This window comes from Dendrobates tinctorius, unplaced genomic scaffold (genome assembly GCF_039654945.1).
Source record: "Dendrobates tinctorius isolate UK_male_01 unplaced genomic scaffold, ASM3965494v1 ptg000026l, whole genome shotgun sequence".
NCBI classification, from domain to species: Eukaryota; Metazoa; Chordata; class Amphibia; order Anura; family Dendrobatidae; genus Dendrobates; species Dendrobates tinctorius.
Genome location: NW_027361694.1, coordinates 8,570,776 through 8,631,723, shown reverse-complemented (window position 1 = coordinate 8,631,723; position 60,948 = coordinate 8,570,776). Strand labels below are relative to the sequence as shown.

Here is a 60,948-nt window from a genome sequence, read left to right as displayed (position 1 = left end):
ATGTTGGGGGTCATCTTATACGCCAAGTCATCTTATATGCTGGAAAATACGGTACTTTATTAATGAATTTAAACAATCAACGCTCACTTTGTAATTGATTTTGCACCATGTTTTCCAGCTAAGATTGAATAGATTGATAAGAGGGGATGGTTTCAGAAGCGTCATTAAATGTCTAATCCTATGCATAAATACATGATACTTTTGTTGCAGTATAACAGTTGGAATATAACTATAGCTGCCATTACTATTACAGTAGTAAATTATATTGACATCTATTTTACTGTGGGTTACAGGGCTTACCTCGCTTCACTGATTTCTTACTGTGAGTCATTAAACTATCTTAACAACCTTGAAAGAGCAGTCACATTTCATGTAGGCGATCAATGTCTGTAAAGTCTATGTCTTGATCAGGACATTTTTCGATGGATGTAATCATAGACAAAACTACATTTTTAAAATCAATGAGAGACATAGAGCGATGTACAAAGCAACTTTAATTACATAGTTTCGTAATGCATTTTTTCCCCAATTTATAATAACAGTTTGACAGAAAACAAAATAATAATTTTACAAATGGATCTCATATAATAACATGAACTGTTCCAATAAATTAACATTATTTACATGACGAAAATACAGCATTTTAGTCCTTTGTGAAGAACTTTATTGACAATCCATACTGTTTTTAAACCATTTTTGTATGGCATGGAGTCGTGCCCATGTGTCCATATTTACTAAATTTCGATTTCGAGGTGCTAGATGCCATTGCTTGGCTTGTCTTCCAATTGAAACCCTGAATTTGTCTCTCCATTTGGTGGATCTGCTTTAGTTTCTTCATCATTATTAACTGTCTTTTTTTTATTAAAATACAATGACAGTTGGTATCCTAAGGGTAATGATAAAAGTCATATTACGTAAAATCTAAGACACGTGGAATGTAATGTGTAATGTGTTATATACATAAAAACAAGATGTTGAAATTTCACAGTAAAGTCCTGAATCATATCCCATTTCATAATGCTTTATACGTGCTATACATTCATGGGCAAGAAATGTTGCATTTTTTTTATGTGTTATAATTCACATGGTGCATCAGTGTATGGGAGTTGTGGGGGTTATGGAGTCTGCCTCTAAGAGATAGGACTTGATGTAAAAGTGGTCTTTGATAAGTTCCTCACATGAAACTTCCTGTCATTCAGTGAAAACAACACAGGATGGTAATAAAGTTGGCCATACACCATAGATTTTTGTTGACCAGAGATGAGCGGATCATTTCGCGAAACCCCAATTCATGGTCCAGGTCAGTGGTCTCTGGCCAACGTCCAGAGCTACGTGAATTTTGTGTGCTGTGCTGACACTCCATTACCTGTGTGCTGCATGCATGGTGCACAGACGGTGTCACACAAGGCCACCGAATCAAACGCTGCACCGAAGAACCCAGACGTTCACGAGATTCAGGCAGCTCATTTCCACTGCCAGAGACCACTGACCTGGACTGGGGTCCAAGGTTGCGTAATGCAATTCACTCACCTCTAATGTTGACTACTGTTCCTCTAGACCAGTGTTTCCCAAACTCAAGTCCTCACGACCCCAAGCATGTCATATTTTCAGGATTTCCTTAGTTTTGCACAAGTGGTGGAAGTATCATCAATGCATCAGGAATTCTCTCACTTGTGCAACACTATGGAAATCCTATGGAAACACTATGGAACTCTATGGGGCACTTTATTTGTAACTGTACTGTCTTGAATTTTGGAGTGCTATAACTAATACATTTATGCTCTGCCTGCTATTATGTTGGTGCCAGATTCCTAGAAATTTATACATGCAATACATGTACAGTATGTATCATCATTATTCTGGCTGGTATTATTTTTTTTAAAGATAGCACATAAAATTTACTGGCCCCTAATATATTAGTGGCCAGCTCAGACATACTGTCAGGATCCATGCTGGATCATGACCGATAAAATGCACTAGTAACCTTTTTTTCCCTTAAGCTGTGTGCTTAATGATAGTTTTGCCCCGGTGGCCATTAGGGTCATTGCACTGTGGTGTTTTCAGTTCTAGTTTTGCCCCCAGTGGCCGTTAGGGTCATTGCACACTGGTTACTTTAGTGCATGTGATTATAGCAGGTGTGATTGCTCTGGCTCTGCTATAAAAAAGTGTCAGGTGTTGCAATCAGTGTTGGTGATAGTGTTCATTTCCAACCATCCTTGGTGGAGAAAGGAGCTAGAGAGAGTTCCTTGCAGCACAGTCAGAGTCCTGGTGTGGAAGGAGTCAGAGGGGATTTCCTTGCAGCTCTGACAGAGCTTGGTGGCAGCTATTCAGGAGGAAAGCTGCATTCTGGTGGTGGACTCTGTTGCTGGGAGCAAGAGCAACAGAGCAAAGCTAAGTGGTGTTTCCCTGTTTGTATTTTTCCCTGGTGTATATTAGTACAGCGGTGGGGCCAGTGCCTGCACCACCCAGCTCCCTAGCAAGGAATAGGTATAGGGTGTGCTAGGGTGACAGGTATCCTGATCGGTGCCCGGTGCGGAACCGGCATAGGGAACGTTAGGAGTGTTAGGGACACTGACTCAGAGGAGTGCAGGACGTCTCCACGTCCCCGTTCCCTATCGCAGGGCCCACCATTGTAACTGTTTCCCCTTCCCCCGTGTCTTGTTGTTTTAGTTACTGGTCAGTGGGCCGTGTCACACAGGACAGTTTCACGTGCCGTGTCTTGTTGTTTCAGTTACCGGCCTGATGGTCGCGTCACATAGGACGGGTCCACGTGACACATACCATTAGTGCAACCTGTGCAGTCTCAAAGAGGCCCGAAGTTAGATGGCCACTTTAACTTTCAAAAAAGTAAGCAACTTAAAGGGATGCAGCTATTGTGATTAGTATTGGATTGCCAAGCACTCAAATACTGTGCTTACACAGGGGTCCTCTTCAGTCTGTATCCGCCCCTGGCACAACTATATGTTACTAATCAGAAGCGTCAGGAAAACAATGACTGCTTCATGACTACAATAGGCTGCTTTCATAGTGCTGTAGCTTCTTCTAAAAGTACAATGATGCCTTTCAATATGAAAATGTGAATATAAAGAAAAAATGTATGAAAATATAAAGTTTCTTAAAGGGGTTGTCCAGGGTTGTGCGCTGCGAGAATTCGCCGGTGTCTGAGCAGAGAATGGCAGTCAAATGTGCAATATGCATAGTCCTGGACAGAACCCAGCTAGTGAGCACGGTCTCACTCAGTACTTAATGTTGAGCAAGGCCATGTCCACTAGATGGGTTCTGGCCTGGAGTATGCATATTGCTTACCTGACCACTGTTCCTGGTGCAGACATTCGCATATCCTCACAGCGCACAGTGCGTGTGCTGGGAGGATTCAGTCTGCAGTCACACAGAGTAACTGCAAATTTGTCATTCTACACCTGACATCCCTTTTACATTTTCAGCTAGAAAATAAGTTATTAAAAGTGACTCACCTATTAGTAGTAAAACTGCAAACAGAATCTGGAAAATACTGTAGATAAGCGGGAAAGTGAACATCAAGCTAAGCTGCTCCGGAGTAAAGGAAAGCTGGATAATTGTGGTGCATAGTTGAGTATTTTGCATTCCTGTTTCCAATGAGATTGTTCGACATCTAAATATGTAACAATAGGAAAAGGAATATGAATATTGTGTAATGCATTCAGTATATTCTAATATGAAAATTCATCACTGACAGTAAACTATATTGAACTAAAAATGTATTACATTGTATGACATTAAATTGTGCATTGTCAAGTAAGTGCATTTTGCATTTGTGGTCACTGTCAGATGCATACAGTCAGGAATTATGGAAGAGACCACAGTCTGTACAGATGCATTTAGGCAGCCAACCTCCAAAAAATACTTAAATATTGAAATGCATGATTTTCCAACTGTACTATATAGTTTTGCTCACCATTATTGGCACCCTTTCATTTCATTTTTTTCATAGCCTGTACAATATATTCAGAAGTAAATGGAAATGTACTAAAGTTATAGCCTCAGGATTTTTTAAATTGGTGGTCCAAAGTAATATAACAATAAAACATTGTTTTTCAACTTACATGTTGCAATTTCAATGAAGAAACAGAGTAAACAGCAAGTGTAGCAATAAAGGCACCCCTAATTAACACTTGGTTGCACACCCTTTGGAATTGATGACAGCATCCAAATGTTTCTTGTAGCCTTCAACAAGCTTCTTGCACTTCTCAGCTGGCATTTTCTCCCACTCCGTCTTTGCAGTTTGTTCAAGCTCTTGAATATTTGCAGGGTCCTTTTTCCCAATGGCAGATTTCAGCTCACCCAAAGATTTTCAGTGAGATTGAGGTCAGGGCTCATTGCTGGCCATTTTATAACAGTCATTTTTTTCTTTTTCAACCATTCCTGTGTACGTTTGGATGTGTGCTTTGGGTCATTGTCTTGCTGGAGGACCCATGTTCTTCGAATCAAACCAAGTTTTCTTACACTGGGTAGGACATTTTGTTCTAGAATCTCTTGATAAATCTCTGATTTCATGATTCCTGTGATACTGTGAAGGCCTCCAGTACCAGACAAAGCAAATCAACCCCACAGCATTGTTTAACTGTTGGTAGGCTGTTCTTTTCCTTAGAAATTTCATGGCGCCGTCTGTAAACAAACTGTTGCTTTGCATTGTCAAAAGCTCTATTTTTGTTTAATCTGTCCACAGAACATTTTCCCAGATGGATAGTCGTTTGTCAAGGTACTCTTTGGCAAAGATCAGTCATTTTTTTATTGTCTTTTCTTCAGCAATGGTTTCTTCCATGGCCTTCGCTCATAAAGCTCTGCTTGGTTTAGTGTTCATCATTGTTGGAACCATGATCCAAGATTGTTTCAGATTGGCCTTCTGGTTTTTGGATGTTTGACGTGATGCTTACTACACCATTCGCACCAACCTTCGAAGACATCTCTTGTCAATTTTCCTCTTTCTGCCAAATCAAGGGAGGTTCTTGACAATTCCATACTTGGAAAACTTCTTAATAACATTGTGCACAGTTGAAACTGGGATGCCAAGGTCTTTGGAGATGATGTTATCCCCTTTGGAAGTCTTGTGTTTTCTAATAATAGCAGTTCTGATGTTCTAAGACAGCTCCTTTGTCTTCAACATTGTGACAAAGGAACAGGGCCTACCATGTGGCTTTTTTAAAACACAGATGTCATCATTCAATGGTTAATTCATGTCACATGGGCACTGATAATTAATTACAGGTGATTCTCATTTGTGATTTACCACAGGCGAGTCAAAATGCGTTTCCATACTAATTTAATGTAAAGGGTGCCAATTCCAGTGTCACAGAAAGCATTAGGTTTTCCTATTTTTCCCTCCCATTGTTTTTTGTTTTAAATTATTGTTTATTGTTTGCTCTTTTGCATTTAACACAAGTGATCTGTTTCACTTGATTCATTTTTTTCAGGAGATATTCCACATCATGGGTGCCAATTATGATGAGTAGGACTGTATGTAATTAGGATTTCAATCATGAAAGTGTAATATTAAGAAACTGAAATAAATTACTGCAGCTCCTAATATGCATGATAAATACCACAAATGATCTGCTAGTAATGTCATTGTCTTTAAGATTAAGTTTAAATTTCAAAAAGTGAATTCTTTTCAGGAACAGAAATTAGTCATGATTATTAGTCAGCAATCTGCACATCTGTTCAGAAATAATAAAGTTTTTGTTTAAATATTGTGGCATAGGTTATTATTAAAGAATTGCATAGAGATTTTCCATATACCTTGTTTAGATCTGTTTCAGATGTTGTGTTAAGTCTGGGTTGGCTAACTCTAATATTGTTCTCCTAATGCAAACTACATTTCCAATAATGCCAGAGTCTCGTCACATTGCTATTGCTCTTATCTGATAGTTTTCAGTCATAGATCAGTGACATAAAACTGATGCCCCCTAATGTATTCAGCCGAGTCTCAGTGTAAACATATGATGTATACTGTAGAGTCTTGGTGTATCCTATGTGATGTATTTCACAGAGTCTCAGTGTGTCCTATGTGATGCATATGGTAAACTCTTGGTGTATTCTCCTATGACTCATTGATTACAATGTAAAGTATGCAGTATACAGCAAGGACTCAGTGTATCCTATGTGATGTACACAATATTGTCTCAGTGTAATCTATGTGATGTATAGAGCAGACACTCAGTGTTTCCTGTGTGATGTATACAGCAAGCTTAGTATATTGTATGTGATATATTCAGCAGAGTCTCAGAGTATCCTGTGTGATGTATATAGCAATCTCAGTGTCTGCTATGCTATGTAAAAGTTAGAGTTTCAGTGCAAGATTTGTGATGTATATATGTATGTAAAGCAGTCTTAGAGTATCCTATGTGATGAATACAGTCTGTGTATTTCATGTTCCTATATAATATACTGTATATGGTAGAGTCTCAGTGTATCCTTTGTGACATATACAGGGTCTCAATAAATCCTATGTGAATTATATAGCAAAGTCTCAGTATATTTTATGTGATGTGTATACACCAGTCTCAGTGTATCATGTGATGTATATAGCAGAATCTCAGTGTGACCTATGTGATGTATATGTCAGAGTCTCAGAGTATCTTATGTGATGTATACATTAGTCTCAGTGTATCCTGTGAGATATATACAGCATAGTCTCAGTGTATGCAATGTGTTGTATTCAGCAGTCTCATAGTATAATATGTAATGTGTACAGCAAAGTCTCAGTATATCCTACATGATGTATACAGTAGTCTCAGTACATCTTATGTTACTATGTAATGTATACAGAAGAGTCTTAGTGGTCTGTGCGATCTATACAGTAGTCTCAGTGTGTCCTTTTATGTGATGTATATACAGCTTTGGAAAAAATTAAGAGACTACCACATCAAAACCCTGTCATGGGCAGCCCTTTCTCCAGACCTGAACCCCATTGAAAACCTCTGGAATGTAATCAAGAGGATGATGGATAGTCACAAGCCATCAAACAAAAAACTGCTTCAATTTTTCCGCCAGAAGCAGTGTGAAAGACTGGCGGAAAGCATGCCAAGATGCATGAAAGCCATTTTTAAAAATCATGGTTATTCAAAAAAATATTGATTTCGGAACTCTTCCTGAGTCAAACATTAGTATTGTTGTTTCTAAATAATTATGAATTAGTTTTCTTTGCATTATTTGAGGTCTGAAAGCACTGGTTTTTTTTTTTAATTTTGACGATTTTTCTTTGTCCGAAAAAAAATACAAAATTAATTTCTTGGAAATTTGGAGACATGTCAGAAGTTTATAGACTAAAAGAACAAATCACATTTTACTCAAAAATATACCTATAAAGAGAAAAATCAAACAAACTGAACATTTGAAAGTGGTCTCTTAATTTTTGCCACAGCTGTTGTAGTGCCTCAGTGTAGTTTATGGCATGTAAATACAGCATCATCAGTGTATGCTATGTGTTGCATACAGTTAAGTCTAAGTGTGATCTATTTGATGTATATAGCAGTTTCATTGTATCTTATGTGTTGTATTCAACAGTCTAGTGTATCCTGTATGCAGTATACAGTAGAGTCTCAAGGTAACTGATGTGATATATACAGCAGAGTCTCAGTGTATCCTATGTGATATATATAGCATAATCTCAGTGAATCCTATGTAATATTTACAGCAGTCTCAATGTATCCTATGTGATGTATACATCAGAGTTTTGGTGTATCCTATGTGATGTATAAAGCATGGTCTCAATGTATTGTATGTGATGTATACAGCAGAATATGAGTATATCTTATGTGATGTATACAGCAGAATGTCATTATCACCTATGTGATGTATGCAACAGACTCCAAACACATATTGCTAGGGAATTTAAATTGTGAGCCCCATTGGGGACATTGATGATAATATCTGCAAAGCGCTGTGGAATATAATAGCCCTATATAAGCAGCTCATAATAAATATATATAAACTCTGTGATATATACAGCAGTCTCATTGTAACCTTTATGATGTATATGATGTATATTGTGTTCATCTAAGCATCCAATCAATAGTTGCAGAGTATTGGTTGCGCAGTAGCAAGTCTGGTCTGGTATGTGAGTATACATTTTGTTCTTTTCTTACTCTACCCTGTACCCATTAAGATTAACCTTTATGGTAGATGAGAGAACTCATTTACATTACAAAAAAGCTACATACCTGCTCCATGTCTGATTAGATATATAAGCCAACAGGAAGCCAAAAAGGAAGCCAGCAGCTGGAAATATTGTTCCTATAATCCACAATTTTGGGTCAATGTCCCATGATCCTTTGTATAGAACTCCACCTATTACAGCTATAAGTAAAATAAGGATACCCCCTGTAATGGATCCTACCTGGAAGTACAATAGCATTTAGTTAGATGACATAATATTATGTGTAATTTTTGTGCAATACAACTGTACAAAAGAGACAAATTTAAGTGCAGACAATCAGGATGATCTGTCTAGTTTATTCAAACACTATGAAGTGGAGAGAACAGAGTGTTCATTAAAGGGATTCTCTGAGAAATATGCTAACATAAATAACTAATATAAATAATACACATTTAAATATTAAACATTTTTCTAATTACCTTCATTTAGCAAAAAAGTATGCTTTATCTATTGCACTCAGGATTCAAAGATGGCAGTTACCATCAATCACACCCTATCCTAGATTTCAGGTTTGATTGCGTCAAACAATAAGCATGTCACATAGGTCACGTCAGAGCATCATCTTGTCAGGCATTGTGAACGTGAATTCCTCTATTCTATCTGGCTCCATGTACTGTTACTTTCATTGAACAAAAGAATGTACATGCCAGACAGGATGCTGCTCTGACGAGACCTCATTGTCATACTTCATGCAGACTGTCCTGAAGTCTAAAGACCCCGTCACACACAGCGATCTCGCTAGCGAGATCACTGATTTTGTGACGCCACAGCGATCTCGCCAGCGAGATCGCTGTGTGTGACGAGGATCAGCGACCGGCTCCCCTGGCGGTTATCGCTGATCATGCCCGATCGGCCTGGGCCGTTTTTCGATCGCTGGACGCTGGTTTCATATGTAAACATCCGGTATCCAGGAGCCGCGGTTCCTGGATACCTGCTGTTTACCTTGGAAACCGGCATACACGCTGGTTTCCAAGGTAAACAGCGGGTATCCAGGAGTCGCACGGCTCTTAGATACCCGATGTTTACATTAGAAACCAGCATGTACGCCAGTTTCCAAGGTAAACAGCGGGTATCCAGGAGTGTCGCTGGTCCTGATCGCTGGAGGGGCTGTCTTGTGACAGCTCACCAGCGATCAGCCTATCGATGTCCCAGCGATCCCATCATGTTGGATCGTTGGTGGGATCGCTTGGACATCGCTATGTGTAACAGGGGCTTAAGGGTCCCGTTACATCTAGCGATACACCAGCGATCTCTAAACGATACGACCTGGTCAGGATCGCTGGTGCATCGCTAAATGGTCGCTAGTGAGTTGCCAAACAGGCAGATCTCACCAGCGATGCAGCAGCGATAAGCAATCTGTCGGCGGTCGCTCTTACCTGTCACCCCGCAGCACCTTGAGCTCATTCGTGAGGGACTGAAGCAGTGCGGCAAAGGCCTGCATTTGGGCCATGACTCACCAGGCAGAATGTGATGGTTGGTTATACTGTCATGTTATAATGTCACGGGGCAGTAAGGGGAAAACAGATGATGTCGAACCAAGGCCCCTGAACTGCTCCTCAGGCTAAGGGGGTGCCCTGTCTTTTCTTAACTTGGGGGTACACGTAATAGTAGTGAGGCCCAAGTTTCCGACCTGTCCCTGTCTTCTGTTTAGCCCTAAGCTAAAAGGCCCCAACCCCCTCCCTAGGAGACAGGGAAAAAGTGTACTGCACAAATCCAAAGGAAAGATACAACAGACAGGGTAAAACAAAACAAAACTTAGCTTGCTCTGCTGCAATACTCCTGGACAGCAGAGATAGCCACTTGACAACAGCAAGCAACTGAAGCACCACAGAACTCTGTCAGCTCCTGAACTCCAGCTTGGTTGGTCTCCCAAGAGCAAGTGTATAACCAACAGTGATCTACAGCACCTGATAACCTTTTATAGGAAGGAGGGGGAGTAATCACCACCTGCATAAATATTTAATCACCATGCAGTAACCATGCAGTAACACCAGCAGCCATGGGGGGGAAACCCATCAGCAGACCAACTATAGTTGTAGTAACAACAGCTGCCCCCAGGGGCAAAAACTCATATTAACCGCCCGATGGCCGAAAAGGAAAAAAGGTTTAACCCCTTAACTCCCAAGGGTGGTTTGCACGTTCATGACCGGGTCAATTTTTACAATTCTGACCACTGTCCCTTTATGAGGTAATAACTTTGGAACGCTTCCATGGATCCCACTGATTCTGACATTGTTTTCTCGTGACATATTGTACTTCATGTTAGTGGTAAAATTTCATTCAAATAACTTGCGTTTATTTGTGAAAAAATGGAAATTTGGCGAAAATTTTGAAAATTTTGCAATTTTACAACTTTGAATTTTTATGCCCTTAAATCTCAGAGATATGGCATACAGAAAACTTAATAAGTAACATTTCCCACATGTTAACTTTACATCAGCACAATTTTGGAACCCAAATTTTTTTTTTGTTAGGAAGTTATAAGGGTTAAAAGTTGACCAGCAATTTCTCATTTTTGCAACACCATTTTATTTTTACGGACCACATCACATTTGAAGTCACTTTGAGGGGTCTATATGATAGAAAATACCCCAAAGTGACACCATTCTAAAAACTGCACCCCTCAAGGTGCTCAAAACCATATTCAAGAAGTTTATTAACCCTTCAGGTGCTTCACAGGAATTTTTTGAATGTTTAAAAAAAAATGAACATTTAACTTTTTTCACAAAAAATTACTTTAGGTCCAATTTTTTTATTTTACCAAGGGTAACAGGAGAAATTGGACTGCAAAAGTTATTGTGCAATTTGTCCTGAGTATGCTGATACCTGAAATGTGGGGGGAACCACTGTTTCGGCGCATGGCAGAGCTCAGAAGGGAGGAGCGCCGTTTGACTTTTTCAATGCAAAACTGGCTGGAATTCAGATCGGACGCCATGTCACATTTGGAGAGCTCCTGATGTACCTAAACAGTGGAAACCCCCCCACAAGTAACCCCATTTTGGAAACTAGACCTCCCAAGAACTTATCTAGATATGTGGTGAGAACTTTGAACCCACAAGAGCTTCACAGAAATTTATAACGTACAGTCGTACAATTAAAAAATCATATTTTTTTCCACAAAAATGATCTTTTCACCCCCAATTTTTATTTTCCCAAGGGTAACAGGACCCTAAAAGTTATTGTGCAATTTGTCCTGAGTATGCTGATACCCCATATGTGAGTGTAAATGACTATTTGGGCGCATGGCAGTGCTCAGAAGGGAAGCAGCTCCATTTGACTTTTTTGGCTGGAATTGAGATCGGACACCATGTCACGTTTGGAAAGCCCCTGATGTACCAAAACAGTGGAAACCCCCCACAAATTACACCATTTTGGAAACTAGACCCCCTAAGGAACTTATATAGATGTGTGGTGAGCACTTTGAACCCCCCAGTGCTTCACAGAAGTTTATAATGCCCGGGCGTGAAAATAAAAAAATCATATTTTTTTCCACAAAAATGATATTCTGGCCCCCAATTTTTTATTTTCCTAAGGGTAACAGGAGAAATTGGACCCCAAAAGTTTCAAAGCAGAATTGACTGGAGTAGAGATCAGACGCCATGTTGTGTTTGGAGAGCACCTGATGTGCCCAAACAGTGGAAAACCCCCAATTCTAACTCAAACCCTAACCCCAACACACCCCTAACCGTAATCTCAGCCCTAACCCTAGCCCTAAACCTAGCCCTAGCCCTAACCCTAACCCTAGCTCTAACCCTAGCCCTAACCCTAGCCATAACCCTAGCCCTATCCCTAATGGGAAAATGGAAATAAATACATTTTTTTAATTTTATTATTTTTCCCTAACTAAGGGGATGATAAAGGGGGGTTTGATTTACTATTTATAGTGGGTTTTTATTTTTGGCAGCTGTCACGCTAAAAGATGCTTTTTATTGTAAAAATAGTTTTTGCATCATCACATTTTGAGAGCTATAATTTTTCCGTATTTTGACCCACCGAGTCATGTGAGATCTTATTTTTTGCGGGACAAGTTGACGTTTTTATGGGTACCATTTTCGGGCACGTGACATTTTTTGATCGCTTTTTATTCCGATATTTGAGACACAGAATGAACAAAAACCAGCATTTCAAGAATTTCTTTTGGGGGGTGCGTTTACACCATTCTGCGTGTCGTAAAATTGATAAGATGGTTTTATTCTTCGGGTCAGTACGATTACAGCGATACCTCATTTAGGTTTTTTTTATGTTTTGGCGCTTTTATGCAATGAAAACAATTTTATATGAAAAATAATTATTTTTGCATCGCTTTATTCTGTGAGTTATAACTTTTTTATTTTTTCACTGATGATGCTGTATAGTGGCTCGTTTTTTTGCGGGACAAGATGACATTTTCAGCGATAGCATGGGTATTTATATCTGTCTTTTTGATCATGCGTTATTGCACTTTTTGTTCGACGGTATGATAATAAAGCATTATTTTTTGCTTTGTTTTTTATTTTTATTTTTTAAGGGGTTCGCTAAGGGGGTCAAGTAATGGGACAGTTTTATAGGGCGGGTCGTTACGGACGCGGCGATACCAAATATGTGTACTTTTATTGTTTTTGTTTTTAATTTCCAAAAAATGAATTTATTAGGGAATATTTTTTTTTAAATTTATTTAGCGATTTTTTATAAATTATTTTTACACTTTTTTTTTAACTTTATTACATTGTCCCAGGGGGGACATAACTGTCATGTGACACATCGCTGATCTGTCACATCACAGATTGCTGTGACAGATCAGCGATCTTTCACAGGCAGTATAGAAGGCTTCCTCGTGCCTGTGCTTTGCCGACACTGAGGAAGTCAGCTCCCTGCAGGCCCCCAAAGGTCCCCGCCGCCATTTTGGATCCAGGGACCTGCAGGGAAGGAGGCCCCCGCAGCAGCGCTGCACATCGCGTTGCTGCAGGGGTCGCAGGGAAGAACGGAGGGTGCCCCCTCCCTGCCGATGCTTCCCTAAACCCCCGGTACACTGCGATCGTGTTTGATCGCAGTGTGCCAGGGGTTAATGTGTCGGGTGTCAGCTATGATAATCAGCTGACACCCAGCCGCGATCAGCGCTGCTGATAGCTATGACATACTATCCCGTCCCTGGGAATTAAGTCCCAGGGCACATGGACGGGATAGTACGTCATATGGCAGAAAGGGGTTAAATGTGAGGAAATCCAGATCTGACACAGATCCAAGAAATGGATCATGACAAGAAGGCTATAAGAAGATAACAAAGCGTATTCAACTTTTCTTAATTACATTTTGAACTGAGGAAAGGAAAAGTTAACAGTAACAGTGGAGGTCAAGAAAAGGCTTGGAAGACAAAACAAAATTTCAGTGAGAGTTGCTTATAGGACTGCTAGAGAGGCAAATTAGAATTCCTGCTTGACTACAAAAGACCTTAAGAAAGATTTAGCAGAAACTGGAGTTGTGGTAAATTGTTCTACTGTTCATGGACACCTGCACAAATATCGCCTTCATGGAAGACACATCATAAGAAAAGCTCTCCTGTGGCCTCACCATAAAATTCAGCAAGTATGCAAAAGAACATCTAAACAAGCGTGATGAATTTTGGAAACAAGTCCTGTGGACTGATGAGATTAAAATAAAACTCTTTGGCTACAATGATCAAAGTTATTATCACGGTTCCACCCAGGGCTGGACTGGGACTAAAATTCAGCCCTGGCATTTGAAGTTACATAAGCCCACTAGTCACATGGTGACTATATAATATCTTTGTACACTTGTAGGTTACAAGAAGTGAGAGGAGATTAACATGACTATATAACATGTAGTCACAGCTGTGCCCAGTATTTCAGCTCAGTCCTATTTATTGCTTTTAGTTGCAGTACTCCTTCCAAAGCTCTGTCCCCTTTTGTACGCACGGTGACAGAATTCCTGGCAGAACTGCTATCCATTGGGCAACCAGACCCCCTGGTCATTGCCGTCCCTATCATACCTCCCAACTTTTGAAAAAGGGAATGAGAGAGAAAGACTGCGTCGTGCGCAAATTTTAGGCCATGCCCGGCCACACCCATTTTGTAACTAGTCAGAGCCATGTCCATGCCCAACCACACCCATTTAGCACTGCTGATCACACTGACTGGTACTGAGGTCACAGTGGCTGGCATTATGGGCACATTTGCTGGTACTGTGGGCACACTGACTGGTACTAAGGAAGAGAGAAAACAGAGAGAGAGAAAAAAGAAAACAGAGAGAGAGAGAAAGAACGAAAGGAGAACGAGAGAGAAAGAAAGAACAGAGAGAGAAAGAAAGAGGGGAAAGAAAGAAAGAACAGAGAGAAAGAGAAAGAACTAAGAGAGAGAAAGAAAGAAGTAAAGAAAGTAAGAACAGAGAGAAAGAAAGAGAGGAAAGAAAAAGAAAGAAAGGGGAAAGAAAGAACAGAGAGAGAGAAGGAGAGAAAGAAAAAAGAAAGATTAGAGAGAGAAAGAAAGAACAGAGAGAGAGAAAGAAAATGAGGGAAAGACAGAACAGAGAATGAGAAAGAAAGAACAGAGAAAGAAAGAAACAGAGAGAAAGAAATAAAGAAAGATTCTATAAAGATACTATAGCAGCCCGACTCCCATTGTAGTGCCCACCTGAGCCTCCCGGTGCAGGACATATCATGATCCGCTCACATGGCCGGCATCCCCGATTCCCAGGCGATCCTGCTGTCTGCGCTGTTGAAGGAGGACCTGTGATGGATCTGAAGCATTCCTAGTTCCGTCACAATCTCCTCATGAATTTATCTCATTTCTGGTCAGCTTCCAGCACATTACTTCCGGAGGAACGTCATGTGCGAGTTTTAAAATACTCCTCGGAGCTCCGTCGTGTACTCCTGTGTCCGTGGGAAAAGCCCGCTTTGTATGCCTCATACACACTTAGTTCCGCTCTGTACATCCCATACACATATGGCTCCACTCCGTAAACACACAGCTCCGCTCCGCATACCCCATACACACACGGCTCCGCTCCATACACCAAGTACACACACGAGTCCGCTCCATACACCTCGTACACGTGCGGCTCCGCATGCCCCGTACACATGTGGCTCTGCCCCGTACACCTCGTACACGTGCGGCTCCGCATGCCCCGTACACATGTGGCTCCGCTCCGTACACCTCGTATACGCGCGGCTCCGCTCCGTACACCTCATACACACTCCGCTCTGTACACCTCGTACACGTGCGGCTATGCTCCGTACACCTCGCACACATGCCATTTCGCTCCGTACACCTCGTACATGCGCCGCTCCGCACACCTTGTACACGCTTGGCTCCGCTTTGTACACCTCGTAAACACGCTGCTTTCTGCTGCACTCTGATGAAAACTCTGCCTGCTGCAGTCTGACACAAACACTGCCTGCTGCACTTAGGTATGAACTCTGTCTTCTGTACTCTGATGCAAACTGTCTGCTGCTTCTAATACAAACCCTGCCAGCTGCTCCTTCCAGTCTGTCCTCTGGGTCCAGGTGCTGCGCGGCCGTTGGTCTGTCCTGGAGTGGCACCTGGCCTTCTTTGAGAGCCAAGTCTAACCTCACCATCAGTGGCTCTAGTGAACAGTCAGGTGTTTGTTTAGTCACTCTCCTCCAGGCTTTCCACGGTCTGTGGCACAGTGGTTCCACAAACCGTGTGATAGGCGCCAGGGTTTCCCCACTGCACATGGGGAAACTCAAGCCATGTCCTTTGCAGTCTCCCATTCTTCTGCGGCCACAGAAGATCCTGCTCAGGTTGCTACTGCCACTCCAGGTTCAGCTATAGCATCAGACATTAGTCAGCGGCGAGTAGTAGATGCTCCTGGGACTAAGTTCTGCTTTTCCCCATCTGAGCATGCCCATGAGACGACCACTCATTGGTGGTCGGAGGTCACATGCTCAGGTCCTCAAGCTGCCTGGATTGTGCCATCAGGAAGGTCTTGGAAGGCTGTGCCTATAAAAGGATCGCATGGCCGCGCAGCCGTGCGCTAGTATACACCATGTGGAGTGAGAGTTTTATGCACGTATGAATGTCTCTGGTGAATGACTCATTGTGAAACCCCTACCCTTTGTACACATGTGTTGTGTAGCCTTGCCTGTCAGCGCCCAGGCTGAGGCATAGGTAGGAGGCGGAGTCAGAGACCGGCATCAGCACCAAGTGGTGGCTTTGTCTGTACGCCACGGTGCACTTGGTTGGCACTCCACGGTAGCCAGCGTCAATTAGTGGCATCCGCAGGTGTGACACCGCATGCTTAGTAGGTCTAGAGGGACTCTGACCCCGTGTCCTTGGTGCAGAGTTCTGTGACCGCATGCTGAGCGCTCCTTTGCCGAGCTCTGTGAGCTTCAACAGGCTCAGGCATTTGTGTTTCGCGGTAGTGCGGCTCTGTGAGGAAACAGAGTTCACCTCTGTACACACCGGGTGACATTAACCCACATGTGTTCTTCTTTTATACCGCCATATAGCATCTGCCATTACCGAGCAGCAGGTTACCATCTCTGCACAGTGGACCTTGGGCTGCGAACCATCTTTTTATTATTTGGTGTGTTCCGCCAGCCCTAAAACCATGTCCATGACATGCAAATATAACACCAACTGTTAAAAAGCTGAAGTTGAAAAGAGGATGGCTTTTACAAATGGGTAATAATTAGTGTTGAGCATTCCGATACCGCAAGTATCGGGTATCGGCCGATACTTGCTGTATCGGAATTCCGATACCGACTTCCGATATTTTTTCAATATCGGAATTCGGCATCGGAATCGGAAGTTCAGTTGATTGACGGCCTGACGTCATCATGATGCGCGGTGTGTGCGCATCATGATGCGCCGTCATTTCGGGCCTTCCGGGGGTCTCTGCCGGCCTGCCGGGGGGCTGTGCCGGCCTGCTGGGGGGCTGTGTGGACTGCCCGGGGTCTCTGCCGGCCTGCCGGGGGGCTGTGCCGGCCTGCCGGGGGGCTGTGCACCCTGTGGGGGTCTGTACCGGCCTGCCGGGGGGCTGTGCCGGCCTGCCGGGGGGCTGTGCTGATGTCCGGGGGTCTGTGCAAGCATCGTCCGATGGGACTACAAGTCCCATCGGGCGATGCCTGCTACCATGACAGTGATTGACACATTAGCCAATGATGGGACAGTAGTAGTCCCATCATCCGGCTAATGTGTTAAATGTTAAAAAAAAAAAAAAAAAAAAAAAAATACTACATACATACTACATGCTACATACATACTACATATATACTACATACATACTACATACATACTACATACATACTACATGCATGCTACATACATACTACATATATACTACATACATACTACATACATACTGCATGCTACATACATACTACATACATACTACATACATACTACATGCATGCTACATATATACTACATGCTACATACATACCACATACATACTACATGCATGCTACATATATACTACATGCATGCTACATACATACTACATATATACTACATGCATGCTACATACATACTACATGCTACATGCATGCTACATACATACTACATACATGCTACATATATACTACATACATACTACATATATACTACATGCATGCTACATATATACTACATACATACTACATATATACTACATGCATGCTACATATATACTACATACATACTACATATATACTACATACATGCTACATATATACTACATACATACTACATATATACTACATACATGCTACATACATACTACATACATACTACATATATACTACATGCATGCTACATATATACTACATGCTACATACATACCACATACATACTACATACATGCTACATATATACTACATGCATGCTACATACATACTACATATATACTACATGCATGCTACATACATACTACATGCATGCTACATACTACATACATACTACATGCTACATACATACCACATATATACTACATACATACAATACATTCATACAATACATACATAGACATACAGTACATATAACATAGAGTAACATACTTACCAATACTTGTCACATTGTTCCCCGAAGCCATTGTCTTTCCGGAATAAATATTAACATAACAAACCACAAAAATACTCACCCACGATCCGAAGCAGTCCACGAGTGTGTCCCACGACGATCTTGGGTAGAGAACTGCAGCATCAGATGATGCTGCCGTTCTCTACGGGCTGCAGGAATCCAATGACGGAAGGTAGGTATCCTTCCGCACTGTATTCCTCCGCCACTTAAAAAAAAAAAAGTCCCTAGTCTCACTTTATGCCATTGCTGTGTGGGAAATTCCCACACAGCAATGGCATAAAGTGAGACTAGGGACTTTTTTTTTTTTTAAGTGGCGGAGGAATACAGTGCGGAAGGATACCTACCTTCCGTCATTGGATTCCTGCAGCCCGTAGAGAACGGCAGCATCAGCTGATGCTGCAGTTCTCTACCCAAGATCGTCGTGGGACACACTCGTGGACTGCTTCGGATCGTGGGTGAGTATTTTTGTGGTTTGTTATGTTAATATTTATTCCGTAGACGACAATGGCTTCGGGGAACAATGTGACAAGTATTGGTAAGTATGTTACTCTATGTTATATGTACTGTATGTCTATGTATGTATTGTATGAATGTATTGTATGTATGTAGTATATATGTGGTATGTATGTAGCATGTAGTATGTATGTAGCATGCATGTAGCATGTAGTATGTATGTAGCATGCATGTAGTATATATGTAGTATGTATGTAGCATGCATGTAGTATATATGTAGCATGTATGTAGTATGTATGTGGTATGTATGTAGTATATATGTAGTATGTATGTAGCATGCATGTAGTATATATGTAGCATGCATGTAGTATGTATGTGGTATGTATGTAGTATATATGTAGTATGTATGTAGTATATATGTAGCATGTATGTAGTATGTATGTAGCATGCATGTAGCATGTAGTATGTATGTAGCATGCATGTAGTATATATGTAGTATGTATGTAGCATGCATGTAGTATATATGTAGTATGTATGTAGTATATATGTAGCATGTATGTAGTATATATGTAGCATGCATGTAGCATGTAGTATGTATGTAGCATGCATGTAGTATATATGTAGTATGTATGTAGCATGCATGTAGTATATATGTAGCATGCATGTAGTATATATGTAGTATGTATGTAGTATATATGTAGCATGTATGTAGTATGTATGTAGCATGCATGTAGCATGTAGTATGTATGTAGCATGCATGTAGTATATATGTAGTATGTATGTAGCATGCATGTAGTATATATGTAGTATGTATCATGTAGTATGTATGTAGCATGCATGTAGTATATATGTAGCATGCATGTAGTATATATGTAGTATGTATGTTGCATGTAGTATGAATGTAGCATGTATGTAGTATGTAGTATGAATGTAGCATGTATGTAGTATGTAGTATGAATGTAGCATGTAATTTTTTTTTTTTTTTTTTTTTTTTTTTACATTTAACACATTAGCCGGATGATGGGACTACTACTGTCCCATCATTGGCTAATGTGTCAATCACTGTCATGGTAGCAGGCATCGCCAGATGGGACTTGTAGTCCTATCGGACGATGCCTGCACAGACCCCCGGAGCCTGCACAGACCACCGGCAGGCCGGCACAGCCCCCCGGCAGGCCGGCACAGCCCCCCGGCAGGCCGGCACAGCCCCCCGGAGCCTGCACAGACCACCGGCAGGCCGGCACAGACCACCGGAGCCTGCACAGACCCCCTGGCAGGCCGGCACAGCCCCCCGGCAGGCCGGCACAGCCCCCCGGCAGGCCGGCACAGCCCCCCGGAGCCTGCACAGACCACCGGCAGGCCGGCACAGACCACCGGAGCCTGCACAGACCCCCTGGCAGGCCGGCACAGCCCCCCGAAAGGCCCGTACAGACCCCAGAGAGGCTGTACAAGGGCAGGAAAGGGTTTTTCTTATTCCGATACCGGAAGTCCCATAGACTTGAATGGGACTTCCGGTATCGGAATCGGCGATACCGATACTTTTTTTAAAGATCGGCCGATACCATCCGATACGATACTTTGAAGTATCGGATGGTATCGCTCAACTCTAGTAATAATCCTATACATGTGTCAAAATCCCCAATGAACTACCTTAAAAGGCGCAAGCTGAAGGTTTTACAATGGCCCTCACCGTCCCCTGATCTGAACATCATTAAAATCTGTAGCTAGACCTCAAAATAGCAGTGCATGCAATACGACCCATGAATCTCACACAATTGGAAGAATTTTCCAAGGAAGAATGGATGAAAATCCCTCAAACAAGAATTGAAAGATTCTTGGCTCGATACAAAAAGTGTTTACAAGCTGTGATACTTGAAAAAGGGGGTGCTATTAGGTACTAACCATACAGGTTGCTAAACTTTTGCATCGGCCCATTTTAATTCTTGTAATTTTTAAAATGCAAAAGATGAAAATATATCTATATTTTGCCTAAAATGCAAAGGAAATGTGTAATCCTTAACTTTAGTTTTTTTTTAGAGATCATTTCATCTTCAACTTGCTTAACTGTTCACAATAACAGTAATTTTGAGCAGGGGTGCCCAAAATTTTACATACCACTGTAGTCCTCCATATAGTATAATGGGCTCTACATAGTCCTCCATATAGTATAATGGGTTCCACATAGTCCTCCATACAGTATATTGGCCCTATATTGCCTTTCATACAGTATAATGGGCCCTAAATCGCCTTCCATATAGTATATGGCCCCCACATAGTCCTCCATACAATAAAATGAGCACCATATAATCCTTCATAAAGTATAATGGGCCTCACATAATCAATCAAAAAAGCATAATATGCTCCACATAGTCTTGCATACAGTATAATGGCCCCCACATTGTGTTCCATACAGTATAATGGCCCTCACATTGCATTCCATACAGTATAGTGAGCCCCACATAGCCTCCTATATAATATAATGGGTCCACATTGCCTTCCATACACTATAATGAGCCCCTCAATATTTTCATTGATACAAGAAAAAAAATACCTCTCCTTGTTTCCCAGCTTTTCCAGTCTCCTCAGAGTGGTTCTGCAGCTGTGCACTGCTCTGCACAACAACGCAAGCTGTGCTTAGATGTTAGATCTCAGACACTGAGGGAGAGTGATGAAGCAGGGAGCTGCTGGCTCCCTCTTCCTTCATTGCTTGCAACTGTATCGGCATCCAGGATACCGAAACAGTTGAACATGCGTTGACTGGCAGGAGAGTGTGGGCCTCCAGACTCACGGGCGCTATGGCGACCTCATGGACTGCTGCTATTGGCTGTATGCCACTGCTCAAGATGCTTTTATAAAGCTACAGACAGCAGTATTGCTCTTGAAAAAGTATTCATACCCTGTGAACTTTTCCACATTTTTTTACTTTGCACCCAGAAACTTAAATGTACTTTATTTGGATTTTATCTGATATAACAACACAAAATAGCATAATATTACTACGGTATGTAAGACCACCTTTTGATGCAATTACTGCTGCAAGTCTTTGGGGGTATGTCTCTACCAGCTTTGCATATCTAGTGACTGAAATTTTTGCCCATTCTTCTTTGCAAACTACAGTTGTGCTCAAAAGTTTACATACCCTGGTGGAATTTTTGGTTTCTTGGCCTTTTTTTTCAGAGAATATGTACAGTATGAAACACCAAAACTTTTTCTCCACTCTTGGTTAGTGGTTGGGTGAAGCAATTTATTGTCAAACTACTTTGTTTTCTCTTTTTAAATCATAATGACAACCCAAAACATCCAAATGACCCTGATAAAAAGTTTACATACCCTGGTGATTTTGGCCTGACATGCACAGAAGTTGACACAAATGGGTTTGAATGGCTACTAAAGGTAACATCCTCACCTGTGACAAATGTCAGGAAAATTGATTGAAAATTGACCATGCAGCCCATTTTTCTTCAAGTTCCTCCTTATTGAGCATCTTGAAACAGGGACACTGCTAGTTTTCAGAGAGTCCAGTATTTCAGCTGATGTTATTTGTTGGTTTTCCTTTGCATCCCAAACAATTTTCCTGGCATTTGTCACAGGTGAGGATGTTACCTTTAGTAGCCATTCAAACCCATTTGTGTCAACTTCTGTGCATGTTATCAGGCCAAAATCACCAGGGTATGTAAACTTGATCAGGGTTATTTGTATGTTTTTGGCTGTCATTATGATTTAAAAAGAGAAAACTCAGTAGTTTGACAATATATGGCTTCACCCAACCACTAACCATGAGTGTAGAAACAGATTTGGTGTTATCATTCATATTCTCTGAAAAAAGGCCAAGAAAGCAAAAATTCTGACGGGGTATGTAAACTTTTGAGCACAACTGTAGCTCTAGCTCAATGAGATTGGATGGAGAGTATCTGTGACCAGCAATTTTCGAGTCTTGCCACAGATTCTCTATGAGACTTAGGTCTGGACTTTGACTGGGCGTTTCAAATAAATTAATATTCTTTGATCTAAATAATTCCATTATAGATCTCGCAGTATATTTAGGGTCATTGTCCTGCTGGAAGGTGAGCCTATGCCCCAGTCTCAAGTGTTTTGCAGCATATAACTGGTTATTCCACCAGAATTGCCCTGTTTTTACCCCATAAGTGATGAGCGAGTGTGCTTGTTACTCGAGTTTTCCGAGCATGCTCGGGTGTTCTCCGAATATCTTGGGTGTGCTCATAGATAATGTTTGTGTCTCTGCAGCTGAATAATTTGCAGCTGCTAGACAGCCTGAATACATGTGGCGATTCCCTAAGAAACAGGCAATCCCTGCATGTGTTCAGGTTGTCTAACAGCCACAAATCACGTGCTGCGGAGACACAAACATAATCGTTGAGCATGCCCAGGATACTTGGAGAACACCCGGGCATGCTCGGAAAACTCGTGTAACAAGCACACTCGCTCATCACTAACCTCCATCCATCTTCCCATCAACTCTGACCAGCTTCGCTGTACCTGAACAAGAAAAGCATCCACACAGCATGATGCCACTGTCATGATCCAGGTTGGATATGACAGATAAAAGCACATGTAACCTTTTTTTTCCTTAAGCTGTGTGCTTAAGTTTGGTTTTGCCCCCCGGTGGCCATTAGGGTCATTGCACTGTGGTGTCTTTTTTTCTAGTTTGCCCCCAGTGGTGGTTAGTGTCATTACACGGGAATCATTAACAGGTGTGATTCCTCTGGCCTAACTATAAAGGTGTGTCATGTGCTCTCACTGTTGTTGGTGATATTGCTCATTTCAAACCAAGTCTGGTGGAGGAAGGAACTACTGAGTGGAGATCCTTGCAGTTCAGGGGAGCTCTGGTGTAAAGTCTGGTGAAGGAAGGAACTACAGAGAGGAGTTCCTTGCAGCTCTAACAAAGCTTGGAGAAGTAGCAGCTATTCAGGAGGAAAGCTGCTTTCTGGTGTTGGACTCTGTTGCTGGGAGCAAGAGCAACAGAGCAAAGCTAAGTAGTGTTACCCCTGTTTTGTGACTTTCCTTTTGTGTGTTTCAGTGCAGTGGTGGGATTAGTTTCTGCACCGTCCACTTCACTAGTAAGGGATAGGTGCAGGGCGAGCTAGGATTTCAGGTATTCTGATCGGCGCCCGGTGCAGAACTGGCTTAGGGATCGCTAGGAGTGTAGAGACACTGACTCCACGTCCCCGTTCCCTATCGCAAGGCCTCCATTGTAATTGTTTCCCCCTATTATTTAAATTCGCCCTGCTGGAGGCGGTGTATCCAGTTTCATGTGTAATTCTTAAAGTCGCCTGCTGGAGGCGGTGTATCCGGCTGCACGTTTTATTATTTAAATTCGCCCTGCTGGAGGCAGTGTGTCCAGTCACACGTGACCATTACAGCCACCACCACCATGTTTGGCGGTAGTGTTTTTTAGGGTGATATGCAGTGTTAGGCCAGGATCACACATGTGAGAAACTCGGACAAGTCTTGCATCTTAATACCCGGCACTGCTGAAATACATGCTGCCGCACGCTTCGCTTCCGGGTGCCGGCGGCAGCACTGGGTATTAAGATGCGAGACTCGTCCGAGTTTCTCGCATGTGTAATCCCAGCCTTAGTGTTCTGCCACAAATAGCATTTTGTATTTAGCAAAAAAAAAGTTCTACTTTTTCCTCATCTGACCAGATCAACATCTTCCACATGCTAACTGTGCCCCTACATGTTTTTTTCGCAAACTGGAAATGGGACTTCTTATGGCTTGCTTTCAAAAATGCTTTTCGTCTTGCCACTATTCCAATAAGTGTAAGTTCTCTAATCCATTTAGATTGGATTCACACGTAGCATTAGGTACATTTTTAAAGAGGCCAGATATTCGTTTTTAAGCAGTAGAAAAATATACATCTTTATACACAAAGATCCACAATTTACTAACATTAATTATGACTAATATATAAAATTTGACTTTTCTCACAAAATAATCACAAAATATTAAGATATCAAAATGCAATTAAAGGGCATCTGTTACCACATTTCACCTATGTAAAATATTAATATGGTCACACAGGTTATAAACTGCTGAGGAAAGTGGTGCCCCATATCAGGTGTCTTGTGGCTGATAAGTTATGTTTTATCACATAAAAAAAATATCAAAACGACGCATGCGGCGGCATCCGCATACTGCGGCAGGACCTGCGTACCCAATATTAAAGATAGGGTATGCAGGCGCATGCATCCATATGCAGAAATAGGTGGAGCTGACCGGAGGAGGCGTGGCAGGGGGCGGGGCTTCAGAGGAATTCTGCAGCCCTCCGTCCGCAAATGTGAAACTAGCCTACGGCCCCCTTCACATGTATGTGTTTCCAGTACATGTGGCATCCGTTTTTTTCACATCCATGTGCCATTCGCATGCTGTATGTGTTTAACATTGCAAAGTATGGGAGAAGCTTTGTAGTTTCATTCTTTCTTTATCCATACCGGAAATACACGGATGGCACACTGATGGCACACTTATGACACATTGATCCAAAAGTATAGCGTGGCACTACTACAAGGTGCACAAGTAGGTTACCCAGACCCAAGTGAATAATAAAGTAACTTGGCACTCAACTGAATGATCCTTTTTGAAAATAAGTTTTTATTGTGGCAGTCACAAAGGACGTTTCGGCCTACAATTGGCCTTCGTCAGTCTGCCGACTGCTGCAGATGATGAAGTTAAAAGTGGAGAATTATATAAGATCCTATTACAAGGCAGTGATTTTGGAGGTTACTGCAATGACCAACTAACTGTCTATAACACGTGTAGTGCTCTGGTGAATCCGGAAGAAATTGGAACAGGCAATGGAGCTTAAGTCTCTAGGGGCTTTATGCCTGTAAGAGTTTATGCCTGGTGGGTATGGGTTAATATCTTTTGATACTTGAACCAATTAATGTTAGAGAAAAATAAATTTCTTATAATCCTAAGAGGTTAATGCCTGAGACGCTTTAACAGTTTTGTATCAGTAGATCAGGTTACATGAACACGTGCAGGTGTAGTGCCTAGGCGTATGGACCTGGACACAGTATCCGCTGCTAGTCCTAGCCCTTATTTTTCTCTACCCGGGAACGATACACAGGCGTCTTACCTGGGGAGACGCCGGCCAGAAATAGACGATGGGCGCCGCCATGTTGGGGGCGGAGCCACCGCGTCACATGGTGCAGTCAGAGCGCCGGCCACAGGAGCGTGGGTGCGACGCCGGGGAGGCCGGAGGTCAGGAGCGGGGACGCGCCGGGGAGCGGGTGCATGCCGGGAGGTGCGCACAGGGCCTTGCAGGTGAGTATCAGTGGCGGGCGTGACAGTGGGCGTGACAGTACCCCCCCTCTACTCCCTCCTAAGGTTGTCGAGAAATCGTTTCATGATCCGAGGTGCATTAATGTTCTCTCGAGGTTCCCAGGACCTCTCCTCAGGGCCGAAACCCTTCCAATCGACCAAAAACAAAGTTCGACCTCTAACATTTCTTGTGGCGAGTATATCCTTAACCTCAAAGGTATTATCAGAACTGCTGGGTTGGAAATTTTGAGAAGCAGTTGAGTGGTAGTGATTAAATACCGCAGGCTTGAGGAGGGATACATGAAAAACATTGTGAATTCTTAGTGAGGCAGGCAATTTTAATTTGTAGGCCACGTCATTGACGCGCTTTAGAATTTCAAAAGGACCGATGAAACGTGGACTGTTATGATGAGTCACCGAAGGAAGAAAAAACAAAATACCAGCTAAGTCCAGAAAAACCAGAGAGGTTGGCAGCTATCGGATTGCAGACCCCTGAACCTATCCACAACAACTAGCAGTAGCCGTGGGGGGTTCCTACAGTGCCCTAGACCCCTCGATCACAGCCGGAGAACTATATAGCCTAAAGACAGAAAGGGGAAAAACTAAACTGCCCCAGAGCAGACCCCAAAGCAATAGGCAGCCCCCAACATATAATAACGGTGAAGCAAGATGAAAACACTAACACAGATAGAAAGATAGGTTGAGCAAATGATGGGGCCCAAGCTAACTACATAGGACAGGATAGGAAAGCTGCTGTCTGCCATCCGCAAAAACCCTATCAAAATGAGCCAACCGACTGATAGGAAAAACAGGCCCTGAAGTCGCTAGGCTTCAAAAGACTATATCAGCACTCAGGTATATTCTGAAGACAGAGCAAAATATCAACAGATCAGAGACAAAAATGGAATTCAGCTCACCCCCGGCCCGGGATGGCAGAACTCCCAAAAAACAAAGCAAAACAAAAACAAAACTGAAGAGTACAAAGCAGAGCAGAAAAACTTAGCTTTGAGATGCAGGAATCAGACTGGTCTCCAAGAATCCAGCAGGAAAATCACCAGCCAGGAAGAAGGGCGTCGGCAGCCTTATATCCAGTCCTCAATTCCAGCCACCCAGTCATCATCTAGCTGCCCAGGTGTTTGGTAATCAGTCTCACTACCTTCCTTCACTAGAGGAGGGAGTTCATCAGACCTCAATGGAGAAGGGAAAAATGAACTCACAACAGTGGACCCAACTTATAGGAAGGGACCTTTAATCTGATATACCGTGAGGATAGCCAGACCCTCTCCCCGGGGAAGTACGGAGGAGCATCCAAATGTCTCTTTTCGGCGTAATCCTTCATTTTGCGACTGGTTCTCTCAAGGGCCTCTCTGGTGTCCCTCCAAATCTGGGAGAAATCTATCGACACAGCATCCGCTGCCGGTACACCCGAGGTGGGGAAAACGGGAAGGGGGATGCCGGGATGTTGTCCAAAAACCACAAAAAAGGGAGACTTGGTAGAGGCTTCACTGGGATGATTATTGTATGCGAATTCAGCCCACGGAAGAAGAGAAACCCAGTCATCTTGGTGCGCGTTGGAAAAATGCCGGAGGTAGGAAGTCAGGACTTGATTGACCCATTCCACTTGTCCGTTTGACTGGGGATGATAGACTGACGAAAAATCCAGAGTTATCTTCATCAATCCGCAGAGAGCTCGCCAGAATCGAGAGGTGAATTGGACTCCTCTATCCGAGACAACGTGCTGAGGAAAGCCATGGAGACGGAAGACGTGGATCAAGAAAATCTTCGCCAACTCGGGGGCAGAAGGTAGACCAGACAATGGGACAAAGTGAGCCATCTTAGAAAACCGATCCACGACCACTAAGATAACCGTACATCTCGAGGACATTGGCAGATCGGTGATGAAGTCCATAGCTATGTGGGTCCATGGAGTCGTGGGTATGGGTATGGGTAATGGGTGTAGGAGCCCATAAGGCCGAGATCGAGGGACCATGTTCCTGGCACACGAAGGACAGGAAGCGATGAAGTCCAAGACGTCTTGGCAAAGCGATGGCCACCAATAGTGACGGGAGACGAGATAGAGAGTCTTCCTTACTCCACCGTGTCCTGAAAATTTAGATGAGTGCCCCCAGCGTAAGACCCTAGCCTTGTCTACCTTGAACGAAGGTCTTACCGGGTGGTGGAGAAAGTATGCCTAGGGGAGCCACAGTGATAATCTTAGCTGGATTGATGATGTGCGCTGGATCATCCTCACTGTCCACAGGCGAAAAGGAACGAGACAGGGCGTCAGCCTTAACGTTCTTATTCCCTGGCCGGAAGTGGAGCTGAAAATCAAAGCGCCTGAAGAACAAAGACCATCTAGCTTGACGTGGGTTGAGTCTTTGGGCGGTCTGAACATAAGCTAAGTTCTTATGATCTGTGAATATGGTAAACGGATGGAGAGCTCCTTCAAGAAGATGGCACCACTCTTCGAGGGCGAGTTTAATGGCCAGTAGTTCTCTGTCTCCAATGGAGTAATTACGTTCTGGGGCGGAGAAGACCTTGGAGAAGAACCCACATGTGACCACGCGTCCAGAGGAGGTTTTTTGTAGAAGAAGAGCTCCTGCACCCACAGACGAGGCATCAGCTCCAGGAGGAATGGCCTATTGGCATCTGGACGGTGGAGTACCGGAGACTTAGCGAATTCCTGCTTTAAATCTTTAAAAGCGGCTTCAGCATCCATCGGCCAAGTGTGGGGATTAACCCCTTTGCGAGTGAGAGCCGAGATAGGCTTGACTAAGGAGGAAAAATGCGTGATGAATTGCCTGTAAAAATTGGCGAAGCCCAAAAAACGCTGGATTGCCTTCACTCCTTGGGGACGCGGCCACTTGAGAACGGCAGAGACCTTTTCAGGATCCATCTCCAAGCCAGTACTCGAAACGATGTAGCCAAGGAACGGTAGATAGGACTGCTCAAAGAGGCATTTCTCCAACTTAGCAAATAGGTAATTCTCCCTGAGACGATGTAGAACTTGACGGACATCTCGACGGTGGGTAGACAAGTCGGGAGAGAAAATCAAGATGTCGTCCAGATAGACCACTACACAGACATAGAGGAGATCTCGAAAGATGTCATTGACGAGTTCTTGGAATACTGCAGGAGCGTTGCAAAGTCCAAATGGCATTACTAAGTACTCGTAATGCCCGTCCCGTGTGTTGAATGCGGTCTTCCATTCATCCCCGGACCGTATATGAACTAGATTGTAGGCTCCTCGCAGGTCCAGCTGGGTGAAGACTCGTGCTCCTCTCAAGCGATCGAAGAGTTCAGGAATCAATGGAAGCGGGTACTTGTTTTTCACCGTGATGCGGTTAAGGCCCCGATAATCAATACACGGACGAAGAGTCCCGCCCTTCTTTTTCACAAAAAAGAAACCTGCTCCAGCAGGCGAGGATGATTTTCGAATGAAGCCTTTGGCTAGGTTCTCTTGGATGTACTCCGACATAGCCTGCGTCTCGGCTAAAGAGAGAGGAAAAATTCTGCCGCGGGGAGGAGTGGCACCAGGAATGAGCTCGATAGGGCAGTCATAAGGTGGTGAGGTGGAAGAACCTCAGCTTCTCTCTTGTCGAAGACATCCGCGTAGGCCCTATATGCGGGCGGCAAACTAGAGGGACCAGGGAGGAGACGGGGAACACCCACGGGATGCACCGTCTGCAGACACCGAGACCGACAAGAGTCCCCCCAGCACAAAACATTGCCGTTACGCCAATCTAAAGTGGGCTCATGAAGTCCCAACCAGGGAAGACCAAGGAGAATAGGATGAGAGATACCGGCTAAAACAAAAAACGAGATTTTCTCCTTGTGCAAGGCGCCAATCTGAAGCTCGATCTCATGCGTAACTGACTTAACGGTCTCTTGCAAGGGATTACCATCTACAGATGCAAGGATTTGGGGACTCTCAAGGGCCTTCACAGGGACCGAAAATTTGGAAACTACATCGAGTCTAATAAAATTCCCAGCGGCGCCCGAATCCACGTAGGCTGCCAAGGAGACCCGCTTGCCACCCACATGCAATAGGACAGATAGAGAAAGGGGTTGAGAGGAATCATGCACACCTAGGGAGGCCTCTCTTTCCTGACCTAGGTGGAGAAGTTTTCCGGACGATCCGGACAGGTACGGAGCAAATGAGACCCGCTACCGCAATAGAAACATAGGCTGTGAGAACTTCTCTACTTGCGTCGCTGTTCGGAGAGCTTCAAGCGATCTACTTGCATAGGCTCGGGTCCTGATGCAGAGGGAAAAGCCCTAGACCGAGGACTGGGTGGTCTGCGAGGAGATGGCAGCGGGCGCACGAGTCTTCTCTCACGAGCTCGTTCCTGGAACCGCAGATCGATTCAGGTTGCCAAAGAGATTAGATCCTCAAGAGCCGTGGGAGTGTCGCGGCCTGCCAACTCGTTCTTTATACGACCCAATAGCCCCCTCCAAAATGCTCCCACCAATGCCTCATTGTTCCAGCCCAAATCGGATGACAGAGTCCGGAATTGGATGGCATATTGCCCCACGGTTAGGGATCCCTGGCATAAACTGAACAGAGACTCAGTAGTGGAGGCGAGACGACCTGGCTCGTCGAATACGCGACGAAAAGTGTCCAAAAAATTTGACAAGTGGGCAACCAGGGGGTCATCATGCTCCCAAAGGGGGTTTACCCATGCCAAAGCGTCCCCCTCGAGGTGGGAGATTATGAAGGCCACTTTAGACCGATCCGTGGGGTATGCCAGAGGCTGCAACTCAAAGTGGAGGCGACATTGGTTCAGGAAACCTCGGCATAGTTTAGCGTCACCGTTATAGCGGGGTGGTTGGCCAACTGCGGTAGGGGGTGAGGGCCAGTAACTGGAGGAGGAGCAGCCGCGGCTGCCTGGAGCGAGAGTAAGCGGCCATCAACCGAAGCCATGTAGCTGAGGATGTGACTTTGTGCGTCCCGCTGCTGCGCTAACTCTTGCTGTAAGTCGGCCAGCTGGGCCGCATTACCAGGATCAGAGGTTTGAAGGGCGGAGAGGCGCGCGTCCATCGATTTCATAAAGGACACTATGCGCGTTTGATTCTCTCGTAAAAAAATTAACTCCTTCTGAGTAGCCGTGACTCCAGCGGGGTCCATGGCCTGTGTATCTGTTACGGAGTGTGTTTAGGATGGCAAAATAAAGAGAGCAACACGGAGTGGACTCTCTGGGTCACGGCTCCAGAGCCCCTGCGGACGAGCTGGACCAGGTGGAGCCACCCCCTATACAGGGAGTGTTAGGGGCAGACCCACAAGGGATGGAACCGTGACAGCCGGAGCCAAAGGGACGACTGGGTGAGCACCAGGGGGACTAGGGTGGAGAGTCAGCGGAGCAGCGGTACGGGAGACAGAGGTAGGAGCCAGAGAAACGCAGAGACTTGGAGGGTTCGGAGCTGGTAGTGGCTGGAGGCTGCAAGAGAGAAAAGGGGTAAGGGAGTACACGGACAAGGGGGTCACAGGAGAGCAAGCACACAGAGAGGACGGCAGCGACAACAAGGGGTGAAGGCACCAGAGGCGAGGGAGAACCAGGACCGCCGGGATGGCGAACCCAGAGAAAGACAGCAGAGAACCTAACTCAGCAAAGCAAAGTGATATGGAGTATGCAGGGCCTGAAAGCGTACTGAGCGCTGGCCAAAAGGACAGCGACCCAGGAGCGATACACAGGCGTCTTACCTGGGGAGACGCCGGCCAGAAATAGACGATGGGCACCGCCATGTTGGGGGCGGAGCCACCACATCACATGGTGCAGTCAGAGCGCCGGCCACAGGAGCGTGGGAGCGACGTAGGGGAGGCCGGAGGTCAGGAGCGGGGACGCGCCGGGGAGCGGGTGCGTGCCGGGAGGTGCGCACAGGGACTTGCAGGTGAGTATCGGTGGCGGGCGTGACAGTGGGCGTGACACTGACTGTAGGAACAGCTGGCAGGGACCAGTAGTAACCTCTACGATGTTACCGCTTGTCACTGAAGCTGCACCCCAATATCAGCTCAGTGTCTACTGGACTCATAGCTGAGGGGTCAAATCATGCCATCGCTCAGCCATGAAATCAGATGTAGAAAAGCTGGACTTCTTTGTGGGACAAGTGGATTATCGTCAGAGAGGTGAGGAATATGGGGTTTTACTATTTTAATTTTTACAGGAATAAATAGTAAAAAGAGGGAGGGGAGTGTTTATTTCAAATAAAGGAGTCTATGTCTTTCTTTCCATGAAAGGACTTTATTCTGGTTGTATATTTTTAACAGTATAACTATGGAGTTAGTAATGGGGCCATCTTATAGACACCTCTTTATTACTAACCCCTGGACTTGATGTCAGAGGCCATAAAGCTTCTGACATCAACCCCAACCCTATCACCCTACTTGCAACCGCACCAGGGCAAGTGGGAAGAGTGAGGCAAAGCTTCAGATTTGGTGCATCTTATGGATATGCCATTTCTGGGGTGGCTGACAGCTGATGTTCTTAACCTAGGAGAGGGACCAATATATCTGGCTCCTTCCCAGGCTAGTAATATCAGTCCACAGCTGTCTGTTTAGTTTTTGCTGGTTAAAAATTATAGGGGGACCCTGTCATTTTTTGGGTCCCCATAAACTAACCAGTAAAGGCTGGAGTTGAGCTGTTATTAAAAGCCTGGGAACCTTTCGGGACATTGGCCCCAAATTATTATCATCAGCCACCAGCAGTTGGCTTTCCCTCTGCTGGAATGAGGGAATGGTCAGAGGAAAAATTATTGCAGCATGCTCGAGTTGCATCCAATTATAAGATTGCATTAGCCCTTCATGTCTTTGGGTCCGTGGAAAAAATTGGACAGCATCTGGATGACATCTGAGTGCAGTCTAATTTTCACGTGCTGACAGAATGGAGAAGATGGAGAATTTTTTGGTTTATTCTCCATATCTGTGAAAATTGGATCATACACTGTTCAACGTTTCATCAGACTGTGATTAGTATAAAGGGCAAGATTTTCTCGGATGAGAGAAAAACGATGGTGTGACCCTAGCCTGATTGAAGTCTGTCTAGACTAAGTTTAAGTCACTGTTTAGTTGACCAAGGCTGGGTACACTCAGGAGGTATGGACACAGTCAGGATTGATGCATGGGCATCTGTCCTCTTCTGATCTATACTGCAGGCTAAATGCATAGAAGCAGAATGCACATAGCATTATTTTGTGTCAGAAAATGTTGGCACTTTTTTGGTGCAAAGTGTCGCCTGTTAGGTCACTCCTTTTTATGGTAAGACAAAAGCCTTTTCAATTAAGTCATACTGTATTTGATAAGGCATGAAAAGTATCTAAAACACATAATACATGTGGTGTATGTCGTGAAAAGACAATTATTTTTGGCACAAAGACCATTATTTTGCAATTAGCTTGATAAATACTGTACATCCTCTGTGTGTACATGGCACAGTACTATTCATAACAGAACAGATCATTTGAAAAATCTAAAATGGTTACTTGCTCATCAGTTATGAATCATAAGACTCTTATTCCTGTTTATGATTGTATGGCTGAACTTTTCTAAAAGACCTGAATCCACAACTGACTTCTGTGAGCAGGAATATTTTTTGTAATTTTTGTTATATGTTTTTGTAATATAAAACATTCTTTTACTTGCCTTGAGGATTATCTTGGCTACTCTTGGCCATTTGTAATTAACAAACATTCCAAATCCAACTGGAACAACAAGAGAGACTAAGGCAATACCTGCAAGAAATGATGTTATTAATGTCTTACTGTTAATAACTACCATAAATGAGATGTTTGTCTATAAAATGTTACATACCGGAAACTGTACATTATTAAAAAAAATGTTTAGTGGAAAAATAGCATAAAATCCAAATTTATAGGTTTGTTCCACTATTTTTATAATGATGACCTATTATTTCGATAGGTCATCAATATCAGATCAGTGGGTATATGACACCTAGCACCCCCAGCGATCATCAGTTCTTAGTGCCAGCGGAGGCCAGATATTAGCAGTTGTGGAACTGAACAGCACAGTCCTGACAACTGTTCCCTGGCCGCTGTCAGGTATTGCCAAACTGCTCCTATTAATTTATTAAAACTCTTAGGAATAAAAAATCTTTGGATTTAAGTGCGCTGCCAGACAAATTATCAGATTCCAATCATGTAGATGAATTAATCTCTTTATTCCCAACGCGTTTCGAAGTCCATACTTCTTCCTCAGGGGATGACATATATCCCCTGAGGAAGAAGTATGGACTTCGAAACGCGTTGGGAATAAAGAGATTAATTCATCTACATGATTGGAATCTGATAATTTGTCTGGCAGCGCACTTAAATCCAAAGATTTTTTATTCCTAAGTTTTATGTGTCGGTCACTGGTGGACCGTTGGATGTGCAGCAGGCTGACAAACTAATCCTATATGCTTTGCTCTCTCCTGGAAAGGGTGAGTATATTTCTTTATTAAACCCTATAAGTCACCCGGATAAGACCCTATTGCGCTCTTGTTTTACCTATAGCTTGGACCTATTAATTTATTGTCAATTACTCATGAAGGAGGTGGGGGTATGCAACACCAGTATGTGGAACAGCACAATGAGCCTCTTGGCTACACCAAGGGTGCAATGAGCATGTCTGAATAAACTTCAGCATCTCCAGAACAGAGGCAGCGATTAGAACACTAAAGCTGTAATTTCTATAAGTGGGAATTACAAACACATCTATCTTTTTTCTCAATGCAGTCATTGTGGGTGGAGAGGTACTAATGACAGCTGCGGGATAAAAGCTGGAAGTCTTTGTAAACACACTCAGCTATGCTGTATGCCCTTCCCCTTACACTGACTGCCTTGGGAAGAGATCTGGAGGTGTTTGTAATCATACTCTGCTCTGTTATATCCTATACACTAGCTGCAGAGATCGTGACTGGGAGCAGGGCTGCATATCATTACATGTCTCACATACAAGAATGCCTACTGTAAGCTTCTTTTGTGACATGTTCCTTTTTCCCCTCTATTTTGCTGCCTACTTATGATTAGACAGCATCATGCAGGGGAAAAAGTACACACCCCTAGAAACAAATCTCTGGTAATGCCAAATTGAACTTCAAAATTATAACCTAAAGTTCCCGAGATAATATCTTTGCAATTTAGATAAGAAATTAGAAAATAAAAACCTACATTTATTAAGCTCTGCAGCCACTATTCCATGATGTAGCCTGTTTAACATGATAAAACTTGTGAAGGGTCTTATTTAGCAATCACATGACTTTGTGGAGGAACAGCCGTTTCTTCTGTAAAACTTTTTGGCTGATTGTATCCGATTTTCATGAAAAACAACTGTTTCCCCAATAAAATCAAGTTTTTGCTTAATCACTACCACACCACGGCCATGCTCTGGCCGCTCCAATTGGCTATTCTCTTCTTGTTCTTCCCTACCTTCACAGTAGACCATTGGCGGCATATATACAGCATCTATACATGAGCATGCCATATGACACTGTATAGCGTCCGTGCACACATCACTTGCTGCCGCTATATCCACAACTGCATCGCACGTTACCCTCTATCACTTTCTTGTGCTGTGACTACATGAAAAAGACTGGAGTCAAAATATTATTTGTTTTTGGTCACCCGCATAAAAGAAAAAAATATTTATTTGCTCATCTATTGTGGAATACACATTCAAAGGGGGACGATGGAAACAATTTGCAATGTTTCATTTTGTAAGATTAGCGAATGTGTAATTCTTCTAATATCCTAATACGTCTTCTATTAGTATATTTGTACATGTAATTAATCATATCTGCTGTTACATTGTGTAGCGCACATTACTTACCAATACTGTCATAAGGAATAATAATTGAATTGGAATCAACCCATGTTTTCGTGTAGAGGAAGAGGCAGAGCGGCATCATGCCTAATGCTACGAGGGTGGAGCACGTTGTCATGCTTATACTGCAAAACAAATCAATAATAGTGATATTTATCGTACAGAACATCTATTAAAACCAAATGTAGAATAACAGCGAAGCCGCAGAGCAAAAACACATGGAGAAAATCGGATTTTGCACTGTAGTCTGCAGAAACAATGCATTGGCCTGTGTCTGTGATTGCAGGCAGCTGCAGTAATGATACATGGAGAATGTGGGAAATGCCTCCTATGCAGAACATCAAATACATAAAACGTTTAATATGCTGGTTTAAGTTTAACGGAGATTCAAGTTAAAGCTTTGATTTGGATCGATCACATCGTTTCATATCTACAATTTACAAAAAAATGCTGAATCTCTTTGTAAATCTTCCCAAAAATCTTGATCCACATCAATTTCCACCTCTAGTCACAAAATAATAAAATATTTTAAATCAATACAGCTTTCAAAATTTGCTGCATAGATTATTCCCATCTTCGTAAATGGGCATTCTCAGATAGCGCTTGTAAATACAATCTTTTCTGCAATTTAATTTATTGATTATTTATTTGTTCAGCTAGCCGTTCTCGAGACATTAACACTTTCCTTTTCTTTAGAGCCCGTTGTTGCTTTAGAGACTGACTGCTACTTTTAGACAGCAGAACATGCATAGTGCGTCCAACCTTGATCTATTGAGCTTGTCGGCACAAATGTGAAGCTGGCCGGGATGGCTGGAGCGAGCTGTTACTTCCTAATCCCGGCCATCTTCAGTGCTGTGCTTGCAAGCTAGACAGCAGCGGTGGTTGGTCTCCTAGGCAACAAGCTGTAAGCAAAAGAAAAGTGTTAATATTTCAAGAACATCTTTAAATTGTAATAGCAGTTAATAGCAAAAGTGATTCTTTTTACAGGTACCATTGGACTATATCCATTTGAAAAGATGGGAATAACCCTTTAATTTCCCATATTAGATGCAAGGGAGGAGTGAAAAATTGTTGCAAATATATTCCCTTCACTACATGTCAGACAATCTTAGTGTTGAATCTGGTAGCTGCACCTGCCCTGCAGGTTTGCTACAATGTATCCGAACAAGAACTGAGTGACGTGCTATATTACTTGTCTGGCAGCCCAGTAAGGCTAGTTTCACACTAGCGTATGCCGGAGGTGCAGACGGCTGCGGGCTTCCTCCGTGAAGCTCCGCCCCAGCCTCACCTCCTCCGTTCAGCCCCGCCTCTGTCTGCATGCGGCCTGCGCACCCTATCTTTAGCATAAGGTGCGCAGGCCATGCTGATGAATGCAGATGCCTCTGCATGCGTCTTTTTGACAGTGCGGTGACCTGCGCCAAACTCAACGTGTTGCATTTCGGTGTGCTCGCCGCACCGTCAAAAAGACGCATGCGGAGGCATCTGCATTCATCAGCACGTCCTGTGTACCTAATGCTAAAGATAGGGTGCGCATGCTGACAGAGGCGGGGCTGAATGGAGGAGGTGCGGCCGGGGCCAGAGCTTCACGGAGAAAGCCTGCAGCTGACTGCACCTCGGGCATACGCTAGTGTGAAACTAGCCTAAAACTGGTGTCTGTAAGGGCAGGTTCAGAAGACGGGTTTCTCTCCATCTGAGATAAATGGCTCGATCAGAGTGGGATATGATTTTCTTGGAGGTGGAAAGCAAAAAAAAAAGTTTCTCCACCTTCTCCATTATGTCAGTCCATGAAAATCATTCCTATAACTTGAATGGGCAATAGCCATCCAATTCTCAGAGTCATATCTTGCATGCTGTGATTTTCTTCTTCTGACCACTTGGTCCGAGTATAAAATCGGATACGTGCACAGCCCCATAAATAACATGGGTTCGACTGTGATCTGTCAAAGCAATTTACTCAAACTATCTGTCACATATCTATCTATTATCTATCTCACATCTATCTATCTAAATGGAAAAAAAATCAGGCAGCACTCCAGTTCAAGGAAGTGGTGCAACGTTTCAACCTCACAGCACGATCTTTGTCAAGTCCACAATTTTTCCTTGAACTGGAGTGCTGCCTGATTTTTTTCCATTTATACTTTGCGTTGGACAACCACATTACTCAGGAAGTATTACACCCAAAATCTGTTTGTGTTGCTGTCTGTTTTTTCTATCTATCTATCTATCTATCTATCTATCTATCTATCTATCTATCTATCTATCTATCTATCTATCTATCTATCTGTCTGTCTATTTTTTTATCTGTCTGTCTGTCTGTCTGTTAGTCCTATCCAATTAGTCGTCTGGCCAGCTAACTAGTTAATAGGGAAAATTTTCCATAGAACATTCTAATACATTAGAAAATGTGATTAGCACTAGGTTGTGTGGAAAATACAATTTCTTCAAATGAATGCAGTTGATATTATGTAGAAATACAACAATTAGTGCAATCCATGTATAGAAAACATTCCTTCTGTCTGCTATTGACCCACTATGAACATACTACCGGCACTAAAGAGTTATTACCTAGATTGTTTCTATGTCTGTACAATCTCCAGTTTATTAACAAACACAATATGTTTGAATGTTAAAGCGCTTAGAGTTTTCACCTGGTGACAAAATGTTAAGATCCTATTTTACTGTTTCTTTATAGACATGAAAGGATTATACATGTCACACGCAAATTATACTTATAAATAAAATACAGGCATTTAAAGGGCAAAGATCTTTTTGTAAAAAAATAAATTGAAATCATGAAACTTCCTATTAGTTTTTACAATAATGTGGATTTTTACATAATATCATTATCTTATAATATAAAATATCTATATTTTAAATGCAATATAAGACAGACTAAATTTAAGACTCAGAATATGCCAAGAAAATGCGTATGGCAAGTGTATGATATATTTATGATTAGTTAAGCATGGCATATTAACCCCTTTCTCACATTAGATGTACTATTCCGTCCATGTGCCCTGGGCCTGTCTGACCATGGACGGAATAGTACGTCTCAGCGATTGGCCACGCTCACGGGTGGTGGGCGGCCAATTACGGCCGGGTGTCAGCTGATTCTCACAGCTGACACCCGAGTCACAGACCACTCCCTGCACTTAAACCCCCCGAAATGCTGCGATCGAACACGATCATAATATTCCAGGAGCAGGCAGAGGGCTGACAGCCACTCTGCCTTAGGATTGGAGACCCCGTGGCGTGACACGGGGTCCAGATTGCTGCCATGGTAACTTGATGTCATCATGATGACATCCGGGTTACCAAAGCTAAGAAACTTCCTGTCATGTGCAGTGCCTGATCAGGAAGTCTCTCAGGTCAGTGTGCAGTATGTGCAGCGCTAACAGCTTCTATAGCATGCAGATGCTGCTTCATCTGCATGCTATAGAAGCGATCAGCCTGCAAAAAATGATTATCCCATAGTGGGACAAAGTGTAAAAGTCAGAATAAATTAAATTTTTTTGTTAGATAATTGTAAAATTATTGAAAATAAATAAAAAATAATAATGCAAAATCAATATTTATTCTATCATTAAATAAATATTTGAATGAAAAAAAATCTAAACAATAAAAGTACACATATTTGGTATCGCCGAGTCCGTAATGACCTGACCTATAAAACTGTCCCATTAGTTAACCCCTTTAGTGAACACCATAAAAAAAGGCAAAAAACAATTCTTTATCATCATACTGCCGAACAAAAAGTGGAATAACACGCAAACAAAAAGATGGATATACTGTAAATAAACAAGGTACTGCTGAAAACATCATCTTGTTCCACAAAAAATGAGCTGCCATACAGTCTCATCAGCGAAAAAATAAAAATTTTATAGCTGTCAGAATAAAGTGATGCAAAAACAATTATTTTTTCTATAAAATAGTTTTTATTATATAAAAGCGTCAAGACATAAAAAAGATGAGGTATCGCTGTAACCGTACTGACCCGAAGAATAAAACTGCCTTATCAATTTTACCACACGCGGAACGGTGTAAACGCCCCCCCCAAAAGAAATTCATGAATTGCTGGTTTTTGCTCATTTTGTCTCCCAAAAATCAAAATAGAAAGTGATCAAAAAATGTCACGTGCCCGAAAATGGTACCAATAAAAACATCAACTTGTCCCGCAAAAAATAAGACCTCACATGACTCTGTGGGCCAAAATATGGAAAAATTATAGCTCTCAAAATGTGGTGAGGCGAAAACTATTGTTTGCAATAAAAAGCATCTTTTAGCGTGTGACAGCTGCCAAACATAAAAACCCGCTATAAGGCCTCTTTCACACGTCCTGATATTTACGGTACCAGAGATGTCAGTGTCCGTGTGTGTAATACTTGCGGCACACGTGTGGCATGTGTGTGCCGCATCAGAACCACACGGCTGGGCACCAGGGAAGGAGCGTAGCAGTAAGCCCTTTCCCCGGCACTGGGTGCTGAACACGGCTCTCATCATTCTCCCCTGCTCTGCCAGTGATTGGCGCGAGCAGGGAAGAATTATGACATTTAATCCCTTAATGACCGCTGATGCGCCTTTTAACAGCGGCAGTTATGGGTACTTAAACCGGCACTGAGGTTTAAGGTTATAGCGCCCCCCAGCATCAGAATTTCTCTGCGGTCTCGGCTGCCGGGGATAGCCAAGACCCCAGAGAACATTATTTGAGAGGGTTTTAATTAACGGTATAATGATGACTGCAAAAAAAGGTCAGATTTTCCATTTAATTCCTCTCTCCTCTGATGTGATCGCACATCAGAGGAGAGAGAAATAGGGTCACCCGGTCCCCTGATCACCCCCCAGTACCTCTGTTGTCCCTGCAGGCCCCCCTGAATTCCTCCGGATTGCTGGCTTTTTCTTGCAGGAGAAAATGGCGGATGCATGCGTAGTGCGCCCGCCGAGATCTGCCGGGTGGCACCCGGCACCAATAGGTTCCTAGCACAGTGATCAAAATAAAATAACAGTAAATCAAACCCCCTTTATCACTCCCTTAGTTAGAGAAAAATAAAATAAAAAAAGTATTTATTTACTTATTATTGGGCTAAAATGAGTTGGGATAATGTTAGAGTTGTGGCTAAAGTTAGAGTTAGGGTTGGGGCTAAAGTTAGGGTTAAGGTTAGGGTTGGGGCTAAAGTTGGGGTTAGGGTTTGATTTACGGTTACGGTTGGCATTAGGGTTAGGTTTCGGATTAAGGTTAAGTTGGGATTAGAGTTAGGGGTGTGTTAGGGTTAGATTTATGGTTAGGGTTATTGTTAGGGATGGGATTAGGGTTAGGGGTATGTTTGGGTTAAGGTTGTAGTTAGAATTCAGAGTTTCCACTGTTTAGGCACATCAGGGGCTCTCCAAATGCGACATAACGTCCGATCTCAATTCCAGCTAATTCTGCGTTGAAAAAGACTAACAGTGCTCCTTCCCTTCCGAGCTCTTCTGTGCACACGTACAATGATTTACCCCCACATATGGGGTATCGACGTACTCGGGACTAATTGGACAACAACTTTTGTGGTTCAATTTCTCCTGCTACCCTTGTGAAAATAAAAAATTTGGGGTGAAAAGATCATTTTTGTGAAAAAAATATGATTTTCTATTTTTACGGCTCTACGTTATAAACATCTGTGAAGCACTTGGGGGTTCAAAGTGCTCACCACACATCTAGATAAGTTCCGTAGGGGGTCTAGTTTCCATAATGGTGTCACTTGTGGGGGGTTTCCACTGTTAGGCACATCAGGGGCTCTCCAAACGCGACATGGTATCCGATCTTAATTCCAGCCAATTTTGCGTTGAAAAAGTGAAACGGCGCTCCTTCCCTTCCAAGCTCTGCCATGTGCCCAAACAGTGGTTTATCCCCACATATGGGGTATCAGCATACTCATGAGAAATTGCACAGCAACTTTTGTGGTCCAATTTCTTCTGTTACCCTTGGGAAAATAAAAAATTGGGGCGAAAAGATCATTTTTGTGAAAAAAAATATGATTTTTTATTTTTATGGCTTGGTAAACTAAAAAAATTGGATCTGAAGAAAATTTTTTTAGAAAAAAAGTTAAATATTATTTTTTTAAACATTCCAAAAATTCCTGTGAAGCACGTGAAGTGTTAATAAACTTTTTGAATGTGGTTTTGAGCACCTTGAGGGGTGTAGTTTTTAGAATGGTGTCACTTTTTGGTATTTTCTATCATATAAACCCCTCAAAGTGACTTAAAATATGATGTGGTCACTAAAAAAAATAGTGTTGTTAACTTTTAACCCTTATAACTTCCTAGCAAAAAAATTTTGGTTCTAAAATTGTGCTGATGTAAAGTAAACATGTTGGAAATGTTACTTATTAAGTATTTTATACAGGAAAGATATATATCTTTGTACCGTGTTAGCCAGTAGATATGTATAAATATGTTATTCTTCAGATTTTGTATTAGTCTAGCCTGATGAAGAGACCTGCGTAGTCTCGAAAGCTTGCAATTTGTTGCCATCTTTTCAGTTAGCCATTAAAAGGTATCAATCACTGAGGACTCTCAATTCTAAATATTCTTAAGTATTTTATGTGACATATCTCTTTGATTTAAGGGCACGAAAGTTCAAAGTTGGAAGATTGCAACATTTTCACATTTTTCGCCAAATTTCTGTTTTTTTTCAAAAATAAACGCAAGTCATAGCAAAGAAATTTTACCACTATCATGAAGTACAATATGTCACGAGAAAACAATATCAGAATCACCGGGATCCATGGAAGTGTTCCTGAGTTATTACCTCATAAATGGCAGTGGTCAGAATTGAAAAAGTTGGTCTGGTCATTAACCTGCAAACCAGCCTTGGGGGTAAAGGGGTTAAGGTGACAGAGGGGTATTACTTGCTTGTCTGGGGGACTGCAGTAGATTGCTGAGTATTGCTTTTGGCCTGTCCAATAGACAATGAATAGAGAGATGGCACGAATCTTGGCTATTGCTCAATTTAAATCAGACACTTCAGAACCCTATTCTAGGAATTAGTGGAGGTCCCAATGTTGAGATCCCCCAGAGATCAGAAAATTATCACTTATGCTGTAGATACTGTAGTTTATAACTTGATAAGATTTTCATGATGCCTTAACTTTATGAGTAGAGCCAATTGCTGAATTCATCATGGCTCTTGAATTTGTAGAGTTGAAGATATATATTGAAATCGTGAGCACAACCTTACTAAAATAAGTATGTATATGTATAAAAAAGTACAACAAAAATCATATAAAGTCTGGAAAGCAAATACAGTATGAGCTTGACACTTACATTTGCATCTTACCTTAAATCCATGTCTCCATCTACCCAGTATGCCAGGATGTTGGAGCCAGTTCCACCAGGACAACAGCCCATTATTAAAATGACAACAGCTTGAACTGGATGAACGTCAAATGCCAGAGACAATACAAAAGCAGTAAGGGGCATTATCCCAAACTGACACAGAAATCCTATTGCAATGCCCCAGGGGCGTATTATGTGGCCCCAAAATTTCTTAATCTCCACAGTGCAGCCCATTGAAAACATGACCAAAGCTAACATGACGGTGATAACAATACTTAAAACTGTGTTTAGAATAACATTGAATCTGTCAGGGGGCAATAGGCAGGCGGTGCCTTTACAAATGGTTGCATTTTCAGGACAGGTAAGCTCCTTGTCCACCATATAAGATGTCAAAATATTGCTGCGTTCCATCTTGATTGTCAAAGAAAATGACTGGTATGGGAATTTGTAAATCAGTAGAAAAAATGAGGACGATCCATAGAGTCTTGTTCCTACAATTTGTCTATGGGCATGTTCTGCTAAGCCTCCTACTTAAAGAGGAATAATGCAATAAAAAAGCTGTAAATACTTTACATGTGCTGGGACATGTCCAGTTTCAGTTTCTCCAATCATACTGTAAGAAGTGTAAGCGTCATACCATAAATTGCCATAATTCCGTTTATTTTAACCTTTATGGCTTAGGATTAGGTTTAACCATTTATTTATTTCTAACAAGCTGTAATTATGTCAGCTATGCAGGTCTCTGACCTGCCTGGCATAGCTATTTAGGCAGCAATACTTCCTTTAGGTATCCACATACACCATCTGCAAATTGTGCTTTGTTTTTAGTACCTAATACAGGGGTCCCCAACCTGTAGCTCGAGAGCTACATGTGGCAGGCCCCTGATGTGTGGCTTCTGGCTGCCAGCTTGGAGCATTAGCACCAGATGTATTAAACAGCTATTAAAAGTAACCCCAAAAAGGATGAATGCCTAGCTATTAAAAGTAGATATCTAGATGATGACTTGAGTGTAGCCCTGCACAGAAGAGCAGATCTGAATGGGGGAAGATAGGAAACCCTGGAGCTTGGCATATTGCCTTGGTGTGATTTCAGTGGAAAAGTTTTGGCTGTCATTATACCGGTAATAGGGGCTCTAGGTGTCACTACTGTGAGTGGGGCAGGAGCTGGACGTGGCTCGCGACCCTCTCTCAGAGCTGAATGCTGCTCGCGGCCCTCTTTCATAGTTGAATGTGGATCTCAAGGTCATGGAAGCATGAATTGCCAGTAATAAGGATGATAGAAATGAGCATTGAATACATTTCAACTTTGTAATATACATTACCTATTAGAAGTGTCACAGCTTAACCAGAGGCATCTAATTCAGAGTCTACACATACATCAGAGCGAAGGGAACCTGTAATATATATGTGGTTCTGTTTGTTTGCAAAATTATATATGGCAGGAAGAGCTCAGCAGAGCATTATATAGTTTTGTGGTAAAAGATTCAGTAATTTACTCCTTTAGGCCATGTGCACACATTGAATATTTGGTGAGGCTTTTTTTTACCTCAGTATCTGTAAGCCAAAATCAGGAGTGGGTCATAAATGCAGAAGTGGTGACGTGTTTCTATTATACTTTTGCTCTGACTGTTCAACTCCTGATTTTGACAAATACTGGGGTAAAAAAAGACACCAAATACTCAACGTGATCACATGGCCTAAAATTCCTACCCATTCTGGGCTTGTGGGCAGCCCTATTTGATTAACAGCTTGTTGTACATACATAAACAATGCGTCAGCACATTGTGATTAATGAGCACATGACCTGTAATGTTGTTATTATTTATTATTATTATTTATTCCATGGCAATTTACATGTGATTACTGTGAACATTAAAAATGTAGGGTACTTAGTGAGTGATTTTAATGTTCAGTATTGGGGTTCATGTAGTCATTAATTGCAGTGTACTGATGTGTAATAACGTGCAGGAGGAATATATGTCACCACGGAGCAGGCAGACCAACAGTAAAAGGGGAGGTTTATTTACAGGGAGTAATACTGGTAAACATAAAATATAACAGAGAAAATGCTGTCAAATGTTATATCAGAAACTGGAGAAATAACAGAGGTGCAAAACAACAGAAAGTTGTTCTCTTATGGGGAAGAAACTTATCAGTTCCTGGAGGTCTTGATTGCAGAGATCACTCTTCTCCCACGTAGGCACCGAGGCACAAGCGGTGCTTGATGTCCTCTGTCTCTGGGGTCCTAGGTATAGTCCAACTGGCGTATAGGGGGTTAACGTGGGGGCCCAAGGGGTATGCTGATGGCAGTATCCCCCTGTACTCAAAGTCCTTCCCTCTGCTGCGGCAGCGGCTCTTTCTCACCAGGGTCAGGGGCTCTGCCTGGGACAGTCTCTCTTGGCAGGTCAGTGTCACGTTACGGTACGTCCCTTGGTCACAGGGAAGCGTCTCAGGGTAAGGGTACCGTTACACCTAGCGACTCACCAGCGATCCCGACCAGCGATGTGACGCAGTCAGGATCGCTGGTGCATCGCTAGGTGGTCGGTAGTGAGCTGCCACACAGGCAGATCTCACCAGTGACATCGCAGGGGACGGGGATCGCTACTTACCTGTCAGACGAGGCGATCCTGCGTCCGCCCGCCCGCGTCCACAAGTCGCTCGTCGTCACAGCAGGAAGCACCGCAGGAAGTGACCGACGAGGAATGGTCCAGCAGCTTCTCGCGCGATCAGCGATAACCAGCGGGGGAGCCGGTCGGAGGTAAGTATCATATGCAGCGATATCGCTAGCAATATCGCTGTAACGTCACAAAATCGGTGACTTTACAGCGATATTGCTAGCGATATCGCAGTGTGTAACGGGGGCTTAAGGCAGGGTCTCACTGCAGGGGAGCGTCTTGTCAAGGCACGCGGTCTGCCGGTGTGACAAAGTCTCTACCAGGAGGGGAGCGACCAGCCCTCCAAGCAGTGCAGTGACAGGCTACTCGTACTCAGTCTTGTGCTCAGTGCTCACCACCTGTGTCTGCGGTCCCTCAGTGTTCAGTCACTGCACCCGTCTCCTCTCCTCTCCTGTGTCAGTGTCCTCTCTGCTCCCGTCCCTGCGTGGCTCTGCTGAAAGCGCGCGCAATTCTCCCGCTCCCTGTCCTGCCCTCTTCCTGTTACTGGTTCTGGTACAGTTCCCTAAAGCATCCCCAGGGGAACCTAATGCCCTGCTCATTGGTTCCAGGCATGGAGCTAGGAAGTCAACTCCCGCTTGGCTCCTTCAGTGCTTCACCCCCTTACAGATGCATATATGTTTGTATAATGGCCCTATAGCTTATCTGCGTACCTGTCATTAATTTAATGCTAAAGGTGTGGGGGCCCTATTTTTTTACTTTTTATAGTACATATCGGGAGTGTGGACCCCTCCAGAGCTCAGCACCCTTATCCACCAATCTTTCCCACAAAAGGTGTTAGGCGTCTGGTTTCTGCATCTGCTCTGCAGGAAACCAGAGCCTCACTGTTATGAATGGGTCACCGAGGAGAAAAAAGCAAAACAAGCTAAGTCACAGAAAACCAGAGAGGTTGGTCGGGGTGAAGAGACGCTACTCCAGAATTTCCAAGGTGAATTCGTCCCCTTAACTTTGCGGGCAATCTATCCATTTTTGGATCCGTGGCAGATCTGGATTCTCACATTAAAACTTTTTTCCTTTCAGGCCATCAGGGTTTAATGTCAGTTTTTTTCCCCCGGTGGCCGCTGGTGTAATTACATTGCTGCTGAGTTTGCTGATGCAGGTGATGGCCACTCCCACCTTCCTTTAAAAGGTCACCTGATGCATCTGCTAACTGTTGGTGTAAGAGTTCATTCTGCAGCGACCATGCTGGGAGAAGGAGCTTTCTGGGAGTGGTGTCTCATTCCACAGGTCGGCGCTCTGGAGATTTGTGGCGCCTCTGGAGCTTACATTGTTGTCATCTCAATCATTCTGCATTTGCCGTAAACCTGAGGGTCAGGTGACTGCCGAGGTGAACTCTGGAGGATCGAGGCATCCACATCATAGGTTGTTTACTGGTGAGGTCTGGTCTTGAGGGTCTAGAGGCCCCTCATTGAAGGGGAGGTACTGTTACAATCCATTTTTGGATCCATGGCAGATATGGATTACCACATTAAAACTTTTTCCTTTCAGGCCATCGGGGGGTAATGTCAGTTTTTTTCCCTCGGTGGCCGCTGGTGTAATTACATTGCTGCTGAGTTTGCTGATGCAGGTGATGGCCACTCCCACCTTCCTTTAAAAGGTCACCTGATGCATCAGCTAACTGTCGGTGTAAGAGTTCATTCTGCAGCGACCATGCTGGGAGAAGGAGCTTTCTGGGAGTGGTGCCTCAGCTGTTTATGGTGAATCTGGTGCCGTTATCCTGCTGTGCGGTGCTTTACAGCAGAAAGATAAGTGTTGTATTTTTGTTACCCTTTTCCTTTACCTTGTCTGTCTTACCTTACCTTGTGTTGTATTGGTGCAGCGGTGGTAGCAGTGTCTTCACTTGCCAATTCTTTACTTAGGGATAGGTGTAGGGCAAGCGAGGGCTTAGGTATCCTGCTCGGTGACAGGTTGAAAAAACTTGTATAGGGACATCAGGGAGATCAGGGCACATCCTTAGGAGAGTGCAGGAGGTGTCCATTTCTCCATTGCCTATCACAGGGTCAATGTTGTAATTGTGTCCCCTGGTGTGTTTTTTGTTTTGCTGTTTGGTGACCGACCAATCTTTGGGTCGTGTCGCATTGGTCAGTCACTTCGTGACAAATTTATTTTCCATGTGCTATTGCCACTTTTTTCCCTCCTCACTAGTAGGTATTACACACTATAGGGTTATAAGCTCTGATCTGCCCTTAGTATTCATTGATAAGCATTGTGAGTTTCAGATTCACTAGGTAGGTACCCATAAATTCCTTTTCAAGGGGAAACTTGTACTAATAAGTAGATAATCATTATTATTCATTAATAAAAGTTAATTTTTATTCTAATGGATCTCTTCATTCCCCTTGTTTATTTTAACTGGGGTTCGTAGATCAGATATTGATGCGAAGTGCCATTGTCTTATACTATTTGGACACCTTTTAAATAAATCAACGCCTGTTAAAATGACAGTTATTTTGTCATGTAAAAAATCATATCAAGAAGAATCATTTCAGAATTTTTTTTTACCTTTAAGCCAGTGTCCCACTAATGTATCACATCCGATGCGAGAGCCCAGGATCACCAGGCCTTGTTCCGATTGGTGCGATCGACGATGACATCGATCGCACCAATCAGATCGCACAGACGAGGCGTGACTTGGCACTGGCACTCATTCTATCTATGGATTTGTATAGGGAGGTCACTCTGTCACTCTGTGCACTTTGCTGGAACTTGTGGTGCCACAGAAGCCTGTGACATCACAATTCTTCCTGTTGCTGCCTGTGCTCTTGCTGCTGCTGCTGATGAAGAAAGAAGAGTTCCTGATCCCTCCTTGATCCTTGCCTGATCTTTCCTAATCCACCCCAATCCCACTCTCTCCCCTTTTCCCCTCTTTTTTGCCCTCTACCCCCCACCCCAACCCACCTCCTACCACCTAGCACTGATCAGTACTTGATCGCTCGATTTTTGGCAGATTTTTCCTTTTCGTGCGTCGTGCAGCCGCCGACCGTTGAACAGTGACAAAAATCACTGATCAATGTCTGAGCTCTTTGTTTTCCAGGAATTTTTAATGTCTGTCCATGCTTTGCACCACGTCACTGATCCGCACTCGTTATTGCTGTTTTTCACTACTTTTTTTCAATACCTATTTTCATAGAATCGTAGAGTTGGAAGGGACCTCCTGGGCCATCTGGTCCAACCCCCTGCTCAAAGCAGGATTCGCTAAATCATCCCAGTCAGATGTCTGTCCAGCCTCTGTTTGAAGACTTCCATTGAAGGAGAACTCACCACTTCTCGTGGCAGCCTGTTCCACTCATTGATCACTCTAACTGTCAAAATTTTTTTTCTAATATCTAATCTGTGTCTCTTCCCATTCAGTTTCATCCCATTGCTTCTAGTCTTTCCTTGTGCAAATGAGAATAAAGTTGATCCTTCTACAATGTGACAGCCCTTTAGATATTTGTAGACAGCTATTAAGTCTCCTCTCAGTCTTCTCTTTTGCAAACTAAACATTCCCAAATCCTGCAACCTTTCCTCATAAGACAGGGTTTGCAGACCGGTCACCATTCTGGTCGCTCTTTTCTGAACTTGCTCCAGTTTGTTGATGTCTTTTTTAAAATGTGGTGCCCAAAACTGGACACAATATTCCAGATGAGGTCTGACCAAAGAGGAGTAGAGGGAAATAATGACTTCACGTGATCTAGACTGTATGCTTCTGTTAATACATCCTAGAATTGCATTTGCCTTTTTTGCTGCTGCATCACACTGTTGACTCATATTCAGTCTGTGATCTATTAGTATACCCAAGTCTTTTTCACATGTGCTGTCACTTAGCCCTATTCCTCCCATTCTATATATGCTTTTTTCATTTTTATTGCCCAGATGTAGTACTTTGCATTTCTCCCTGTTAAAAACCATTCTGTTAGTTGCTGCCCACTTCTCCAGTTTATTTAAATCTTTTTGAATCCTCTCTCTCTCTTCTCTAGTATTAGCTATCCCTCCTAGCTTTGTGTCATCAGCAAATTTAATCAGTTTACCCTCAATTCCTTCATCTAAATCGTTGATAAAGATGTTGAACAATACAGGGCCCAGGACAGAGCCCTGTGGTACCCCACTTGAGACATTCTTCCAACTGGATGTGCAGCCATTTACGACCACTCTTTGGGTCCGATCACTAAGCCAGTTATGAATCCACCTAACAGTTGCCTTGTCCATTCCATACTTAGTCATTTTTTCAATAAGGATTGTATGAGAGACTTTGTCAAATGCTTTGCTGAAGTCAAGATATACTATATCTACAGCATTTCCTTGATCCACCCAATCAGTGATACCATCATAGAAGGAAATTAAGTTAGTCTGACATGACTTATTAGTTAGAAACCCATGCTGACTCTGTTTAATCACTTCATTCTTATCCAGGTATTGACATACATGTTGTTTAATAATTTGTTCAAAGATCTTTCCTGGTATAGAAGTCAGACTCACCGGCCTATAGTTGCCTGGGTCCACCTTCTTCCCCTTTTTGAAGATAGGAACAACATTTGCTCTTCTCCAGTCTTCTGGCACTTCTCCTGTTCTCCAAGAATTTTCAAAGATTATGGAGAGGGGTTCAAAAATTTCTTCTGCTATCTCCTTCAGTACTCTGGGGTGTAATTCATCTGGACCTGGAGACTTGAATTCATTTAGGTTAGCTAAGTGTTTCCTCACTATCTTTCTGTTTTTAGATATCCTGGATTCTTCTATTCCCTTAATAGGACAGTGAATAACAGTTGATGTTGCATTTCCTTTCTGAGAGAAAACAGATGCAAAATAGGAATTTAAAAGTTCAGCCTTCTCAACATCCTGTCTTACCATTTCATCATTTTCATCCTGTAAAAATCCTATAGCATCTTTGACTTTTCTTTTACTTTTGTCATATCCCCAAAATCCTTTATTATTGCTTTTGACATCTCTTGCAAGCCTCAGTTCATTTTCAGCTTTAGCTAATCTGATTTGTGCCCTGCAGGTTCTGCAGACAGCATTATATTCTTCTTTAGATATGCCTCCCTCTTTCCATTTTATAAACATTTTTTTCTTCCTTTTTAGCATGTGCTTAAGTTCTGTGTTCATCCATCCTGGTTTCCTTAAATGCTTCCTATTCTTCCCTCTTTTCGGAATTGTTAACAACTGTGCTTTGAGAATTTCATTTTTCAAGATTTCCCATCCTTCCTGGACATTTTTGTCTTTAAGGATATCCAGCCATTGGATCCCTCCAATTCTCTTTCTGAATCCCTTAAAATCTGCCTTTCTGAAATCTAACCTTGACGTCTGAGTCTTCACAGGTCTTCCACCTCTAGTAATCCAAAATTCTAAAATAGCATGGTCGCTACCTCCTAGGGTCCCAGCCACTTTTACCTCCTCAACCATTTCCTCCCTGTTTATAAGGATTAGATCCAAGGTAGCAGTTCCCCTTGTTTTCTCCCTTACCTTTTGGAAGATAAAGTTGTCAGCAAGAGAGGATAAGAATTTCCTTGACCTGTTAGTTTTGCCTGAGAGAGATTCCCAACAAATGTCTGGATAGTTGAAATCTCCCATGACAACTATGTCATATTTTTTGGAGAACTTGGCCATCTGATGCATAAAGAGTTCATCTATATTTTCAGCTTGCACAGGCGGCCTGTAGTAAATGCCTACAATGGTGTCCTTTCCATTGTTCTGTCCTTGTATTCTTACCCAAACAGTTTCCACAGAACTCCCAGTCTCTGAAGCTTCAATCTCTGTGCAGATATACGCGTTTCTAACATACAATGCGACACCCCCTCCTCGTTTATCAAGTCTGTTTCTTGCAAATAAGTTGTATCCTTCTAGTCTTGTATTCCAATCATGTGTATTGTCCCACCAAGTTTCAGTGATTCCAATTACATCATATTTCTGTTCCTGTGTTAGTAGTTCCAATTCTCCTTGTTTGTTGCCCATGCTTTGTGCATTAGTATAGAAACATTTTAGTTTGTGATTGGTTTCTCTTTCTCCAATATTTTTATTAATTAGATTCTTTCGTCTTTGTTCTTCCTTTCCACTTCTAATAGCAGAGTTCTCAATAGCATTTGTCAGGTGTATGGCTTTTTCTGGTCTTTTGCTTCCCTTCCCATGTTGTTCTAGTTTAAAGCTCTCCTTACAAGTGTAGCAAGGCGACTTCCAAATACATGCTTTCCAGTCTTCGTAAGGTGCACCCCATCTCTAGCAAGTAGTCCATCGTATAAGTAGTTCACTCCGTGATCCAGAAATCCAAATCGTTGCTGACGGCACCATCGACGTAGCCAGTTGTTCACCTGCAGAATCTTATTTTTTCTCTCCTCCCTCCTTTGCACCACTCTGTGTGTGCTCTCTACAGCCGCTGAGACTCTGATCAGATGTACACCACTGATTAGGACATGTGCTCATTTTTGGCAAGGACTTTTTTTTATCCCTTTTTGCACCACATCCGGGCATGTATCCTACAGCCGTCGAGCACTGGTCGGTGACGAACATCTCTGACAGGCCTCCTGTTTTTTTTTTTTTGGTGAAAAAATAATTGAGAGAAAACTTATCTAGATTAGTTGATAGGATTAGATTAGGGATAGTAAAAATATACTGTAGTAATCAACGTCTATTACAGTATTTTTTACTGAACTGAGTTAGTGTCAGATAGTAAAGCATTAAACAAAAAGAATTTAGATTAGTTTAGATAAGACTTAGAATAAAGATAGTAAAATATACTGTAGTAATTGTTATCTACTACAGAATCTTTTACTGAAATGAGCTATTGTACTGTTACACTTAGCGATGCAACAGCGATCCCGACAGCGATATGGATCGCTGGTGCATCGCTAAGTGGTCGCTAGTGAGCTGCCACACAGGCAGATCTCACCAGCGACATCGCTGGGGACGGGGGTCGCTACTTACCTGTCACACCAGGCGATCCTGCGTCCTCCCGCCCGGCTCCACGCTCGTCGCTCGTCAGCGCCACAGGAAGCCCAGCAGGAAGCGCCCGACGAGAAATGATCCAGGACCTTCTCACACGATCAGCGATGAGCAGCGGGGTAGCGGTCAGAGGTAAATATCAGACATAGTGATATTGCTACCAATATCGGTTGCTACGTCACAAAATCGGTGACGTTACAGCGATATTGCTAGCGATATCGCTATGTGTAACGGGGGATTTAGTGTCAGTGAGGAAAAAAAATACTCTGTGCGTCCATCCTACAGCCATCAATCTGATGCACATCAGTGATCAATCACCAGTTGTTTTTTGTGTAAAGAGAATAAAAAAAATTAGATTAGGGACAGTAAAATATACTGTACAGATCATCTACTAGAGTATTTTTTCCTGAATTGCGTTAGTGTCAGTGTGGAAAGAAGGAATCATCCATATGTTCGTCCTATAGCCATCGAGCGCTAGTCACTTTTTGTGAAAAGAGAATTAAAAAATAATTTAGATTAGGGACAGTAAAATATATTAAAATAATCATCTACTACAGTAATTTTAATGAATTGAGCTACTGTTAGAATGGAAAAAAAGAATCACATCTGTGCGTGTGCCCTATGACTGTTCCAATTAAAAAAAAAGTTTAAACTAAGCACTCACACACAAAACTGCATAAAAGTGCTTCCGACACTGACATTGAGGCATAGGATGCCACCTTCCTTTATTTTTCATCCTCCTCAAATGATGCTGAACTGCCACGCAGACACCCCAGGACTGAGACTGAGCCAACGTCCACCATTACTGACCCTGTATGGACCTCACCCCCTAAAGATTATGAGCCACTGATTCCTGCTTTTGTGGTGCAATCAGGAATTCAATTTGTCACCACTGGCCTCACAGAAATGGATTTTTTCAAAGCCTTTTTCTCTGATTTTGTAAACCTCATGGTGGCACAAACAAATTTGTATGCCCAGCAATTTTTGGCACAAACTGCCCTTCATCATTTTCTTTCTGGACCCCTATAGACATAGTAGAAATTATGATATTTTGGGCCCTGGTCCTTCACATCGAGATAGAGAAGAAGCCAGAGCAATATTCGAGTGTTAACATTTAGAAAAACACTCCAGTGTTCCTCATAGCTATGACCTGCAAATGATTTGTTATTATTATTATTATTATTATTAGTGTCAATCAACAAATTTTTGCATTACAAAGATAATGCACAATGTTTTCCCAGAGATGAAGTCAACTTTGACTGACTTTCCAAAGTTCGTGCCAGTCATTGATCACTTCAGCAACAAGTTTGCTGAGGTGTACATGCCCTAAAATATAAAATAGTTTTATAAATTTTTTGTTAACTTACTAACAAAAAAATGCTTTAAAAATGGTGCTAATGTAAAGTAGACATGTGGAAAATGTTATTTATTAACTATTTAGTGTGACATATTTCTCTGATTTAAAGGCATAAAAATTAAAAGTTTTAAAATTGCTTACTTTTCTAAATTTTCCCCAAATTTGCATTTTTTCCATGAGTAAACGTAAGCTATATCAAATAAATTTTACGACTATCATGAAGTACAATATGTAATGAAAAAAGATTCTCAGAATCAGTGAGATACATTTGAAGCGTTCAAAGTTATTGCCACATAAATTAACACTGGTCAGAATGGTAAAATTTGGCCTGATCATGAAGGTGAAAACAGGCTTGGGGGCTGAAGGGATTAGGCTGGTTTCATATTTGCGTTTCACAGACCTGCGTTGGTCTGCGCATGGCCGCTGCTAAGCTACGCCCCTGCTATGACCCCTCCGGTTAGCTCCGCCTATGGGCGCAGGACGCTGCATGCGACCTGCGTCCCATATCTTTAGCATTGGGGATGCAGGCAGTGCGCAGGTATGCGTTTGGTGGTGCATGTGTCCTTTTGATGGTGCACCAAACGCAACCTGTTGCATTTTGGTGCGCTCGGAGCACCGTCAAGAGGACGCATGCGCAGCCAAACGCATACCTGCACACGGCCTGCGTCCCCAATGCTAAAGATACGGGACGCAGGTCGCATGCAGCGTCCTGTGCCCATAGGCGGAGCTAACCAGAGGAGGCACGGCAGGGGGTGGAGCATAGCGGCGGCCATGCGCAGACTGACGCAGGTCTGTGAAACGCAAATGTGAAACCAGCCTTAAATAACTAATTTTTCTGTTTTCTTTAACCCCTTTCTGCCATGTGACCACACCCGGCACTATGTGCCAGGGGTGGTGACGGACTGCCCCGGCACATTAACCCCTTGCACACTGCGATCAAACATGATTGCAGTGTACCGGGGCACAGGGAAGAGTATCGCAGGGAGAGGGCTCCTTGCGTGCTTCCCTGGACCCTTGGAACAGCGGGAATGTGATTGCGCTGTCCCGAGCCCTCCCTCCCTGCAGGCCCCCAGATCCAAAATGGCCATGAGGGCCTTTGGGGTCCTGCAGGGAGGCGGCTTTCTCATTGCCTGCTGAGAGCAGGCACTGAGAAAGTCTCTAGCAGTGCCTGTCAGATCGCCGATCTGACACACTGCTGTGCAAGGTGTCAGATCACCAATCTGACACTTTATTATATTGTCCCACACTGGGACAATATAATAAAGTTGAAAAAAATCCCAAATACATAAAGAAAAAAAAACCCCTAATAAAGTCTTTTTTTGTAAATAAAAAAAATCAATAAACATACACATATTTAGTATTGCTGCGTCTGTAACGACCTGCCCTATAAAACTGTCCCACTAGTTAACCCCTTTAGTGAACCCCTTAAAAAAAAAACAAGGCAAAAAACAATGCTTTATCATCATACCGCCGAACAAAAAGTGGAATAACGCGTGTTCAAAAAAATTGTGCTGATGTAAAGTAAATGTATGGGAAATGTTACTTATTAAGTTTTTTGTGTGCCAGATCTCTGTGATTAAAGGGCATAAAAACGCAAAGTTGGAAAATTGCGAAATTTTCAAAATTTTCCCCAAATTTCCATATTTTTCACAGATAAACACAAGGTATATGAATTAAATTTTACCACTAACATGAAGTACAATATGTCACAAGAAAACAATGTCAGAATTACTGGGATCCATGGAAGCGTTTCATAGTTATTACCTCATAAAGGAACAGTGGTCAGAATTGTAAAAATTGGCCTGGTCATTAATGTGAAAAGCACCCTTGGAGGTAAAGGGGTTAAGTCTTCTCTCCTGAGGATTGAAGCCTCCAACCTGTATGATTTGAGGCAGAAGTAAAAGCTGTTTGTTGTAGTAGCTATGAGTTGTTATAGCTATTTGTATTTACTGTTAAATATACAGGAATTTTATGTACTTGAATTTGCATTGCATTGTGCGTCCTTACAGATATAATGTAGTGATTCCAAGAGATACATCTCTATATGCCAGTTCATATGTAACTGTATATTAAAGGTAGAATAAAGTCAGAGCTTTTTTCGTACTTTAACCCCTTAACCCCTGAAGGTATTTTCGTTTTTGCATTTTCGTTTTTTGCTCCCTTTCTTCCCAGAGCCATAACTTTTTTATTTTTCTATCAATATGGCCATGCGAGGGTTTGTTTTTGTGGGACGAGTTGTACTTTTGAACAACATCATTGGTTTTACCATGTTGTGTACTAGAAAATAGGAAAAAAATTCCAAGTGCGGTGAAATTGCAAAAAATGTGCAAAACCACACTTGTTTTTTGTTTAGGTTTTTTACTAGGCACACAAAATGCTAAAACTGACCTGCGATTATGATTCTCCAGGTCATTATGAGTTCATAGACACCAAACATGTCTAGGTTCTTTTTTAACTAAGTGGTGAAAAATTATTCCAAACTTTGTTAAAGAAAGAACAAATCAGACGATTTTGTATGACTATTAGTTGGTACTTCCAAAATGATACAAAAATCGAAAAAAAACACAGGGAAGTTTTTTACTAACAATTACTCAGTTATTTTATTTCTATTCATATAGGGCATAGTGCAACAAAGGTAGAGCTAGAGACAACAATACAATTAAAAAGCTGCATAGAAATTCATGGTATAAAGTAAACATGGAATATATTGCACATAAATGAGGTTACAACTGGGCATAAATAAATGTTCCAAATGTTGTAAGAAACCAAGTGCCAAATAAATATTTAGGGAGCAGTACAAAGCTTTTCAGCATAATAGCTATCACTTATGTAAAGTGCATGTGCAAAAGTGACTAATGCATTCATATGCTAATGAAGGCTTAAGTAAATATACCTGAAAGCAGCAGGCACCCCAACGCGCGTTTTGCACTGAGCTTTATCCAGGGGAGGTGTGTGGACATTTGTATGGACTCTTTTAACTGGGCAGGTTTTTTATTTTTGTAGCACCTTATGCCTTTTTCTGCATTAGTCACTTTTGCGCATGCACTTTACATAAATATTTAGGGAGCAGTACAAAGCTTTTCAGCATAATAGCTATCACTTATGTAAAGTGCATGCGCAAAAGTGACTAATGCAGAAAAAGGCATAAGGTGCTACAAAAATAAAAAACCTGCCCAGTTAAAAGAGTCCATACAAATGTCCACACACCTCCCCTGGATAAAGCTCAGTGCAAAACGCGCGTTGGGGTGCCTGCTGCTTTCAGGTATATTTTCTTAAGCCTTCATTAGCATATGAATGCATTAGTCACTTTTGCACATGCACTTTACATAAGTGATAGCTATTATGCTGAAAAGCTTTGTACTGCTCCCTAAATATTTATTTGGCACTTGGCTTCTTACAAGATTTGGAATATTTATTTATGCCCAGTTGCAACCTCATTTATGTGCAATATATACCATGTTTACATTACACCATGAATTTCTATGCGGCTTTTTAAATGTATTGTTATCCCTATCTCTACCTTTGTTGCACTATGCCCTGTATGAATAGAAATAAAATAATTGAGTAACTTTTGGTAAAAAAAACTTCCCCGTGTTTTTTTCGATTTTTGTTAAAAAAAAGATTGCGCCATTTTCCAATACCCATAGCGTCTTCATTTTTCGTGATCTCGGGTTGCTTGAGAGCTTATTTTTTGCGTGCTGAGCTGACGTTTTTAATGATATGATTTTGGTGCAAATACGATCTTTTGATCGCCCGTTATTGCATTTTAATGCAATGTCACAGCTACCAAAAAAACGTAATTTTGGCTTTTGACTTTTTTTTCTTGCTACGCCATTTAGCAATCAGGTTAATCCTTTTTGATAGATCGGGCAATTCTGAACGCGGCAATACCAAATATGTGTATGTTTGATTTTTTTTATTCTTTTATTTTGAATGAGGCTAAAGGGGGGTGATTTAAACTTTTAAATTTTTTTATATTTTTTAAAACTTTTTTTTTTACTTTTGGCATGCTTCAATAGTCTCCAAGGGAGACTAGAAGCTGCCATAACTTGATCGGCCCTGCTACATACAGGCGATGATCACATCACCTTTATGTAGTAGAATTAATCACTTGCTATGAGCTCCGACCACTGGGTGGTGCTCACAACAAGCCGGCAGTGACAAACATAGATGTCTCCAGGAGACCTCCAGTTGTCATGCTAATCCACCGGTGACCTGTGATCGCCGGTCAGCGTTATTTAATGGGTTAATAGCTGCTGGTGGATAGTGATTCAACCTGCGGCTGTTCCGGGCACTTGTCAGCTGTTCAGCGTTCCAATGTCGGAAAGAGGTTAAAAATATTAAAAAATAATGCAAAAACAGTTTCAATACTTCCATTAGTAATTTTCTTTTATATAGTAAAAAATCACAAATCTGCAAATAAACATTTTTGGTATCTTTGCTATAACTCATGCAATATAGTAAATCGTGATCTGTATCGGTTGCCGCGGGTCATCTCCTGCCGCAATCAGAGATATTGGCGTGGAATTTAAAGGGGATCTGTCAGCCCATTTTTGGCCTATCAGCTGCAGCCTCCACCATCAGGGGCTTATCTACAGCATTCTGTAATGCTGTAGATAAGCCCCCGATGAAACCTGAAAGATAAGAAAAAAGAGTTAGATTATACTCACCCCTGCGTTCGGTCCAGTCCGATGGGTGTCGCAGTCCCGTCTGGTGCCTCCCATCTTCATACGATGATGTCCTCCTCCTTGCTCCTCCCTTGGCTCCCATGCACGCGTACTTTATCGGCCCTGTTGAGGGCAGAGCAGAGTGCTGCAGTGCGCAGGCCCCGGACCTCTCTGACCTTTCCCGTCGCCTGCGCACTGCAGTACTTTACTCTGCCCTCAACAGGGCATATAAAGTACGTATGCACAGAAGCCGAGGGAGAAGCAAGGAGGAGGACATCATCATATGAAGATGGGAGGCACTGCGACATCCGCACCCGCCCCCCGGTTAATATAATCTAACATGTTTTTCTTATTTTTCAGGTTTCATCGGGGGCTTATCTACAGCATTACAGAATGCTGTAGATAAGCCCCTGATGGCAGTGGCCTCAGCTTATGGGGCAAAAATGGGGTGACAGATTCCCTTAAAATAAACTACATACATATTCTAGAATACCCGATGCGTTAGGGTCCCGTTACATTTAGCGATGCACCAGCAATCCGATCCCGACCACAATACGACCCGGTCAGGATCGCTGGTGCATAGCTAAATGGTCGCTAGTGAGTTGCCAAACAGGCAGATCTCACCAGCGATGCAGCATCGGTCGGTGGTCGTCACTTACCTGTCACACGCAGCGAGGGTGACGTCTTCCGCCCGCGACCATGGAGTCGTTCGTTGGCGCCAGCAGGAAGCTGCCGCCGAGAAAAGGCCCACGATGTTCTCACGTGATCAGCGATAGCCAGCGGGGGAGCCGGTCAGAGGTAAGTGTCACATATAGTGATATCGCTAGCAATATCGCTGCTGTGTCACAAAATCGGTGACGCTTTAGCGATATTGCTAGCGATATCGCTATGTGTGAAGCCCCCTTTAGAATCGGGCCACCATCTAGTAAATATAATAAAAATGTAATGCTGAGACTGTGTTTGCACTTAGCGTAAATGCATTTTTTCTGCTACTTTTTACCAGCATGGTGTCTGCACCACAATACACAGTAACAATCCTCTCAGATTATTACAGTTTTGCTGCATTTTTAGGCCCTTTACCCCTTATTTGATTTGTTTTTGTGCATATTTCCACCAGTATTTCTAGTGCTTCTTTTATAATACAGAAAAATAAAGAAGTTGTTGAACTGTGTGGCTTTGGTGTTTTTTTTAATAGGCTTGTATGCGGAGCCTGAAAAGATGCATGTATGAGAAATCGCAGTTGCTTTAAGTTCAGAATCAAAGCTTTAACCCCTTAGTGACAGAGACAATTTCCGGCTTAATGACCAGGCCAATTTTTACAATTATGACCACTGTTACTTTATGAGGTTATAACTCTGGAACGCTTTAACGGATCCCGCTGATTCTGAGAATGTTTTTTGTGACGTATTTTACTTCATGTCAGTGGTAAAATTTCTTCTATATGACTTGCATTTATTTAAGAAAAAAAGGAAATATGGCGAAAATTTTTAAAATTTTGCAATTTTCAAACTTTTAATTTTTATGCCCTTAAATCAGAGAGATATGTCACAAAATACTTAATAAATAACATTTCCCACATGTCTGCTTTACATCAGCACAATTTTGGAACCAAAATTTTTTTTGTTAGGAAGTTATAACGGTTAAAAGTTGACCAGCGATTTCTCATTTTTACAAAAAAATTTACAAAACCATTTTCTTAGGGACCACATCACATTTGAAGTCACTTTAAGATATCAATATGACAGAAAATGCCCAAAAGTGATACCAGTCTAAAAACTGAACCCCTCAAGGTGCTCAAAACCACATTCAAGAAGTTTATTAACCCTTTACGTGCTTCACAGGAACTGAAGCAATGTGGAAGGAAAAAATTAACAGTTAACTTTTTTTACAAACATTTTACTTCAGAACCAATTTTTTTATTTTCACAAGAGTAAAAAGAGAAAATGAACCCCAATTTTGTTGTGCAATTTCTACTGAATATGCTGATACCCCATATGTTGGGGTAAACCATTGTTTGGGTGCAAGGCAGGGCTTGGAATGGAAGGAGCACTGTTTGACTTTTTCAATGCAGAATTGGCTGGAATTGAGATCGGATGCAATGTTGCATTTGGAGAGCCCCTGAAGTGCCTAAACAGAGGAAAATCCCAACAAGTGACCCCATTTTGGAAACTAGACCCATTAAGGAACTTATCTAGATGTGTGGTGAGCGGCTGTTAAGGGGTTAATGTATAAGAAAAAAGCACATTTAGGGCTTACACTCATCTGCGT

The 60,948-nt window shown here is 42.5% G+C and overlaps 1 protein-coding gene across 1 annotated transcript; it reads right to left on the bottom strand.

Moving 5' to 3' along the window:
• Positions 1–521: 521 nt before the first annotated feature.
• On the bottom strand, positions 522–43,554 carry LOC141084643 (ileal sodium/bile acid cotransporter-like). Its single transcript, XM_073569467.1, has 6 exons — positions 43,074–43,554; positions 35,768–35,886; positions 33,584–33,672; positions 8,199–8,374; positions 3,474–3,631; positions 522–886 (listed from the first exon to the last, which is right to left on the bottom strand). Exons 1-6 carry the CDS (start codon positions 43,481–43,483, stop codon positions 756–758), a joined length of 1,083 nt encoding a protein of 360 aa, XP_073425568.1. The 5' UTR covers positions 43,484–43,554; the 3' UTR covers positions 522–755.
• Between the last annotated feature and the right edge of the window lie 17,394 nt (positions 43,555–60,948).

Bases quoted from the DNA above. Each gene is read 5' to 3' on its own strand.
- LOC141084643 (XM_073569467.1), bottom strand. From the start codon at position 43,483: ATGGAACGCAGCAATATTTTGACATCTTATATGGTGGACAAGGAGCTT. The intron at 33,673-35,767 runs GTAAGTAATGTG...CATTTCTTGCAG, and splicing joins TATTCCTTATGACAGTATTG to GTATTGCCTTAGTCTCTCTT. The intron at 887-3,473 runs GTGAGTCACTTT...CATTACCCTTAG, and splicing joins TGCAGTTTTACTACTAATAG to GATACCAACTGTCATTGTAT.